We start from the raw sequence: 53710 nt of genomic DNA, 5'->3' as shown, positions 1-53710 counted from the left end.
CACTTGTCTTTATAGTCTCAAAGTCCATAATGTTTGCTTCATATATGCTTTTATTAAATCAAATACAGTGGAAAAATTGGTATTTGAAACCCACAATGTATGACTTTTAAAAAGCATGGCATTTTAAAGGATGAAAAGTATTTGATACCAAACAAAAATATAACTTATTATAGAAACCTTTATTTACAATTACAGAGATCAGCCTTTTTTTTTCTCCCACAGTTGATGTGTACCTATGATGAAAATTACAGGACTCTATTTTAATATAAGTGGGAAAACACGCAAAATCGGCGATGTATCAAAGACTTATTTTTCCCGCTGTGTACTGATCGTGGTACTTCCACTGCAAAATGGCAGTCAAGACAGCCCTGCAGAGAAAAGTGAGGGGAGCTAAGATGGATTGTCCTTACCCTCGTTTTGTTTATAAGCCTCTGCAGGAACAGAGTTGTGGGCATTGTGTCAGAAATGCTAACCCATAATCTTATAGAACTGCTGCCATCAGACAGGTGAATTTGTATAAAGTAGAACAACAACAAACATATTCCATCTGCAATCAGGAATTAAAAACATTTTATTTCCTGTCATGTAGGCTTCAACTGACCAACACCCCAAAGCTCATATTGTCATTTCTTTTCTTTAAGGTCATGAAGCCTTAGTAAATATCAAATTATTCCAGTTAATCAGAAAAATAAGATGTTTGTATTTGACCCTCAGACGTTAATCAGCTTTACTGCAGGTTGTTAAAATCATGTAACAATTATTGTGGCGACCGTAGGATCAAGATGAATTTTGGAACTTAATTAAACATATTTGTACCTGAACAATTGCATGAGAGATACATGTAGAAAAAAAAGTTATACATCTCTATTAGTTTAACCTTCTAATAATTACATAATTTGAAGAAAACGTTAGACGTAATATTAGCCACGAGTAGACCTCGGTATTAAAAATGAACCTAGAAAAATATTAAATTTCTGATGTAAATAAAGAATTTATGGCTGAGGTGGTGGGCTAAATCTGATCTAAATGAGTTTGGCAAGCAACACTGTGCAAACCTCTGCAATAATTTGGAAGTAAAAGCACTGCCTGTGATGTTACTTTTTTTGGCCTGTTGTCAGTAAAAACACCATCTCAATGAAGCATGGCGGTGGGCGCATCATGCTCTGGGGATGGTTTATTCAGTACTGAGAGTACAGGGAAGTCTTGGAGGTAAACGTTTGAGATTGGGTTACAGGTCCACCAGGTTTGCATCCCAGCTGTGTAAAAATTCTAACAATGACTTGATGTGTGACCCCTTCATAAGGGAGCAATTGAATAGACTCCCTAGTCAATGCTCAGACCTAAATCTAATTATAAATCTGTGACAAGATTCAAAAATTGTTGTTCACAGCTGCTCTTTATTATTCAGTCTGACTTTGACATATTTTGCAATGAAGAATGGGCAAATCTTACAGTCTGTGCAAGACTGATAAAAATCTGCCACCAAAGACTTGCAGCTGTACTTGCAGAAAAATGTTGGAAGTGGAAATTATTAACACAGATGAATCCAAAGGAATTTTCTGATTTTTATTTCTAAAATTATATTAAACAATTAAACAATTTCTGTCCACTTCATCACAATGCACCAATTTGTGTTTGTCTGATATATAATATTAAAGTAAATTGTTAGTAAGTCCATTGTGTCAAATTTCACGAGATATGATTACTTTTGAAAGGCAACTTAGTGGTAGGTACCAGCTACTTCCTATTGTAAAAAAAATTGTTAAATAACAAGGCATTATATATATATATTTTTCTTTTGGGATGGAAAGCTTTTTAATTGTCATCTCTGGTATGTCAAAATTGGAAGTGTGTATATATATATATATATATATATATATATATATATATATATATATATATATATATATATATATATATATATATATATATATATATATATATATATATATATATATATATATATATATATACACACTTCCAATTTTGACATACCAGAGATGACAATTAAAAAGCTTTCCATCCCAAAAGAAAAAAAACAAAAAACATTTGGTAAATTTGAAAATAGAGGGATATTGTAAAATCTAACACAATAAGAATTTCTTTCCTTCCAGTATATCAGATTTTATTTTACTAAAGTTGTGATTTTTTTTTTTCATGGGGTTTCACATTTGGTTAAGTAAAATACACACAAAGACATAGAGAGTCTTTGTGTGCAAACTGTAAGGCCATTTATTTTGAAAAGTAATGATCTTTCCATTTGGCCCCAAGTATAATATATTTAGTTTTTTCTAAAGCTAAGAAATTAAGCAGCAGCATCTTGTGGATGTCGAGTAACAAAAAGAAAATTAACCGCATCCATAAATATATATGGTAAAAAATAAAAATGACCAAAGCATTCAATTGTGACGTCTCTCATTGGACCATTGGTCAAAGCGTACAGTGAGACTTTGGGTAAGTGACGTGACAGAATGAGTCAAGGCATTTGATTTTATATAAATAAATACATCAAAGTTTTGTTTGATTTTTAATATCTTGTGGTCTAGTATTAAACTGTTTCAAGAGTTTAGACAGTTTTTTCGTCTAAATCGAGTACCATGAAGAAAACAGTTCCAGAACAAACATCCTACTGCCATCATTAGACACAGACAGCAGGCCTTCTGGTATTTCCCTCCAGCCCATAATGAGATTGTCCACAGACGCTCTTCAGCCATCGTCCTTCTTATAATTCAGTCCATCGTTCCATAAGCAACTGTATCCTCAGAAAGCTTAGTGGGCACAAAAACCTTATCTTTTCTCCCAGGTTGACCCATTACTGGTCCGTAGAGTGTGTTGTACCATTTGACTGACTGGTGGTTATGTTGGTTGTATGCTCTACAGCCTCCTGGTCAAGGCTGGACTCCTGCAGACCCCTCCCAAGGGTTTCAATAGGCAGAATTAAGGATGCAATTCCAGCCAGCAGACTGCAGCCACAGTAAACCGAAAGGGTCAGATACACTGACGTCCTGAGCATCACCTGGAAACAACAGACAGAAATCTGTGGCGTCAGAGAAAGCTGCAAATATTCAACACTTTAATATGCAATTAGAGTCTTATAATCACCAGATGTAATCCATGTGTGACTCAACAGGGCGTTGGTATACAACGGTGTTAACTATTTGATGATTACTATCTTCACTGGTTTTTCTGTGACACGAACTTCTGAACAAGAACGGTGACATTCCTGAGAAAGTGCCCAAGTTTCCTTCTAAAATGTACCTTTTATATATTAAATATAATTTAATATGCAATTTCTCACCCCAGTAATTTTACTGGTATGAAATGAGTGTCATCTCTCATCTTTTCCAGGAGATATTTAATGAATGACTGTGGAAATTAGCACTTCATTAAATAACAGCAGACCTGCACCAAAAAAATTAAAATAAAAATAAATAATAAAAAAGTGTTTTAGCATGATGCCCTTACCTAAAATGCTGACCTTGATTATAACTTTCAACCAGTTCTTTCACAATCATGACATTTGCCCAGTGATGCAACGTTATCATCTTGTAGGTGTATTATCACTGTTTTTTTTTTTACTGATTTAGTTCCTGCTTCTGAAAGGCTGGTTTACACTAGTTACTCGCTTTACACTGTTCAGTTTCTACTATTTTATTTACATAAAGCTTTTAGCTTCCTGGAAGCACAAAGTGACATGAGAATACTTCATGGGATTTAGATCATAAACAAAAAAGCAGTATGTGTATGTGTTAAAATGTAGGCAATGGCTTTAAAAAAAAAAGTACAAAAGTAGGTAGGTCAAATTTATTAAACACTGGGGCTCAGATTGTATCTTAAAGCAGCTTTTTTCCCCCTTTGTGAGCCCCTGCCTTTTTTTAAAGCTATAAATAACTTTTACCACAAGTTTCCTGCTAGCAAAAATCTATCACCTTAAGCCATGTTTGTTGCATTTATTTGGTGGTTACTGTTGTTACTGTTGTTTACTAGAAAATGGGTTTTCTGGCTCTTTAAAAAAGTAAATAGAAATCTGCAAAACCTTTATAGATGTGCACTTCCAGTTCATTAAAACAGAAATCAAGCACAAGTAGCCCTAATTATGGTCAAAATGGTAATAACACATTCTTACATTTTATTGTTTAAGAAACGCACTTTACACTGAAGGTTTTAAAACACTGAAGAATTTCATCAATACCTCATAGATGAAAACAAGTAATTTAAAACCAGGTACTTACAAAAAAAAAAAAAATTTCTAAAAAGACAATTGTGAAAAAAGTACTACTTAAGGCAGATTGAACAAATACTCTATTTAATTTGCCAACCCTTTCTTGCTTACCAAGAAACCCGAATGGTTCTAATATTATCTACTCAGTCTCAAGTACATATTCTTTTTTACATTACATGTGCATTTTTTATTGTTCCATTTCTTTTTATTCATGTACAAATATATTTATGAAAATGTTTTATTGTTAAAAACAAAAATAGAAAGAAAGCTGTTTCCTCGCGTGACTCAGATCAGATCAAACCTTTCCTGATTAAGATCAGTTAGGATGACCTAAATCATTTCTATTTGCCAAATGCCAGAACACCAAGAAGCAAAACAAGTCAGAAAAAAAACCCCACACGTCTTTTCAAATTAAGAGGTTTACTTACATTTCCTTTGCATTTGGTAGATTTAAGCTTTAAACTGTAAGCCTTGGGTTAAATGTCTTACAATAGGAACTGTAACCGGAGTTATGGCCCCTTCCTCCTGATAGAACTGGTGTAACTGGTTCCTAGGCGGCTTTGCTTTCACACAACTTTCAGCTCTACCAACATTAATCCTAATGGACCGAGACCAGAGATTTATGATTTACTCCGAAAACGGACTTGGTTGTCCTCAAACCCCTCTGAACAAATTTAATGTTATACTCAAGATGGCCATCCATTTGGAAACCGATATCTTACACACAAGTTTCAGTGCTTCAGAGTTTGGACGGAAATCCTAGGCTTTTTCCTCCAAATGTGGCGATGGCCAAATGCTTCAATTATAAGTTCATCAGACCACAGCACATATCTCCAAAAATTTTAATTAGTCAACTGTAACCTTTTTTTTTTTAAATTTGCTTTTGGAGTAACCGATTCTTCATTTCTCAGTGTGTTTTCACTGTCGATAATGAAACTCTCTTACCAGGTAAGCCAACATCATCACATGGTCTTTTGATGCCGTTCTGGGGGGATGATGCACATTCTGCATCAAAACTCATTCATCTCTGGGACAGAGAACCTGTTTTCCTCTTGAATAAAACGAGGGCTGGAAATTCTCATGCTGATTACACTTGCCTGTAATTGTTTGCACAGATAAGCGTGGCACCTTCAGATATCTGGAAGTTTTAGCCAAGTGTGAACCAGACATCTGAATATCTTGGCTGATTTTCCTGATTGTTTTTGAGATATCACCTCAATTTACACCTAAAGTTAGGCTCCCAAAGATCATAATCGTTGTCAATTTGAAGCTCACAAAGCCCTGGCATCATCATCTTGGCTTTCCCCAAATCGTTTAAAGACATTGCAATCTCATTATATCCTAATGTTTGAGTTTGAAGGAAATATTAAAATCAGCTCTCATTCAGACATTTGCCTAATAAAAATATTTCTGGCAAAACTTACTGACTTAAAACAGAAAAAAGGATTAGTATGATTTCATGTATTGACAATGAAATGCTATATGTGTGTTTTTATACACTGTATGTAAATATATCTGACTTCAACTGTATAACAGAGCTGCATACCTGAGCCACAAATGGTGTAATCAGAGCACCAATCCTTGCAACAGCACTGGACGTCCCCATTCCCAAGGCTCTGATTTCAGTAGGAAAAACCTAAATAAAAAAGTAATTATAAGAGGATGTGTTACACCTCAATTTATCAGCATATATTTAGACTGCAAAACGGATTCATACCTCTGGTGTGTAAACAAAAACAACTTGGAATCCTCCTGAGATGAAGGCTCTGGAAATGAAGATGAAGATCGTGATAGCTATTCTGTATGGACAGAAAAAAAAAAAAAGAGAGACAGAGGGTCAGCAAAGCTGCAGCTGTCAAAAAGTGTTGGTTTGCTTCCGTTTCAAGATAACAATCTCACCTCCCAATGCAAGCAAACAAGGGCAGAATGCACAAAGAAAACATGAAGAAACAAATCGCCATGCTTTTCTTCCTGCCGAGGTAATCGACTGCAAAAAGGATGATCAAAAGGCCTGAAAAACAAACAGGAAAATGTTGTAAAAACTTTAGCTGAGCAAACCTAACAAATCACCCTTCAGGATGATATTGTGATACACAATGCAGCAACATTAACGTTCAGATCTTCTCCACACATCAGTAAAAAGCTACTGGCGAGCATTTTACCTGGGAACTCCGCCAAGGTTGTCCATAAAAGGTCCTTGTAATCATCCGATGTCAAATATTTGCATTCAAGGCTACACCTGGGTTCGATCTTGGCTCCCTGGGTCGCTATAAGGAAGCAGAGGAGTTTTATATCCTTGATTGCTAACATTAAAACGGTTTAACTGACTACCAGACGTGAAGCTGGTACACACTTTCGCACGATTCGCCTGCTTGGAACAGCTCAGTGGTCAACAGGACAATCCCGTAGTAACAGAAGGCATTTGCAAACCTTCAGTGGAAAAAAAGAAACAAGAATAAAAGAAATAGGAATAAAATGTTAGATTCAGTATAATGAAATAGTGGGAATCCAAGCAACACATACAACTGGGGTCAGAGGTTTATTATGGGCTTTAGTGTAGTATCCATTTTGGGTTTTTAGAGATTTATTTGGGGAATCTTTTTCATAGGAGTGGTCATACAATTAACCTAGATTTTAAATATAGTCCACCAATCCTCCCTGGTTGGGTCTCCTTTATCTATTCAAAAGCAGGTATGATGTGTTTTGGGGATTATTAACCTGTTGAAGCATCCAGTTGGGTCCATGTTTCATAGGTCTATTTGTAGGTTTGATGTAAAGTTAAAGAAATGGGAGATATTCCTCCGTGTTTGTCATTCCACCCATAGGCCCTCAGCATGATACTCCCACCGCCGAGGTGGAGATTCAACCCACTTTGCTGTTAACAGTGGCCCTGGATATCCTGCATCTACCGTTTTATGGTGAGCTTGCACTTTGGCGACTTTTGAACACCCCATATACCAGTCTTTCAGTGACACAATTAGGTGTTTTGCAACAGGACAATTATCCCAAGCAAAGATTAAAACCAATGTTACATATGTAATTATGGTTCTATGAATACTTAACAGCCACCAGAGATTCAGAGATTTCAATACCGCCCTCTAGCGGTCAGGAGGGATAAAATAAGCCTGGTTTTGGAATGGATAAATCAAACTAGACACAACCTTTTGGGATATCCTCCACATAAACCAGACCAAAATACTTTATGGAGTATATTTAGGAGTCAAGTCTGTCCCTGGAAATGACAAACTTTTAATTAATTTTGGTCAAATATACAGTTTGATGATGCTAGAAGCTTTTTGATGGCTGCACAAAACATGTGATTCGGGAATGTGGAATAACGAAAATAAATTCAAACTTGTGCATCCAAATACTATGATACACCTGTAGGTGTTTGGCTTTGTGTTGCTTCCAGTTTCTGTGTGCTATGCAAGTTTACAGCACTTTAAATGCTCATTAAGAAACACAGAAAAAAACTAAACCTTGAACACTACATTAATTTAGTAACATGGTGTTGATGGCTACGATAATATAACTTCAATCTTTCTATATAACAGCAACACAACTTATATTTGCTTATTGCTGAACAGCGACAAACCCCGCTGATTCACATGAAATATTTAAGCTTGATTAAATGTCATGTAAAAGAAAGCGGAGGACAAAACACATGCATTAATCACACTAACCAGATAAACCATAGAAGAAGAGTGGTCTTCCAGTACCGATGAGAAAAAAGATCTTTAAATTGTCCACGTTCACTCTGTGAAAACAAAAGCCAAAAACAGATGTTGTGTCAACACAAAAATAATATTTATCCTGTGAGCACATCTTCATTTTCTCATGCCCGAGGAAACATTTAAGTCCATCCTCACCTGTTTATATTCAACGAGTGTTCCCCGCGGCATTTCTTTGCCATTCTCTCGGGCGACGCGAGCCAAAGTTGCTATGGCCTTTTGTCGTTTTCCTGACAGCACATCAAAACGTGGACTTTCAGGCAACCACTGTGAGGCACATGAAGGTAGATCAGACTTTGCTTGTTTCGCTATGGTGACCAACCGATGTCAGAAAATATACTTACAAAGCTGAAAGAAACAAAGATTGCCAATGGAATGGCGGAAAGGCCGAGCAGCCACCTCCAACCCAGAGTGGGCATTACCCACAGAGCAAGGAGGACCTCGAACACAGCGCCAATAGCCCAGAAAGCCTGAAACGCACAAGCATCTGTCAGAATTGTTATGGGTGATCGTTGTGAATGACTTTGTGGCTTTAAAATTTGACAAAAATCCAGAATGACAAACTCCCACTACCGCAATCAGCATGATGCAGATGCCTCTCGCCTTCACTGGAAGGAATTCTGAGTACAGCGTCACTCTAAAAAGAAAGAAATGACCCTTTACTAATCAAACAAATTGTCCAGAACTCATTGCCCAGTCACTAGTTTATCTCACTATAACAGGAAAGATGGAGAGAACCTACGATTGAGGCGCTCCTCCGATGCCAAAGCCTACGAGGCCTCGAAGGACGAGCAGCCAGCCGTAGACTGGACTGAAGGCGCTCAGCAGGCCGTAGTACAGAGCCCAAGACATGCAAACCGTCAGGCCCTTTCGTCGTAAAAACAAACAGATGAACATGAGGCACTGAGAGAAAATTAAATCCATGTTAAAAAGCCAAGATGTCACACTTACAACTTTTCTTCCATACTTGTCGGTCACATTACCCCAAGCAGAGGAACTTAACCCCATCCCAATAAAGACAACCTAATGTCAATAAAACATGAAGAAGAAGCTGAATACACACAGTAACATCTATTAGATTATCCTCAAGTGCCCCAAAAAACACCCAAAGGCTCTTTACTGATGTTATGAGTGCCACTTGATAGCTGGGGAGCCTCCACTCACAGTGCAGCTGGGGGCCCAGGATGCTGAGGATCATCATCTCCATGGCATCTCCGATCTGACGCAGGGAAACACATGAGACACATGCAGAACGACGACAGAAAGGCGTTCAGCGTCTCTTAAGGATTCCTACCCACGCGAGTCCCGTAAGGATTGAGAGCTTCCACTGAAAGACTCCAAAGCCGATCGCCTCCAGAGCTTCGTCCACTGTAAAGGTTTCTGTGGGGGACAGAATGATTAGTGTCACTTTGTGAGGCATTTTACTTACATGGATCCTTATTGTTCCACTTCACAATAAAAAGGCTACATTGTGGTTGTCTAACCAGAAGAAAAGGTTTGTGGTTGCAATTTCACAAAGGTAGTAACTACATTTCCTATTTAAACAAAGACCTGTGGCTCATATTCAACCCCATTAAGCCTCATAGGCCTAAATAAATCCCAGTGAAACCAACTGTCTTCAGAAATCTACGATTTAATCTTAGCGTCAGTCCAGCTGATCTGTGAAGGCCTCAAAATGTTTTCAAAAGTATATTAGGGAACAAACTGCATCATGAAGATCAAGCGACACAGACAGACAGGTCAGGGAGAAAGTTGTGGAGAAGTTTAAGCCAGGTTAGGATATAAAAAAGGTCCTAAACTATAACGTTTGACTGAGCAAGGTTCTGTTCTATCCACCCTCTGAAAATGGACGACTTCTGGTAAATCCTCCTATCTACAGGCAGGCAAGGAGAGCATTGTTGAGGGAAGCAGGTCAGGGGTCCACAGCAACTCTGGAGGATCTAAAAATGTCCACAGCTCAGGTGCGAGAATCTGTTGACAGGACGACTATCAGTTCTTCACTCCGTAAACCTGGTCTTTGTGGAAAACTGGGAGGAAGAAAGGCATACGTAAATGGTGCTCTAGCAAACCTTCATGTGAAGACTAATAACACTGCATGTCAAGATAAATTCACCATACCGACAGTGAAACATAATGGTGGTAGCATCATGCTGCGGGGATGTTGGGTCAGAGTTGATGTGAAGATTAAGAAAAAAAGTGTTACAAACTGCAAAATCTGACTGTGTTTTAGATATATATCAGAACAAAACGGTATGTCTCTAGGTGTGTAAAGCTGGTAGAAACATAACGCAAAGGAATGGCAGCTGAAGTTGGAATGAGAGGTTCTCTAAAAGATCTATAAAAAGCAGTTAGGTAGGGCAGAATAATAATGCATGCCACTAGTTTTAGATTTTTATTTGTCAAAAAAAACCCAACAACAAACAATCTAAATCGTCAGTCATTATGTTTCCACTTTACAACTCTGTGCTGTTTTGCTTTGGTGCATCACATAAAAACCTCATAAATTACATGAACGTTTTGGCTTAAAACATAACCACATGTCCAAAGGGTGTGATTCATTTTGCAAGGTGCAGCACATAAATAAAGCTATGGCGAAGAATTGAAAGTTGCATGCAGAAAAGACATAGCTGTGTCTTTTCTGCGTGCAACTTTTGTTCCTCTTACTTTACAAAGACAGAAGCAGAAGATAAAATATGCTCAATGACATTTAAGTATCACGGCATTGCAGAACTTTGACAGTGGACTGACTGAACATAGATTCGGTAATTAAAGGCAAATAAATCAGCAGAGCTAACTTTAGAGCATTGATCCTTTTTTCTCAGTTATGGATCCATTTATATAATCAAACACTAAAAGAGGCCATGGCCTACATAAACTATTATGGTAGTTACAAACTGACTTGTGATTAAGATGACTTTTTTTCTTCCTCCGTTAAAAATCAAAAAAAAGAAAGAAAGAAAACTATCATAATGCATCCATATCATCTGATTCTGACACTGCTATGTCTGTGGACATAGTTTGCATTAAAATATTAGTTGACAACACAAAGAAATACGTCCGCGTAATTTGAAAGTAGGCTGTACAAACCTGTATTTTTTCTAGAGCTGTTTGCAGACTCTCTGCTGTCTGAGTCAACTTTTGCTGAGGCAATAGTGCAGATCTCATTATCCGTGGCCTGGTCTTCATCGGCGTGACCCACAAAATCTCCCTCATCTCTGAGGGTCAGCACACAGAGAGCACAGATTCACTCAGTACTCAATTAACACGTCTTCCTTCACAGTTTACCACAAAAAAAAAAAACAACAATAAAAAAACGATGTTCAAATGAGGAACTAAATTAGCATTAGCTCTGGGAACCTTTGACAGCAGATCGGTCTTCTGAGAATGTCTCCTTTCAGTAAAATATAAAGACAGAAGCACAGATTAGAGACGTTTTTACCCTGGTTCAGGATTACTCCAGCGCCTGTAGGTGACCCTGCTTGATCGGGTCCAGGTATCCATGTTGCAGTCCTGCAGTCGACTGCAGGGAGCAGCACTACAGCTGGGGACAAACTGGTCATTTGTTGTCAAACCTGCTGGTGCAGTCGCTACAAGTTTCAGCGAGACAGCCAATCAGTGAAAAAATACCTGCAGAACCTGAAGGGGGCGTGGTTATACCAGGAAACTAAGATTGTTGTAAGTCAGGTAGACGTTTCACAATAAAGCTTTTTCACAAAGGATCAGGGCGCTGACGCGAAAAGGGCTGAACTTTAAATGAATGCAATATATCAAATGTACGAGCCTAGAATAAAAACAGTGATTTGTATCAATGAGACTCAATTAAAAATTGCATTAGAAGATCCTTTTGCCGTAAAAACATAAGAATCAGCACCAGTGAATTTAGTATATATATATATATATATATATACTAGAGGAGAAATATATAAAAACAGGGACAAAGAAAAGACCTGCTTTAGAAATCTTGATGGAAATATAGAAACATTTTTACAGGTAGGATGAAGAAATAACAACTAAATCTGTATCTAAAGTTAAATAAAGTATAATTAAAGGCCAGAAATGCTAAATGTTGCTTGCTTTATTCTCATATTCATTTTGATCAAAAATCATGTTTTCTATTTTTTAAATCTGATACAAGCATCTCTATTGATGAGAGATTCCTTTCTGTTTAACTTACACAAAAAAAACAGGAGACTTGTTTGATTACAAAAAAGGAGTTTAACTGCCGGCCTGTGTGTCAGGCCTAAAAATGTGGTTCTAAGAGCTGGTGTGACTGATAAAGAAAATCTAACTGTGCACAACTTTGCATGTGCTGTTTCTCTTGGCTGAGTGTCATAATGCATGACTGACTGTAGGCTGTGCTATTAGCCTAATGTTTTAACTTTCTACCTAAACTGCATCTGCTGTTAGTAGTATTTCTAGGTTTTTTGTTTTTTTGCATCTTTGATCACTAATTGCCTTAAAGTCATTACAACAGATCAGTACCAGGAACTACTCAGCAGCCATATTCTATTGAAATAGCACAGCTGTTTTGGAACATCAGTCCCAGTTCTTCCCATCCTGAACCAGCCTCATTCTGTCTTTGTAATAAACCCATAATCCTAGTGAGCAAGTTGTCAAGAGCACAAATTATAAAAGAAATAACTAAACAGAAAAATAATCTTTAAAGGGGGATTAAGTGCATTTCGGCTGTAGAAATGTACGTGCATCAGAATATTTTAGTTTCGGGTGTGAATAAGGCCAGATTTAGAAGCAGAAGCAAAGTGGGACATCAGAGGACGTGCTGAGGCTGCGGCATGGACGGCCATAAATACGGGACAGGTGGACCGCACAGCGCATCTCTCTGTCCCAGTATCAGCTGCAGGCTCACGCTGAACATTAGAGGAAGTCGGTGGAGCTGCAGTGCTTGGCACAAAGATGGAATCGAAGGTAAGATCCAGTACAGTTTTTGTGTAAAAGTAAAATCCTAGTCTTGTTGTTCAGCTTTCATGTGTTAACAGTTTAATCTGTTTTGGGAAGCCCCACTACTGTCATTTTTCTGCTAAATGCACCGCTACTGAAACTGAGATCAGTGTCCACTTCAGCAGCAAGCTATTTGCTCGCATGAATAAGGAATCAGTTGGTTAGGACTTACTAAAGCTGCACCTCTTTGCTTTGGCAAACAGGTTTGTCTCTTGAGAAACAAGATCAGATGTTTGCCAATAAACAAAGAGGCAATATGCTGTTTATGGAGAATATATAGTATAAGTAAGTAATTATTTTTTTTAATTATCTTTTTTTCCCTCTTCAATGACTATTATTGTTACTTTTAGGTATCCAGATGACTGAAGAGGCAGTCATTACTTCAATATTCAATTTGCATTTTCTATAAAATGTGTCATGCACCCATGAGCCACAATAAATTTGTTAGTTAAGAATTTTGTAGGCATTTTCCAAGAGTGGGGTTCAACTTAAAGCATGTTTTATTTCTTTTTTTAGAAATGTGTGAGTATTACATAATGGATTACGTTATGTTACTGTAATGAGCATCCTTTTCCATCCCGCTCTCTTGTGTCACTGTGCGGTTTCCCCAATCATGAGGCAGTAACATTAGATGGCTTTGTTGATTCTTTCAGGAAGCAATGTTAAATTTTAAACAAATGCAATTAGACAACAGCGCCACATTGCCGGACATGGCCCGAACTGGCCAAATTAAAAAGGAAAGGTTAAAGTTGCAGATGTGTTGATGGCGTTGCACAACGACGGCGGTTTCCACCGTCGACTTCTTTCTAGTTTTTAATGAACTCTTTGATTAAAAGATCATTTTAAACCGAGCACGTCAAAAAACACATTTATTTTTAAACTTCTTTTTTTTGGCCCAAGCCGAATTGCCTATATTTCCCAGATTTTATTAAGTAACGGATTCAATTTCAGATTTAGATGAATCAATTCTTTCATACTGGACATTAAAATGAGGTCATTGTTCATCTTAATAACCAATGTGAATGACTGTCCTGAATAAATCTGCTACCTTCCAGGTTTATTGGGTTGCAGGTAATTACTTTGAAATGCATCCATCTAATCAAAGATCAGTAACTGAATACCTTTCCTGTAATGTTGTTTGGAGGAGGGTAAGAGTGGGTCTCTGGGTGGATCGGGTTACAACAACCTTGTATTACATACCTGCACAGACATAGACATAAAACACACACACGCACACACACACACCGCACCCTCTTCTTTAACACACAGTTCAACACTCAGGTGAAGAGCTGAATGAATGTTTGCTGCCTCGGCTCCATTAATGTTTGAGCAGCCCCCCGCTTCCACAACCAGGTGGCTTGTTACTGTATCGCCTCTGTCACAGCAGGGGCAGCAACCAGGCAGGAGGCAGCCGGTTCCCCCCTCGTTCTGTCCTAGATGTTGGTACACGGTACGTTTTAAGGCAAAATTGCATTTTCGGATGGGCGGTGGAACCTCTGAAGAGAGGACAGATTGACGTTTGGTAAACTGCAGTGGCTCAAATATGGAAGATATTCTCTGATTTTAAAGCCTCTTTGTCGGACTGTGTCTGCCCGAGCCGTACACCTGTGGACCGGGGATCATCACAGAAGGTCGATTCAGCCATGACCCACAGGCCTTTGGAAGTGCAGGAGGTAAATTACCTGAGCCGGTAAAAAAAATATTCTTGCAAACCTTTGAAGAGATCTTGATCAATAAGTTTTTTGAAGTTTCATTAGGGCTTATGTTGTTCTGCTAATCTTTCGTAACCGATCATGATGGCAAATTCTGCAGCATTTGCATAAATAAATAAGTAAAACGAACAAGACAATGACTACAGAGGAAATGTCATGCCTAAAGGTCTCGCTGCATCAAATGAACAGTGTTTGAGAGTCGTAAAAAAAAAAAAAAAAAAAAATATATATATATATATATATATATATATATATATATATATATATATATATATATATATATATATAGTTAGATATATATGTATATCCATCCATCCATCCATCCATTTTCTGACCCGCTTAATCCCTCATGGGTTGCGGGGGGGGGCTGGTGCCTACCTCCAGCGTTCACTGGGCGAGAGGCAGGGTAAAAATAAATAAATGTATATATATATATATATATATATATATATATATATATATATATAAAACCCTCTGGTAAATAGTAAAAATTTAGGAAATTGCAAAAAAAATTATTAAAATATAGCAAAAACCTTTACAGAAAAGAATAAAACTATAACAGCGTTCATAAAAACAAAGAAAGTTTGGAATAAACTGCCTTAACAACGTTGGATGGTGGGTGACTGTGGTTCAGTGAGAAGACTAGTCAACTTGCAACTGGAAACCTGATTGAAATTCCAGTTTCCCCTATTTGATACGGGCAAAGCACTTAACTTCAGGTTGCTTACCGATCGGCATAGTGGTGTACAAATGTGTATGTAATTGTCAGTATGAATAGGTTAATGTGGCTCTGCACTTTTGTGGCTTTTGAGTTTTAAGTGTGGAGAGGATGGTGTTAAAAAAATCCTGTCCATTTATAATATGGTGAATCTGTACAGATTTGATAAAAGATTGGCATTGTTTTCAATGGGGTGCTTGAAAAAACAACCTTATAAACTTTTGAGCTATCTAGACCAGGGCTTTGGCTTTTTCTATAGGATTTCCAACATATAGCTAATTTCTTTCCATTATATAATTAGACTTGGAGTAAATCAAACATTTTGAAGACCACAACGGTTTTACGGGCTGACCTTGCCTGGAATAGGAAGACCAGTTCCCTCTCTTGGAGACTGGGACTGAGGGGAGCTGAGTCTCAGTGACCTGTCACAAAAAATCCTTTAATTACTCAGATAAAGACAACAGAGACCATTTCAGACTGTCTTTAGTTTAGGGGTGAAGCTGCAGACCTAGGCTAAGGATAGAATGAGTACTTTGAGGATCTGTGGAATCTGTTCACCATGCCCCTTGTGCATTCGGCAGAGCTTGAGGACTTTTAGGAAGATGAGTTAAATACCATGGCAGGGGCCACTGAGGCATTTTAAAAGCTCCCTGGCAGCAGGTAACCAAGGATGGGGTAGGTTCAGTCTTTATGAAATGGTACCAGAGTGTGCTCCAGCTATTCAGAGAACATAGTTGTCACCCTCTCTAGTAAAGTTTATTTTTGGGCATTGAAAAGGAGGCGTCAATCATCTGGTCAACTGTGAAACCAGAAGGAGTTTTGCAATTTTTTTTCTTGGACCTAGACCACTGGTCCAGATCTTTACTCTTGCACAGATGCTGAAGGTGTCCTGTGAGAATTTTTGTTAAGTTCAAATGTTCTGTGGTGGTACTGAGAGGGGCATGGAGTGCTGGGGATGCTTTTATACCTGTCCTTGTATAAGCAAAGCAAGAGTTGTGTCTGCATTCACTGTGAAAAGTCAGTCTTATTCCAGTTGTAGGTGGAAATCCACCAAGGCTGCCACCATGTCATTGATCCTGTTTGTGGCGTTCATGGATCTGAAAGTGTAATCATGGAGAGGAGGGGTCTGGTTCAGGAACCTCAGGGACATTTGTGCTTTTTGCAGATAATTCAATTCAGTTTTATGTATATAGCGCCAAGTCACAACACTTCATCTCAGGGCACTTTACGAAGTTCAATTCAATCAAATCATCCAGACAGATTGTTTCAGAAAGTTTCCTATTTAAGGAAACCCACCAGATTGCATCAAGTCTTGACAAGCAGCATTCACTCCTCCTGAAAGAGCGTAGAGCCACAGTGGACAGTCGTCTCCATTTTCCATGGCTTTGCAGCAACCCTCATACTGAGCATGCATGTAGCGACAGTGGAGAGGAAAACTCCCCATTAACGAGAAGGAAAACCTCCAGGAGAACCAGGCTCAGTATGAACGGTCATCTGCCTCGACCGACTGGGGGTTAGAGAAGACAGAGCAGAGACAAAAAAGCACAGAAGCACACATTGAACCAGGAATCCTTTCTACGTTAGAGGGTAATGGAGGATGATCTGCCTCCCCTGGATGATGCCACACCTAACAGATAATGTAGGGCTGTTGGTTTCAAACTGTGCCCTTCAGCAAACATTGGAGTGGCTAAGTGCAGAGTATGAAACGGCCAGGATGTAAGTCAGCTCCTCTTAGTCTGAGGCCATGGTTCTCAATCAGAAAAAGGTGGATTACATCTGCCAGACTGAGATCCTTAGGAGCCTCAACAGAAGGAGTTTGTTTGTTGTGGTGTTTTTTCCCCCGAGTTAGGGCTCAGCCTTAGAGATTGGGTGTTGATTATTTGGGGACAGCTTGGAGTAGAGCTGTTGCTCTTCACTGATGAAAAGAGTCAATTGAAGTGTTTGACCATCTGATCAGGATGCCTCCTGGGCACCTTCCACTTGGAGGAGACCCAAAAAAACACTTGAGGATCTACATTTCTCTCTTTTGGTCTGGGGACATCTTGGGATCCCCCAGAATTACCAGTGGAGTGTTGCTGTGAGAGGGATGTCTAGGCTTCCCTCCAGGATCTGTTTCCCCAGCCATCAGATCTCATATAAGTAGAAGATTAGATTTTAATGGATATGTTTAAAATACACACATTATATTTCCAATAACTATGTGACTATTGGTCTATTTATCTGTACTCTTTTAAGGCTGTATGCAGATGTCAGTATTGGTGGAATATTAGGCCAGAGATGTTTTAAATTAATCGTATTCATAATATGGTGCAGTTTAATGAGTTTTTTTTTTTGCCGGTTTGGTATCTTTAAACTTGTTTACTCTTACAGACTTAAATGCAGCTACTGCTGAAGGCTGCTTGGTACAAAATGTGTTTGAATCACTATTCAGGAACAAACTTGAATCAAAAGATTAGTCAGTCCTGACAATCAAACATTTTATTTTAAAATCTGTCAACATGCAGTACGTCTAATCTCTAACACACAAAGGTGAAGACATTCAGCTGGACTGTGTGTAACTCTGGGAGGTACATTTTGGGACTGGTGCCTTTGAAGGACTTATGAAGGTCAGGTTTCTCCAGACACCTGCAGCCCCCCTAAACTTATGTTGCCCTTGGTGATGTGTGGTGTCACTCAGTGGCCCATGAGGAGCGCTATCTCTTTCAGGAGGCTAACCGCCACTTTGTGACCGGGTAACAGGATCCAGCAACCATACTGGACAAACACGGACAATAGGGCGTCCTCTCAGGTGATGATGTTCAAGTCAGATAGGCTTTCCTGTTCATATATATATATATTTATTTATTTTACTGTGTGTGGTCATACTGATATGTGGCTAGTTAGTTTATCATTGTTTTTTTATTTTTTTTATTTGGCTTACAGTTTGGCAAGTCAGCACCATTTAATGAAATAAGAACATTACCAGTAAAGTGATTGCTTCCTTTAGTGGTTTTTGTAACATTCCAGCATTGTGTTTTGTCTTCCGTCTGTTTTCAGAGGTCACATTTCCTTTGATTAGCAATCTGTCTTCTGCACTCAACGATACCCGATAACTTAGATGCTCAAAGAAGCATGACGTGCAAACAACAGCCTTGATGCATCTCAACTTGTTGCCATGCTAATTTCAGCACTTTGCTTCATACTTGACGATTTAATACGCTAAAGCATGGGCTGCCACCAGCTTCTAGAATATGATTACTTAATTCAATACTCTAAAAATCATCTATTTTTAATGTTTTTATTCGAATGAGCCAGATTAACTCGTCCCCTTTTAACATATGATAATACAGGTTTTGTTTTATTATTATTTTATTTTGACGTTGGCTGTTTTGTCTATTACTTGTTCTAACTGGAAAGTGCTGAAAAGGAGGAGGGAAGTGTTAAGTCTAAACTTCTATCCATAGAGGTTGAAACTTACCTGAAATAGATCTCTTTAAGGAAGAAAAAAATCCAGCAAAAACCAGACAGGACCTAGGAGATGCATGCACCTCTTTTGTGCTAAATGGCTATTATATGTCAGCCAAAAATGTGTTGTTTTTGGTGTTTGCTGCACTTTCACCTAAAGAAATAGAAACAAACTGCTGCTTGTTTTGTGACGGTTTAAATATACAGGTAGGCCCAATACAGATCCTTTATTTCGTCAATATTCCTGTTACATAGGGAGGTGTAGTGTGGAAAAAAGTAAATATCACAAACAAAAAAACAAAAACAACAAAAAAAAAACCCTCAAACTTAAAACAAAAACAATCATAGAAAGGGTTAGAGGTGTAGGTGTAATGTTGTAAGGCTAGGAATACAGCAAACAAGCCAAAAACAGTAACTTCAGAGTAACCAACTAATGCACAGGACCTTAGTTAAACCCTGTTATAAAAATATGTGTTTTTTACTTGTTTTTTCAAATTTTCTTTTGTCTTTAGTCTTGTATGCGGCTTTGATCGCTGGATCTCAGGTTACCTAATGGGGCTCTAAGGATTTGACATTTCAATGACATATGCTGGTGCTTATTCAAGCAAAGTCCTAAAAACCAGAACCAGAATCTTAGAGTGAACTCCTGAATTTTAGGGGGAAGCCTGTGAAGCTGGAAAAGCAGTGGGGTGACAAGGAAATGACTTTGTCAAAAGCCTAGCACAAGCATTTAGAAACACCTGACTGATCCAAGAACGTTTTGTTAAGACAGGTAAAAAGGGAATTGTGGTCATCCAGATGTGATGAAAGTATATCAAGGACAACAATTTCCAGTTCAGAGCAGGACTCAGTGGAATTCAGCTTCACTTTCAATATAAATGAGATGATAACGCAAAATCGAACCAGAGACCTGACATGATGATCAAGAGCTAAAGCTGAATCAAAAGTTACGTAAGGTTTCCCAAGTATATGCTGCAAGTTGACCAAGAGAAATCCTGACCTTCTTTTCAATTAATTGCAGAAAGTTCCCAGCCATCCAGTTTTTAAGAGTCCAAACACATATGCAACAACAAAAACAGAAACATCTTCTGGGATTTAAAGGAGATTTACAATCAAATATCATCTGCATAAAGGTGGTAGATTTCTTTAAAAGAGCTATGACAGCACTATTTTTAATTGAATTGAAATAATTTCTGTAATGTTTGCATACTCTTCCCATTACGTAATGTGTGGGTTTTCTCCAGATACTCTAGAATGTAGGTTAACTGGATGCTCAGAGGTTTCTTATATGTAATTTTGTGGTTGCAAGGTTGGGCTTCTGTTACCCTGTGATGGACCGCTTACCTGTCCAAGGTGCGTCCTCCACTAAGCCACGACTTCCCCAAGCAAGCTGGTATAGAAAATGAAAGGATGGACCAAAGTGGCATTACCGACAAAAAACATTTTAATAAATGGAGGGAAAAAACAAGGCAATCAGAGAAAACCTGGCTGACACGATGCATATGTGGAAAAAGTAAAGACAGACACAGGAAAACAATAGAAGCAAAAGATGCAAAGCTAAACATAAAAAAAATCTCAAAGACATCTCCATAGATCTTAAAAATCAAACAAATTACAAGAATACAAAAATAGAAACTAAGAACCAAAAAGTTAACTGGACCTTAAATGAGTTCTGAGTACAAAAAAAGAAGAAAAAAGACCAGCAGAAAGCAGGTATTTTACTCATAACCCCTTTAAAGGAATACACCATTCATGCATTACTGAAGCAAAGTAAAAAATAATGAAGAGGTGGCAATTCTAACAATGAGATTTGACAGAATATGTTTTCTGATCAAACCAAAATTACTATGAGCAACTTCCTGCTGGTAGATATTATAAATCAGAGTCACATGGTGAAATTTCCTTACTATGAATTATAAGAAGATTAATTAAATCTATCTTAAATCATCTGTGTGGAAACAAGTAAAACATCCACAAGCAGGATACAAACTGATCCATGGATGGCTCTGTGTTATCTTATAACAAAATAAGCAAAATTGAAGCAGCAAAAACAAGAGAGACCAGAATGAAAAGCAACTGTTTTGATTTGGTTTCAGTTTCTAAAACGATACAATAGGGAACAAAAGGAGAGACAACAGAGTTTTAAAGATCCAAATGGAAAGAAAACACATTATCTTCAAAGAATGCATTCCTTTATTTATTTTCCTACATCCCAGTTTTAAGGCTCTTTGAGTCGTGAACTGATGGAAATTTTGGTAGAATCTTTTCTCCCCCAATCACAGCTTCTGTGATAAATCTATTCCTAAAAGTAGAAGATAAAGTGATCATGTTTGTGATTTTAACCTCATCCATCCACAAACATAAATAGAAAGAAGACAAAAAAATGCATATTTAAACACAGATATACTTCCTTTTTGAAATGGCACTACATAATTTATCACTTCCTATTAGAGGAAACTGAGACTGTGATCCATCAGTGTTTCCTGTGTTCCCCCAACAAAAGCAGATGTTCAGGTTCAGTTTGGAAAGAAAGAAGAGGGCCACAGACAAGCATCAAGGACTCTGAGAGTAGGTAATTTTTAACTTGTTTCCATGTAGTTTTCCAAACCTCTGGGATGAATTGTCTCAGTAGATGTAAGATTTTGCTGTGAATTTCTGCTGTGTCATTGGATGAGCCATTTGTTTTACTGGAGACTGAGCTTTAGTTTCACTTACTGTGACTTGATAACAGGTCAGACCAGCAGGGATAAAATGGCAAATTACTGTAACATGACACCAGAAGGCTCTTTCATACCGCCGTAATTAAAGTGCAAGGAATCACTGTATATGATATCCTGTATTTATGCATATAATCATGAACTGTACTACCTCTTAGCTATGCCTGTAGATGCTGCTGGTGTTTTAAAAGCGTATTCTGGCCTTAAAATGAAAACTGTTTTCCAGTCTATGTTGTCTATTTTGGTATTTACATGTGTATCCAAGAGTGATGGGTCTGCGGAGAACACAGAAGCAGATTAGATAGTGGTGGCTGAATTTAGATTCGACATAAAAAAAGTGGATGTGGCCAAGGACACTAACTGGAAGTCACAGATATAAGCAAAAATATGCAGGCAGTGAGACGCCCACTGGGAGAGATAAATTACCAGGATTGTTGTCAGGTGTCTGAATGCCTTCCTGACAGACGGCACACCAAAAAATAACTTTAGAGAGAAAAATTCACACACGTAAAGAAAATAACAGCTGCCCCCCCCCCCCAAACGCTGAAGGTCTGTGGAAGTCTTTTATATGACTATTTGAAGTTGGACAGTTATTGGTTGGAGTGCAGAAAAATATCTCGAAAATATGTTGAAAACTGTTTAAGCCCAAATAAAAAAGAAATTGAATGTGAAACCAACGCAATGATGTTAAAAGTCAAATTTGGTCAGGTTATTGATTAGCGCAACACTATAGGTGTATTTTGCATATTTCACTTCTCAATCGCATTTGCTCTTTGCTTTGATGAAAGGAAAAATTGTCTTTTCTATGTCCTTTCAATGAAAGTACACAGCAAAAGTCCTGAGATTTCGATCATATTTTTCTCATTGTAATATTTTTTAAAGCATCTTGTACTCCACTCTACCAGTCTGCTTCTGATTTTCACTTGTCCTGAATTAAAGAGTTTCCAAAAAATTAAAGAAAAAAAGCAACATTTCAGGATATCTATCATCTACAGCACTTTGGTCATTATATTATGCTATTTTCCCCAAACTGTTATTTGTCATATATGTCTTATAAATGTAAGTTAGAAAAATGTGACTAATTAATTATGGATAATAAGGGAGAAAAATAGCATAACGATTTGTTCACACAATCCTGGATCAGTGCTGGTTGCGTGTGCAAAGTCCAGCTTTAAAGGATGTTTATAGGAGGAACTACGAACCTAACAACAGATTTCTTTGCCGTTGCCGTATTGGAATCCTAACCTTTTGTTTTTCTTTTGTTTTTATTGTGGAACCACGACTTCTCTTACTGTATTAACTGGAACACTTTTTATTCAGGGTGACCCCATTCCCTGCTCCTATTTTTGATTTCCGAGGCAAATGAGGCATTATACTTCCATTATCCAGTGTTTCCGTGGCTGTTGGCTTGAATGGGTATGAATACTTTAAACAAAAACTGAGTAAAAAGTCAAGAGCAATAACACTCAGGACCACTTTGAAGGTTTACTTGTAACTCTGGCTATTCAGAAGTGAAATATACAAAAACAAAGGAGTGACTCGAGTTTTTCATACCCCCACCATAGGTCCGCTGTTGATGGAAGGCGTTTGACCTGAATGAACAATAACATGTTATCTCTACTCATACGTCTGTTGTTTCCTTGTCATATCGCTGATGTTTCGACACAGAGCCTGGAGGAGCGGTGTAACCGGATCCTGAGGAACATGGAGGCCTCCCTGACGGCCCGGGATCGCGTGGGCATCCAGGACTTTGTGCTGCTGGACGCCTACACCAGTGAGAGTGCCTTTCTGGACAACCTGAGGAAACGCTTCCATGAGAACCTGATTTATGTGGGTGTTTCCTGTGCAGCTCGTTCCCTTTAGTCTAATGAAACCTCACAGCCCTCGGCCTTTAACCCCTGCTGTCCTAATGTGGCATTTTACCTTCTGCTGAATCTGTCACCTTGTGTTGCTGAGACTGCAGCTCTGCTTCTTTTAATTTGCAGAGCGAGCATAAAAAAGGTCACTACCACCCACTGGGTCACGATGACAAGTGATTAACAAAAGTTATTGCTGTTGGTAAAGGACACAACTAAATATAATGCTGGAGGTGGATTTTGTAATGTCATGCAATCATTAAGAAAAAAAATGTTTTATTGTCGTTGAATGTGCAAGAGCTGCAGAGCACAAGCTCATGTCCTTGTCTCTGTTTGAAGACCTACATTGGGACGCTCTTGGTGTCGGTCAACCCGTACAAAGACTTAGACATCTACAGCAAGAAGCAAATGGATACCTATATGGGAGTTAACTTCTTTGAGCTGCCACCTCACATGTAAGTCTTTATTTTTTTTCTACAGCTTTTTAAGCATGTTAGATTTGACAGATGTATCTCTTCAGAAATTATTGGCTACATATTGTTTTAAAGAGCATAAAGATAGAAACTAAGAACCAAAAGAAGACTTTACATATTTTGTGCAGCCTTGCTAAGAGGAAGAAAATCGATGGACAAAATAAAGCAAAAGTATTCACATCCCTAGAACCGTTCCACGTTTGATCAAATTTAAAGGGCCTATATCATGCAAAATCAACTTTGTTATATTATGTTATACTGCTTTTCCTGCATCAAAATCATGGCCAAAGTGGCATTTTGCTTTATTCATGCATGTCTGAGTGATCCTCGTGAATTCAGCTCTATGAGCAGCAGCCACTCCCTGTCCAGGAAAACCAGTGGCCATGACCGGATCTGCGTTGAGCGATCATTTCCCGCCCCCTCCAGGAATAACCTACCTTGACCACTTTCCCACTTTCTCAGATCAGCGAGTGGATATGTGAGGTCGAGCGTGATGGAGTTTTTATTTTTGTATTATTATTATTATGATTATTTATTAATTCATTTTATTATTTTTGTGGCTCTGGTGGCCCTTTTATTGGAAGTAGGCGGACAGGAAGGAGGGCTGAGAGGGGGATGACATGCGGTAAAGAACCGTGGGCCAGAGTCGAACCTGTGTATTAGCCACATCGAGGACTAAGGCCTCCGTACATGGGCCGCATGCACCACCCCTGTGCCACCAATGCACCCATTTCGACTCAAAGTTAAGACGACGTGGCTCTTTTAGCACCTAGTCTGCACAGTGACAGCAACTGCTCTTTTTTTGGCTATAGATAATGTCTAAGTCATGACGTCTATGTGTTTTTTCGGCTGCGAGAGAGCTCAGAAGAGAAGTGGTGTTACCATGCTGCAGCGACAGTGGGGCAATGTCAGGAAAAGGTGCGGCACCCACACGTGGCAAGGTGGCGTTGCACTGAAGACAAGGGTCTTTCTTCCTCAATGGAAAAATAGCTCCAACAAACAACTAATATTTCATAATAAATTAATACCCCATAGAGCCAAAGTCAATATTTGATCATATATGCCTATAGAGGACTTTTGAGGGCTTAAGAAATCATGATATAGAACCTTTAAGTTTGTTGCATTGAGATTTTATGTGATATATCAACTCAAAGAAGTACATGAGATGCAAAGAAAATGTTACACTGTTTAAAATTTTTTTCAAATAGAAATCCTAAAATAAAATTATGGCCTCCACTTGTACATAGCTCCCTTGAATTAAAAACTTGTAATCACTTTTTGCTGCACTTCTCACGGAAAAGCTTTTTGGGGGTATGTTTCTACCAGTTTTGCATATCTAGAATTTTAAATTAGCACCCGTTCCTTTTTAAGCTTGTTGTCCTTTTTGGAAGGTGAACATCTACCTCGGTCTGATTAAGACTGAATCAAAATGCAGTAAATAGTTGGAAATTCTGGAATCTGATAAAATGCAGCATAGATATGCAGAAAGCATTTTTATTACCTATAGTCTCCCCATTTTCAGAAGGAACAACTCCCCATTGATTGCAGATGCAGTAAAGCATTTGAAAACTTATTCAAGGCAGAATTGATTAGTTATATTTTCTATCTGGTGCTTATGCCCCTCTTTCTATTGACAACCTGTGCAACAGCTCATATGGCCCATGTGAAAAGCCACCCCTGTTTACAGTTCACAAAAGATTTGACTATTTTTATGTCCCTGCCTGTTTAAGTAGTGAGGGTGTAACTTTAGATTTGTGAAAAAAATTATGGGATTGGGTTTGAGCACTTCTATTTCCAGGCTAAAAAATGGAAACTTAAGATTCAAGATTTATTTCATTTTCTCCCATGGCAGCAATTCTCTCTGGACCAGAGGGAAGCTGATACAACAATCCCAACAAACAGTCCACAAAACAAAACGTCCAATTCAAAGAAAACACAAGTTGGTTTATGATAATTTATAAACATAGTTCAGAACATATTGTATCTGTTGTGAAAATGATGTGCTCAGGTGCCAAATATCCAGATAAAAGAGAAGGTGTGAAATAAAGACCTAAATCAGTATATTGGCAATGCTATCAAATAATCTAAAATAAGGTAGAACATTTCTGAGCTGATAAATTAATTTATCAGAGGTAAACAGGATTTCCCTTGCATCACCTTACCCTGTTACCGTATTCTTAGCTACGCCCTGGCAGACAACGTGTTCCGCACCATGCTGTCAGAGTTCAACAACCACTTCATCCTGATCTCAGGAGAGAGCGGGGCTGGAAAGACCGAGGCCTCCAAAAAAATCCTCCAGTTCTATGCCGTCAGCTGTCCGAGCACCAGACTCCTGAACAACGTCCGGGACCGGCTGCTTCTTTCCAACCCAGTGCTTGAAGTCAGTCTTACTCTTAGGTTTTTTTTTCTCTGTTTTAGATGAACATATTATTTAAAATCAAAGATGATTTCTCCTTTTTTGTTGTAGGCTTTCGGAAACGCCAAAACTTTGAAAAATGACAACTCAAGCCGCTTTGGGAAATACATGGACATCGAGTTCGACCATCGGGTAGACTACAATACTAAAATACCCAAACTAAGAAAGACAGGAGACCAATAAGATAGAAATGTTGACAGATTAGGCACATATTTGAGTTCAGACACTACCTTTTTCCCTCAGGGTGGAGCTGTAGGTGGTCACATCCTTAGTTACCTGCTGGAGAAATCCCGTGTGGTGCACCAGAACCATGGCGAGAGAAACTTCCACATCTTCTACCAGCTGGTGGAAGGAGGAGAGGAGGAGCTGCTCCGCTGGCTCGGCCTGGAGAGAAACTGCAAGAACTACCGTTATCTCGTGCAGGCAAGAGGGAGCCAAGCCATGGTTTACTTATGATACAAAACTATTTTCACTCAGAAGTTTATATGTCATGTTTTTTTTTTAGGGGGATTGTGCCAAAGTTAGCTCAATCAATGACAAAAGTGATTGGAGGACAGTGCGTAAAGCCCTGTCGGTCATAGACTTCAGCGAGAGTGACACGGAGGTGAGCTGGCACAGTTAATTATGTTTAAATATGCAGAATGGTTTCTTTTACTGACTGCCTCTGTCTTGTGTTAAATGCAGCATTTATTTGGAATTATTGCCAGTGTGCTCCATTTGGGGAATCTAAAGTTTGAAGCCGACGCCCGAGGTTATGCCACTGTCAAAAACAACCAGGAGATGCAATGGGTGTCAAAAGTAAACCTTTTGTGTGTGTTACAGCAACATTTTTTCATGTGTACCTTGAATATCTTTAATGCTCAGTGTGTATTTTTGTCGTATCTTTGCTGCAGTTATTAGGTATTCCTGGTCAGGTGCTACAGCAGGGCTTAACCCACAGAAAGATAGAAGCCAAAACAGAAGAGGTGACCCCCCCGATAGATTTGAATGGATTTGATGAATTGCTGATCTTTAGCTGCGGTCAAACATTCACATTGTTTTGCTTTTAAAGGTGTTCAGCCCCTTCTCTGTGGAGCATGCAGTATATGCCAGGGATGCTCTCGCCAAAGCCATCTATGGCCGAACCTTCAACTGGCTGGTCAACAAGATCAACGAATCACTGGCTAATCAGGTCAGCACTATTTTGATATGCTTTACCGACTATATCATGCTGGTTAAAGCAAGGAAACCCGAATGTGACACGTGGTGAGTTGGAACATTTAATTCCAGCAAGCTACTGTACCTTGCAATGTAAATAGACAAATAAATACTCACTCAACTTTTTCACGTTTTGTCATGTTACATTCGCAGTATTTATTGTGTTTTGTAGGAAATAAACTACTGTAAAGTACTGCACAGTGTCCCTGCTGAGGGAAATCATTCCCAAATGCATGTTGCTGCCGATGTTATTGTAGTGTCTTTTGCCAGAATGTAGCGTTGTGTTTACATATCAAAGTTTCATCTTACTGATCGTTCATCAAGGCCAGATTTGTAGAACGCTTGACTTTTTGGTGTCACGTTCGCACATCCTCCTTACCTGAACTGGATTTTGACAACTCCTCCGGAGTTACCATGGGTCCCTTGGTTGCTTTTCTGATTATTGGTCTCATTTTCCAATTTGTTACTGTAGTTGGGCCGCCATGTCTTGGTAGGTTTGAAGTGAGTCTTTATTTCGCCCTTTGATGAATTGAACAGTTTGTTGCTTATGTTCAAAGCTTGGTATATCATTTCCTGTCCTCGCTCTGTTTTGAACTTTATCTCTGGTCTGTATGCTCTGTTCTTTGGTCTTCATGATGCTGTTTGTTAACTAATGCACATTTCTGTGTGCAATTTAATGCAACTTTACAAAAAAAACCCTCAGTAACATACATTGAATTTGACAAGTGGCTGCTGCGTTACAAAATGTGATACTCTTGAATGGGTATGAACACTCTTGCTCTGATCTTGAATTCCTCAATATATGCCTACGCTTCTACCACAAATATATATATCTGTATGTACCACATGCATATCTGTATGTGTGTGTGTGCATGTGCTACATGCAGGATTCCTCCAGGAAGACGGTAATCGGTCTGCTGGACATCTATGGGTTTGAAGTTTTCAGTGTGAACAGGTATGATCATGCACATTTGACTCTTTAGGCAAAACGGTCCAAGAATACGTTTGTTTTTTGTTTTTTTTTCCCCATTTCAGCTTTGAACAGTTCTGCATCAACTACTGCAACGAGAAGCTGCAGCAGCTTTTCATCCAGCTGACGCTCAAATCAGAACAGGAGGAGTACGAACTGGAAGGGATTGAAGTAATGATACGGTTATTCAGTTTGCATAAGTAAAAGATGGAATTAAGTAAGCAACCTAAAATACAAGAAGATATAAGCAACTGTAACTGCTCACATGTGTTTTTTGTGCAAAGTGGGAACCGGTGCCATATTTTAACAACAAGATAATCTGTGACCTTGTGGAGGAGAAATTCAGAGGAATCATCTCGTTGTTGGTGGGTATATAAACAAGTTATGCCATTGGCTATATAAAATACATACACCTCTGGACAACTGATTTTCATCCTGGTAGGATGAGGAATGTTTGCGTCCTGGGGAGGCCACCGACCTCACCTTTCTGGAGAAGATGGAGGAGAAAATTGGTGGTCATCCTCACTTTGTCACGTAAGCTTTTAGCGCTCTGAGTTTGGAAAACCTACATTTCAACAGTTACACTGCAATCACCTCAAAAGTTATTATAATTTCAAATAATGTTCCTTCTCACTTAGCCACAAACTTGGGGACAAAAACACAAGAAAAACCCTGGAAAGAGGAGATTTCCGTCTCCTTCACTATGCGGGGGAGGTTACATATTGTGTTGTTGGTAAGAAACAAAACATTAACGCTCTTTTTATGCGCTTTGAATAATTTATGCATGTAGGCTATGTAATGAATGCAAAAATATGAATAATTTCAATACTTTTGCATCCCACAATTTTGAAAATTTAGTTGCACCTGTAAGGGCTTAATGTTCACCAGTGTTTGTTTCATTGCTTTTCAGTGTTGTAGTACTCGAGTCCGAGACTCGAACTCGAGTCCGAGTCATTAGCTAAATTTAGGGACTCGTGACTTGACTTGGACTTGAGCACTGATGACTCGAACTTGGACTCGGACTCCTACATTCAGATCATTCTGACTCGAAGATTGAGAAAAAGACTCGACTTTTTTTATATCATTAGGCTATAATTTTAATATGTCATTAGAATATTATTTGGTGTATGATTTTAATATCTAAATGTCGTACCGCGCACGTGACGTCACCATCTCATGAGCAACGCCCCTTGCCGCTAAGGTTGGGCAAACAGTGTGAGAGCGCACGTAGCAACCAGCCATTACACATGCAACAACTATATGACCGACTTTTCAGCTGTTAAACTTTCACAAGAGGATGTCCAGGCGCCCATTTTACTGGTAGAACTGTAGAACAACATACCAACGTTCAGCTCAAACGATGGATTGAGTGTCGAGGGGCTCGGGAAGACTGGGAAACGGGCTGAGTTGATAGAAAGGTAAGTCGATGTCTTTCTCCTGCTCGGTGTTCATGGCGTGATCGGCCGTTTTTTTTTTCTGTTTGTAGTCACCGTCCAGGAATCGGTATACATTTTCCGGCACGCCGAACAATTTAGTCCGGCCCGGTGGCCAAATGCATTATCATTATCAAACGGCTGTATCTCCTCGCTGCATCGAGCGATATGCATCAGATTTGTTGTGAGTCATGGGGGAACGCTGCCGAACACGTTTGTGGGAATCGCCCGGTGGACGGGCGAGGAAAATGCGTGACAGCATCTGCGGTGGCGGGCCGCCGGCGGTGCGCGAACCCCGCCCGCCGGCCGACACCGCGGCGGTGTGCGAACCCCGCCCGCCGGCCGGCACCGCAGCAGTGGCCAATAGGCCGGAGTGCGCTTGGCTGCGAGGGCCGATCGACGCCGCTTGCGGCTTTAACATCCTTCATATGCGGCCTATCAGCGTACCTCGAGTCGCTGTTGCGCGTTCCATAACAACAATGTTTAAAAACCATGGTTAGGAGACGTCTTAGACTTGGAAAAAGCGGTAGTTTTACCGAGTAAAACCAAGGATAACTACAGCGTAAGAGTTATTAGTGCAATGGAATGTTACTGCTTCATGTCATACATCACACGTCAATAGTGACTCGACTCGGACTCGACTCGGATGAGTAGTGGACTCGACTCGGACTCGACTCAGATTTTTTTTTTAATGACTTGGACTTGACTCGGACTTGAACACTGGTGACTCGAACCTGGACTCGGACTCGAGGCATAGTGACTTGACTACAACACTGTTGCTTTTATACCAGAACCATTTTTAGTGAGACAACAAATAGGGTGTTTATATTTATGGATAAAAAAGTATATGCTATATATTTTTTCTCTTTATATTTTTCTTTATTTCAGGATTCTTGGACAAAAACAATGATCTGTTGTATCGAAGTGGAAAAGAGGTGATTTTATTCTGGGTCTCCTCAATCAGCAAAGCATTGATTCTGTGTTCAGAAATAGGTTTTATTAACACTAAACAGTGTTTAACAGTAATATTTCTCAGTGCTGTTTTATACACATACATTTAACTTAAATTAAGGCTTTGCATAAATATGTCAAGATGTAATTTATAGTCACCCACATCGAAGATGAATTTCACAGCAGCATTCTTTTTTTCCCACCAGCAGAATTTTAAACTATTCTTGTTCTGAAGAAATAATACAGAAAAATAGGGAAAACCTTAGTTTTGGTAAAAAGCTTTCATTTGTTTTTGATCATGCTGTGGTTTGAGTTGTTTTAGAAAAAGCCAAACATCTAAAAGTTTGAAAATGTATTTTTTCTTTTTAAAATTCCCCCATCAAATTGCACCCAAACAATCTACCTGCTTTACAATGGATTTACTTAAAATAATTACCCTTTAAAAAAAATGTAATAGAGATAACATTAAGGAATTGGCTTTCTTTCATTAAGCCAACTTTTGAACCCGAACCTCGACCACTTTCACTCAATCAAGGACCAGCAACTATAGCCTGCTCCAAAACCTTAATGTCCATTATCCACTTCACATTTCGTTTCATCCCATTTGTGTGATAAGTGGAGGCTGTGCTGAAAAACCTTGAGACCACCCGTCCAACCTGTTTGGTCCAGAATCCCCATGATGTGCTGTAGTTTTGCCTGAGTTCTATACTTTATTTTTCCGTACCAAAATCACACCCTCTTTCACTTTTTTGTCCAGAAACTTTAAAAGAAAATAGTTCCAAAAAGTTGTTTGCAAATTCCTTGCTTTGCTTTATGGTGGGGAAGATATGGCATATGTGTGCTTGCAAATATCTCTTTTGCAAATATGTATTTTCTTTTTATATCTAGCAGCCCTAATCCATTAATTCTTGGATTTTTCTCGGGCTTTAGTTTACTCCTAGCATAGTCTGTTCATAAATATATTCCTCCTGACCCTGGCAAAGTCATCATGCTTCCTTCTTATGTTTTTGTTGTCCTTTCTGTTGGTTAGCACAACGATTGCTACTAAACCCCCATGAAGGCTAATAAATATGTCAATCACTTTGACAAACAAAAATCTAAGTCCCCAGCTACTGAGATACATTTTACACCCAATAATAAACATTTACTGTAATTTATTTTGGCTTTTTTATTTATTTCCAGAAACAAACAATAAAAGCAAATTTGTGCAAAAAGCAAAGATTGTTGCTTATTTTCCCCAGGAAATTGTTATATTTTGCCAAAAGAAACCCCAATTATCTCTAAATCACAGAAATCACAAAGGTGATCAGCATCTCTACTGCTTTTCTAACCAACAATTGCATTTCTTCTGCTCTCCATAAGGTCATGCAGCACTCCAAAAATGGCATCATCAAACACTGCTTTCCCTCCTCAGAACCCGACACCAAAAAGAGACCCGAAACTGTGAGAAGATGTTCAGATGATGCTTAATGTTCCTCTGGTTTTAATCTCGTAGTGGTTCAAACGCTTTATTTTGTCGCGCAACTCTTCAGGTGGTGACCCAGTTTAAGAACAGCCTGGTGGGTCTGACGGAGATCCTGATGTCCAAGGAGCCGTGGTACGTGCGCTGTATCAAACCCAATGAAGCCAAGCAACCAGGTGAGAGCTTGTGTCTGTAAAACTGCCTGAACGGAAAGATCCGATCAATCCCTGAAAAAAAAAACAACAAACAAGCACATTCAGCTGACAGTAAGCAATCCATGTTGAGGCAGATAACTGAACAGAAATTTTGCTCTTGTGGTGTGTTGTGCAGCAAGATTTGACGATGTGCTGGTGAGACATCAGGTTAAATACCTGGGGCTCATGGAGCACCTGAGGGTCAGGCGGGCCGGCTTTGCGTACCGACGTAAATATGAGATCTTTCTCCAAAGGTAACAGAACATCTTCATCCTCATTATATGATCTTCTTTCATAAGGTTGGTCGCTAAACCTACAAATGCTCCTCTTCTGCGCCCAGGTATAAAGCTCTGTGTCCAGACACCTGGCCCAACTGGAAAGGCACCCCAGCAGAAGGGGTTCGGTGTCTTATTAAGCACCTGGGCTACAAAACTGATGAGTATAAGTTCGGCAGGTTGGTGGATGTTAAGCGTGGGTTGTCAAGATCCCTCACAATCCATAACTCCCTGGAGCAAAAAGGATCTTTCAATGATTTATCTAAATGTTTGTTTTCCCACGTTAAGGACGAAGATTTTTATTCGCCATCCCAGAACTCTGTTTGCAACAGAGGATGCCTTTCAGGTCTGCAAGCATCAGCTAGGTAAGAAACAGCTTAGTTTCAACTCCTACCATCCTCGATTAAATTCAGAAAGAAAATGTCACAAATTTATATTTAGTAGCACAATATTTCACTATTAGTACATTTAATTCAATGGAGGGGCGCATGATGATGAATAATTGTTATACATCTTTATCAAGGGTGCTAATAAGTGTCACAGTGTTTCTATATCAAAAACCAAGAATGTGAAAATATTATCCATCACTGTAGCAACGAGGATCCAAGCCAAATACAAAGGCTGGAGGGTGAAGGAAGGCTACTTGAAACAGAAAGAGGCTGGTGAGTGACTGAAGAGATGCTAAGGGAGTAAGATAAGAAGTAGTTTTCAACGTCAGAGATTTTAGAAAGGCAATCGAGAGCACAACGTCTTTCTAGTTGTTCGTTTTGAAGCAGTTCATGCCATACTGACTTGTCCAAACAGCCACTAAGATTGAGAATTGCTGGAGGGGTTTGCTGGCGAGGAAGGAGCGTGAGAGGAGAGCTTGGGCAGTCAAGGTCATCAAGAGGTACGTCACAACAACCATAAGATTCAGACGGTGTCTGTGAGAGAACGGTGAAGCAGTTTAATAAGATACTGTGTTGAAAGCTCACCTGTTGCTTGATTTCTGATAGGTTCATTAAAGGTTTCATGACCAGAAATCAGCCCGCCTGCGTTGACAACAGTGAGTACCTGGCCTATGTGAGGCAGAACTACCTCACCCGGTTGAAGGAAATCCTTCCCAAAACGGTCCTGGAGACGGACTCTTGGCTCACCCCACCACCCATATTAAAGGAGGTGAGCGATCACCACAGTATATTTGGAAATTATTGCATGTTTCCAAGGTGCTAGAAATGATGATATTTCTCTATTTTGTAGGCCTCACAGCTCTTGCAGAACATCTACACTCGCTATTTGGTGAGGCAGTACGTCAGAGAAATTGCCCCCGAAAGGAAATCGCAGGTAGGATCCTCTCTCTTCATGCCAACATAAGCTGTACATTTTATGAGAACATAAACAATCTATTTAACAAAGTGACTGTAACACACTTTTATCTGTCTGCAGCAATATCAAAGGGTTTGTTCCATTTTACCACTTTAATGAACACGTATTTTAAACAAATGTGTCATTTTACTAATTATGATTTAATATAAATTTGACATCTGTGCATAGAGGAAAGTTTTGAAGAGATAATTTAAACAAAAGGCAAAGGATTTCTGCAATAAAGTGGATAAACTATAGAGAAAAGTGGTTAACTTTTAAAATAACCCTTAAAATAGCTTGGGGAATGTGCGAAACTTAAAGTGTCGGACTAAAACCTCTGGATTTGTAGGGCTTGGAAACACAAAAGGCGCAAAAGTTCTAAATAGAGTCAATCTATTTCTCATTCCTAACATCTGTAATCATCTCAATATTGTTTTTACAGCTATTCTTTTTCTATCTTAAGACTGAATTTAATTAATAAAAGTCATCAGGTGATATTGTCTACACATTTCTCCTTTTCCAGCTGCTCCTAAAAGCCCAAACGAGCTCCATGTTCAAAGGAAAAAAAGAAAACTACCCATTCAGTGTATACAGACCATTTGTGGACACGAGGATTGGTAGGATTGTTTTTATAGCTATTTTTAATAATGTGGAGGATAACATTACATGCAATGACTTGCAAAAGTATTTATTCTTGAGCTTTTTTTCACATTTAAATGACAGGCAAAATAAAGCAATACTGTTCACCACCCTAAACACAGCGTCTTCAGAACGAAACACGGCGGTGGTGGAATCATGCTTTTCTTGTGCTGGGAAGAGACAGCTGGACACAAATTCATTCATCAATTTCTATTTTTTATTCAAAATCTGAAAACTATTTTCCTGTCTTTTCATTTTACAACCATTCATAGCTAAATAATTTACATCAAGATTTGTGGTTGTAACCTGAAAAAAATGTGAAAACGTTCACAGTGAATGAATATTTCTGCACAGCACTACATTTTTGTTGGAAAAGACACGGTGAACATTACTGTGACTCTAATAAACTGAGGGGTTTTGTTTTTATCCAATTATGTTTTACTTGTTTAAAAAAATGCAAGAATAAAAAAGGTTGGAACTTTATGTTTAATTTGTTGATCAGTTCGTCTCGTTTTAAATCTCCCATCAAGCTCTAGAAGACATAAACTTGAAGGTCCTTCAGACCGTTCAGCAGGAACACATCAAGGTAAATCAAAACAAGAGTTTATGCTGCCTCTTTTTTTTTTCTGATTTTTTTCTGAAGTGTTTGTGCTTCGCCCCACAGTACAGCGTGCCAGTGGTGAAGTACGACAGGAATGGGTTCAGGCCTCGTCTCCGGCAGCTCATCTTCACCCAGGAAGCCGCATATCTGGTTGAGGAGACAAAGATCAAGCAGCGGATTGATTACGCCTCTCTGAAAGGTACCAAGAGATATTGACCGTGTTCTATAGCTACATTTTAACATACTCCTCCCCTCCTGTCAAAAATACATTTATGCAAAGAAAAGCTTCAATTTTCGTAACTTCATTCTGCTTGGGAAAGAAATACTGCATTAAGAATTAATTAATACTTTATTTTACAAACCTCTTAATGACTCCTCTTCGATGGTCACTTTATACAACTCAGTTTAGCCAATAAGACATCACTTTTCATTCAACATTTTACATAGTTTGATCAATAAGTGAAAAAAAACTTTCTAGATAAGTAAGTGATTGATGCTAATTAAAAGTTCCAATACGTTTTGACCAATATGTAAAGTTTAAATCAATAAAATGCTTTAGTTACATATATATTATTGGAACTTTTTGGTAGCAATTAGATTTTTGTCATTGTTGTTTTAAAATAATATTTTACTAACTTGGGATTTTCTTTTGCCCAGTGAATAAATGTACTCATTAAAGGTTGGATTTTTGTAAATTTAATTCTATGAAGTTAGGCAAGTAAAATAAAAGATGAATTTATTTGGAGGATACTTGCAGATCTTCTTATGTGTTTGAATAAGAGTGCACAATGCCTTTTCCATCTGGTTTTTGAAGATAATCGTTTTTCTAGGTGTTTCTGTGAGCAACCTGAGTGACAACTTCCTCATCCTCCATGTTATATGTGATGACATCAAACAAAAGGTAGATCCGTATCAGTCCTTTTATTTCTTTGCAATGAAAGATAACTATGATGCATTAAGTCATTAGGTAGTTGCTGTAATAAAAACAAGAATGCTAATAGTACCACGACGCTACCATTTTTACAATCAATGCTGAGAGTGCACACTGGAAGTCTAATGAAATTGCTTTCAAAGTTGTTTTCAAAATCGCGAAAAATTGGTCCCAACCAATTCAATTCAATTCAATTCAATTTTATTTATATAATGCCAATTCATGAAACATGTCATCTCGAGGCACTTTACAAAGTCAAAATCAATCATATTATACAGATTGGTCAAAAATTTCCATTAGTGGGAAGGAAAAACCTCCAGCAGAACCGGGCTCAGTGTGAACGGTCATCTGCCTCGACCGACTGGGGTTAGAGAAGACAGAGCAGAGACACAACAAGAGAGACAAAAAGCACAGAAGCACACATTGATCCAGAAATCTGTTCTACATTGGATGGTAATAGCAGATGATCTGTCTTCTCTGGATGATGTTACAGCTAACAGAGCGTCAGACCAGGTGTACCTACTATGGAGATAAAAGAGAGAGAACAAAATGTTAAAAGCTGAAATGCCAACAATGCAATGCAATGCAAAACTGGAGAACAGTAGAAATCAGTAGAGTGAGAAAAATAGGCCCTGATGTCCTCCAGTAGCCTAAGCCTATAGCAGCATAACTATAGAGGTAGCTCAGAGCAACATGAGCCACTCTAACTATAAACTTTGTCAAAAAGGAAAGTTTTAGGATTAGTCTTAAAAGTAGACGGTGTGTCTGTCTCACGGACCAAAACTGGGAGTTGGTTCCACAGGAGAGGAGCCTGATAGCTGAAGGATCTGCCTCCCATTCTACTTTTAGAGACTCTAGGAACCACTAGCAGACCTGCAGTCTGTTCCAACAGGAAGTTCCAACAGGAAGTTAATGAAGTCGTATTAAATCCACTGACCTTAGGTATAAATCTAAGGTCAGTGGGGGTCAATGTTAGTGTTGGGGTTAGCAATCAGAGGAGGGGATAGACCGCATGTATTACATTTCTGCTAAATTTCGGCGTGAACGTCCGGCATTGATTGTAAAGTCGGTGGCGCCATGCGACTGCAGTAGGGTGCCTTTTCAACAGTTTTGTTGTTCCAGGGAGATCTGGTGCTGCAGTGCGACTACCTCTTTGAGGCCTTGACCAAGCTGAGTGTCATTGCCGACAAGCAGAGCTGCATCAAAGTGGTCCAGGGGAGGTAGAGAATTTGGATCATATGCAGCGTTTTTTTTTCAATAAATCTGCTAGAGAATCCAAATTTAGTGTGGAAATGTTTCCCTTTTCTGTTCAGTGTGAGATTTGACATTCAGCCCGGCAGAGAGGGGTTTGTTGACTTCAAAAGCGGTCAGGAGTCCATGGTCTACAGAGCAAAGAACGGCCATCTGATGGTGGTGAGCGTGGAGTTCCTCTAACAATATTTAATAACCAAACACATGAGCAGCTCATACAGATGTTTGTGTTTTTGCTGTTGTTGTTGTTTTTAGGAATCGACAAGAATGAAATCCAGATGAAGATAAAGCCTAACTGGGATGATGGTGCTCCTAGAAGCCTCAGAGATGTACCTCTGAAATAAACAGCCATGTTTGCACTGTAATAACAGCTTAACAGGAGCTTTACAGACGACGGTGTTATGTTTTGCATGTTTATGGCATTATTCTACTGTAATCCAATGTTGTTCATCAAATAATGCCAATATTGTAACAGTAGAAACAGCAGCTCATAGATGAGCCTGATCAAAAAAAGTAGATTAAAACCAGACAAACTATATAAGCTAATTAAAACCTATTTTTTATTTGATTTTGGTGAAAATGGCAATAAAAGACATGTGTATGAAAAACAGGGCTGCACAGGGGTGTAGTTGGTCATTTTGTCTTGCAACAAAAAGATCCTGAGTTCAAATCCCAGCCTGGGATCTTTCTGCATGGGATGTTCTCCCTGTGCATGTGTGGGTTCTCACCAGGTACTCCAGCTTCCTCCCACAGTCCAAAAACATGACAATTAGAATTGTCCCGAGGAACTCTATGTAATTTTAGAATAAGTATCTTTAAAAAGCGATCTCAGTGCAAATACATAATAAGTAATAATAAGTAATTGTCTGTTTACATCTTGTGTGCTGTGATGTTCCCCATGTAGCAGCTCCCCCTGCTGAGTATTTGCCGACTATGCATGAGGTCATCATGGAAAAACAAATCTTTGAGTGTCTTTGCTTGGTCCGTTTTAAGCCGAACGCATAATGATGTTCTGTGTGGTTAAACCCTGAGGTTATCTTACCCACTAGTCCACCTCTAACCCTTTCCCTTTGCAACAACTGTAATCTCAGGCTGAACTGTCCTACTCAGAAATGGGTCACTCCTTTAAGAAGCTGATACACAATCAGTTCTCTCTGATTCCCACTACACAAACATACCCACTGTTTACATGTGTTGTGTCATGTAAACAGTCATCAGACCTGCAACAGATGTCAGAATATATAAATTTTCTACATGTTAAATGAGAACAGAATGAAGTAAAAATACTTCACTACTGTACTTAAGTATATTTTGGAGTACTTTATACTTTTCTCGAGTATAACATTTTTTGATAACTTTTACTTTTATTTTACTATATTTCTGAACTTTATTACATACTTTTACTCCAATATATTTTCAATGTTTGGTTTAGTTACTCGTTACAAAAAAAGAGAGAGAGACTCACGCACGCAAGTGTTTTGACCCCACCTACTGATTGACTGCGACAAAGTCGGGACTTGGCTGGGCTTGTTCATCACCACCAACAGGATAAGAAGCTGGTTCAGTGCTAGGGCAGGTTAAATTAACCTTGTGGTATAGGTAAAGCATCTAATAGCAGAGAGTCCTAATTTTCTTAACTAAATGATAAACTGCAGGTGTATCTATTAGCAGGTTTACCACTTCCTGTAGGTTAACTAAGCCTGGTTTATCACTTAACTATGTTCATAGTATACACCCCCTGGTCTAAATTTTGCCTGCACTTGGTTGTGTACAATTTTAAAGTGGATAGCACTGACCTTACTTGAAGAAGGGAAACTGAAAGCTTACAAAAAGGTTGTATTTTCAGTCTAAACTTGGTCTAAATTTCTCCTGCACTTGGTTGTTTATATTATTTCAAGTGAATTTGGCTTTCAAAGTTTACCAAAATCTAAAAAATGTTATTCAAGCTGCATTTGCTTTGTTTTACGTTTTACTTATACTTTTTATTACATTACTTGAGTACATCTCTTTTTACAGTAATTTTCATACTTAAGTACAAGACACTTCAGATACTTTAAGACTTTAACTCAAGTAACATTTCAGTCAGTGACTTGGACTTTTACCAAAGTCATATTTTGGAGAGGTACCTATACTTTTACTTGACTCTGAGATTTCAGTACTTTATACAACACTGAACAGAAATATATACAGTATATGGCCAAAAGTATCTGCTCTGGTCTGTCTTTTTGTAGGTATGAACTGGAGTGACATCCCATTCTTAATCCATAGTGTTGAATGTAATGTCGGCAAAACCCTTTGCAGCTATAACAGCTTCTACTAAGGCATTCAGTGAGCTTTAGGAGGGTGTTTGTGTGAATTGTCGACCAATCTTGTTATCTAAGCCATAACAAGGCCTTCGTTTGGCAATACTCTAAAGCTTGGAGCTCCACACTATTCCAGACATTTTAAATTGAGAAAGCTTTCTGGATGGGAAGCAAAACGTCTTCAAACTTCGGAAAAAATGTCCAGTTGTTTTGTTTTTTTAACTTCTTTGGAACTTCCACAAGTGTCTTTCTGAGATCAGACACTGATGTTGACTTGGCTTGTGGTCTCTGCTCTTTAGGCCCCGTTCAAAAGAAGACGAACTCGGTAAATTCTCCTAAGCGATTAAGAAAAAGTGTGTACAGATGAAAGGAGGCAGCACCGAAAACGCTGTACTAGATATGCCGGGCCTATTGGTGGCGCTGTGACACTGCCACAGAAACATGCATAAAACATCGGGCTTGCACAGACAACTCATGTGAAGTAAACACAACAACATGCCGTGGGATCAAACACAGACATTTAGACACGTTCAATGTGATTTTTACATAGTTTGGCGGGGGACACAGAGTGACGAGTGGGCTTGTTAGAAAGGAGGAGTCTGAGGACGCTGCTGGCAGCCATAACGAGGCCAATATTTTCCTTAGCATGGATGCAACACTGTGTGGCGTCGGCAGTCCTGGCTAACCGTCTTTGTTGTTTCATTGGTGTTGAGAGTGAGGCGCTTACAGGTTATGAAGACGACGTCACCGTTTCAGAAAAGATGCGGCTCACCTGTACACATGGCAAAATGAAACCACAATTTTGAAATGTATTCCCTCTGGGACCCGTTTTCAAAAAAAGACCATATGCAGTCTCCTAAAACGTCGGATCCGTGTGGACGTATAGCTTAAACGGCAAAATATCTTTGTGGATACACCTAATGTCGTTTCCTTGTGGACGGGGCCTCAGTTATCCCAAAGGAGGACTCTGTGCCGCCCTTTCAAGGTCTTCCACATCAAACCTGCTCATCCATGGAAATTTTACCCTTTTTAATCAGCAGCACACAGTCATTTTGATTTGTTTCGATAACGATGGAAGCATGAAATCAAAGAAAAAAATGTTTTCTTATGCAGAGGCTCCTTTCACTTAGGTGAAATGGGATTCAGGCTAATACTGAAATGCTGAATATTTAATCCCTCCCACAAATAGACTTGACATAAGGTTCAGTTTATGCTGAGGTTACTATTGCAATAGTAAATATTAATGTTCTCACAATCAAACATGCTCATCTCTGCTTGCTTACTGTCTCTCTTTTTAAGATAAAATGCTTCTAAATAGGTCAGCATGTTTAATTTATCTTATCAAACACAATGTGCTTATCTTATTCGTTTAATCAAGTTTGCCTTTTTTTTTTTCTAAAGCAAGTGGTGGTCAAAGTTAGACACGTGAGCATTCAGCTGAAAATGTTGCCATAATGATTCCTAGTTAGTGATTAACAGGAGCGTGTGTAAATGCAGGGCACCAAAGGTCCAAGGTTTGGAGAAACGCTGAGCGCGTCAGTGTGGCAGAAACACGGTGACAGAAGAGAGCGGAGCTGAAAATCTGCCTCTACCAGGATGAGAAGATCAGCAGCAGTAACATTTATCCTTCTGCTTTCATATATCTGCAGAACATTAGGCAAGTACCTCCCACATTATGGGTTCTTGTTGATGATCAGTCTCATTTTCATTGTTTCTTTGTTATAAGATGCAGTATTTCACTCCAACTCAGGTTATCCCTCGAAATACGTTGTAAATAAATAGCATAAAAGGAGTTAAAGAGACTTAATTTGAAAATCTATTATAAAAAAAGCAACTATGGGGAAATGGTGGCAGTAAAGATTCTCTTTTTTGAAATATTTGGGGAGCTCTAAGTGAGGTTAAGTGATCCGAAAAATCTGAATTCAGTTTAATACAGTAAGGGTGTTTTGCAAATCAGCTCAGATTCTTTTATTAAAAAAAAGTTATCTTAGCCACGATGAGTTTTAACTCCTGACATAAATCTACTTTACAGATTAAATGTTAAAAAATATATGTTTTATGTTTGATACATAATAAATAATTTTAATTTTACTTTCATTTATTCAGCCATAACCACTAGAAATAACATCAGTAATGAACTCTGATCCGACCTAAATTATGTTTTTATCTTCTAAAAGCATGTAATTACGTTGAGGTTGAAACTAGTAATTTCTTCCAGTCAGAAGTAACTTTGGTTTGATGTTGCCATTTGAACTTGTGGCATAAATCAAAGAAGAACATAACAGACTGTTGCACAAAGCTTAGAGTGCTTGGCTCAACGAGATGTTCTGTTTGTGCAGTTTAAAAACAAGATAGCGTGTAGAGATTATTACCGTGGCTTTCTAGCATGAGGCACACGTGTGACAAGAGTCCTGAATGGCTCTGGTGTTAGAAGAAGCGCTGCTGTCTCTGCTCCTCTGACGTCTCAGGTTTACTAACTCACTCTGCGTCAGGCCTCGACTTTCAATACAAATGTTCATGTGAAGTAAAAGAAGAAAAGATAAAAACAGCTGGCTCAAAATGTTTAGAGGGAATCAACATTTAAATGAAAAAGTATTTAAAATACCTTCATTCTGAATCTCAATTTCGGTAAAAACATTTCTGATGAACGCGTTTCAATCAAGCTTGTTCTTCATCAGGACCAGTTATGGTGCCCTCTCTGGTACCTACACCTATATATATCCAGCCGTCAGGAAAAATTGAGAGCAAAAATGCATCATGAACACAAAAGAAAATAACGACAATCATGAAATACAAAAAGAAAAAGAAAAAGGAAAAAAATGATAAAATTAAATTAATTCTGTTGACTCCACGTTTATGGATTTGATTATTGTCTATCTATAAAGAAAGCCTTAAATCAAACGCTACAAAACAATATGTTGGGTTTGACAACAATGTTATAAATCTAAGAAGGTTGTTGCTATACGAATATTACATAGAACAATAAAATCAATAAAACAATAACTTATTCTAATTTTGATAGAAAAAAAAACAAAGAAAGGCTATGCAAGTTAATTTCTATAACACAAGTCATAAGCCAGGCCGTCCAAACAGCTTAACACAAAATCCAAGGAACAAACATTCAAATGACAAAAAAAACTTTAACTTTAAAAAGCACTGCATGAAAAGAACTGAAGTGAGAATCAATCCCTCATTAGTGATCTAGATACCATTGCTGACTGTTAACAAAATACAAACGTGGTAGAAAAGTAAAAGGTCAAAAGTTGTCTGTTCATCTCTAAACAGAGTCAAAATGTTATTGGATGTAATCGGACCAAGCTTGTCTTTCACTGGCTTTGTTTAGGCTACATTTTGACAGGACAAATGGGATCCTGGGCTCACTTTTCAACATATTTTTCAGAGCTAGATAAAAACAAGGACAAATACTTACATGCCAAAGTAAAAAAAAAAAAAAAAAAAAAAAAAAAAAAACTGCTTCTCTTAATGTTAAATGTTGATTGCCACAAAACTTTAACATTTAGTGAAGACACTATGTCTATAGATTAGTCATTTTCTCAGCCAGCAGTTCAAAGTCTCAAGCTGCTCAGTCTGTACGCTTTTAAAGCTGAGACCTGACCTTATGCAGACTAACTTTACATTACGACTACAGATGTGTGCACCTGTATTTTGTGCAAAGGCAGATCTACAGGAATGAATCCAGAAGCAAACACAGTTTTGTCCTTGATGATTTCTAGAGGGCTAAATCAGGAGGAAAACTTTTCACATCCTATAAAACGGAAAAACGGGGAAGCTGTGTATTTGTAGATTTTCTTTAAAGCTTGCACACGCAGCAAAAACTAAAGTTACACTTTGTTTCACACAGGGGCACAAACATTTCTGCTCTTATTAATGGGAAACAATAGGTGCACGACACATCTACTGTACAATCTGTATATGAAAGAATAATCTGGATGTTTCTTTGTCACTCAGAGACACAAAACTCCAGTTACACTTCTTGAAATTTGTTAAAACAAAAGTGGGAATACAATTGCTACAAATCTATTTTCAAACATTAATTTTAAGAAAACAAAGCATCCAATCTTTCATACAATAGGAAAGAAATAAACAAAGCCCTCATTAGCAGCCTTGGATTACCCGTGCCATCACAAAAGCAGCTAGTGCACTGCAAAAACAGAACTAAAAATAAGTTAAATTTTCTTAAAATAAGTGTATTTGTCCTTGATTTGGGCATGTAAATAAGACTATTTGCCAATGGAATAAGATTTTTCCTCTTAAAATAGGAACAATTCATCACCATCATCTTATTTCAAGTGCATGATGTCTAACTATCTTATTTTAGGGGTAAAGATACTCATTCCATTGGCAGATAATCTTATTTACTGGCTCAAATTGAGGACAAATAGACTAACTTTTAAGAACATTTTACTTGTTTTTGCATCCGTTTAGGGCCCGGTTCTTACCGTATTAATGCAAACCACTTTGCAGTTTAAGTTTTATAAATATAAAATAAAAAAATTGTCTTTCTTCTTTTTCTGACATGCAGCACTCTGCAAGACCAGTATGAATGAACAAATAGAAGGGTGCATTTATTTATTTATTTATTTTTATTTTGGACAGGAGAGACATGTGCAGAAAATTGTGGGGAAAAATTGGACACTTGCTCCTGCCACCCAACATGTGAGTCTCTTGGGTCCTGCTGCTCTGACTACAAAGAGTCCTGCGTAAATACCTCCCCGTACTCCGGGTCCATCCTGGGTGGGACAGACTTTCTTGTCCTTGATGCAACTTTCAACCAGAGCTCTTACATTGTTTGTAGGTAGGACGTTTTTTTTTTTTTTTTTTCCTCTTGCAAACGTGACAGCAAAACCAGGTGAAAAATAACTGATCGCTCTTTTTAAACTGGCAGGTTTGATGATAGAATTAACACTGTTGGGTACGTGGATAAGGTTGGAGGAGGCCATTGCATTTCCCCACTGTTATACGAAACCGGTTGGGTTTCTTTGCAGATCTCCTCAGATAACGGTACCACATTCGACAAAGCCGGGGCCTGGCTTTCAGGTACTGCACTTGAACGCACATGGCTTTAAAACCTGTAATTATATAAACTGGAGTTCAAATGTTACACTACAATTTATTTTTAACTGGTCCACATGGCCTGCTGCAGTTCACACGGGCAAGTTGGATTCTCGATTCAAAGCCGTTCTGGTGAACTCTACGAAGTGGCAGTACTACGGAACGCCAGGTGTTGGAGGAAATCTACAGATGACGTGGAACACCACTTTGGTCAACGCAGAAAAGGTCAACATAGAGCTCTGGGGATACAGAGAGACAGGTAGGAACAATGTCTATCCACTTTAAGGATTCCAGATGTTTGAAATGCAATTTTCCCTCTTGCACCTTTTTCACATTTTAAGGTTACAAGTGCAAATTTCAGCATAACTTATTGTGACTTTATGGATGTTAGACCAAGACAAAGTTTTGCATAATCATGAAGAAGAAGGACAACGGTATATGGCTTTCAACATTTCTTTCTTTCTTTACAAATAAGGATGTGAAATGTGTTTTGCGCATTTGTATTCAGCCCCCCTGTGACAATCGTTTGCAGAACTGCGTTTGCAGCAATTACAGCTTCTGTTCCTTTGTCTCAGTCAGATTGGATTAAAGCATCTGTGAAACATTTAAAGCCTTACCAAAGATTTAGTTCTGGACTAAAGTTTATTTGATCCAGATTATTGGGGCTCTGGTTGTATGCAAGGCAAAACCTCCTCCTTAGTCGCAAGTGTTTTGCAGCCTCTGAAAGGTTTCTCGCGTTATTACTCTTTAACTCCATCCATATTTCCATGCACTCTGACCGGATTCCCCGTCCCCACAGGGCTTAGGTCTTATTTTCCCACTCTGCGCTGCAGTTTTCAATTAGGACAAAAAGTTTAAAACTTGAAACAGTTGTTGAATGGCATGTAATGACTTGAATTGCACAAAGCAGAAGAAAGGGTATTTTTGGCTGGTTTAAGCTTCGCAAAGAAAATGGTCGCATTGAAATGGAAACCTCGACATTCCCTGTCTTACCGCCAGTGGGTGTTATCTTTAATAGATATCTAGAGTTGTCTGCTGCACGTGTGCACAATGCTAAGGAGGAAATTATCAGTTTGTGGAATCAGGCGATGGTTGACCTTGAAGCGCTTTGATATGAGGCTACCTTTAATTTAGATCGTGTTTCATAGTGTGCAGATGTAACGCTTTAATTCTGGTTGTCCAGGACTGGTGTATGTCTTTTGTTTGTTTAATTGTATTGTTTGCTCTTTGTGTTTCTGTTAATGCTACAACATTAACATAAAATAAAAATATTCTCAAAACTTGAAACAGGACCCCTTATTGCTTTCTTTCAACAATGGCTTTCTGGTTTCTAAACTTCGCAATTTAGGTGGAAATCCATGTCTTGGAAAGTCTCAGTTGTGGCCAACTTGTCTTGACTCTTAGCTTGGGTAGTACGCTGTTATGTGTTGAAAGTATATTGTTTCATAAACTTATTTTGAGAATCTCTACAACATTTTCCCTGGCCTGTGTTGTGTTTTTAGCCTTCATGGTGTGGCCTGTTACTAATGCGACTTTCAAAGACAGTTAACTTTGGTGGATTTCCTTTAAGGGTATCAGAGCAAAGGGAACTCAACACCACATTTGTCAGTTCTTAATTTGTAAAGAAAAAAAAATCAATGCCCTATTTTTATTTTTTTATTTTACAGTTATGCAGTACTTCATATTGGTCACATAAAATCCAAATAAAATTAATTATGGCTTGTGGTTGTATAGTGATAAAGGCATATTTTAAAGGATGTGAATGCTTTTTTAAGCTACTGCATGTGATCATTGCAATTTAAGAAAATATTGAAAGCAGAAATGTTCTCCACAGGAGAGCCATACTCAGAGTACTGGCAGGGCGAGTGGCAGTACCTTTACTCCCTCGCCAAGGATCACCCCAACAGTGGCTCTTTTAGCTTTTTGCCCAAAATTGCGGAAGATGGCTTTTCAAACTGGGAGCTCGGCGCCCTTCGTGTCAGCTCAGGCAGCTACCCTGACGGCATGTGGTATGTTAAACTACCCCCAGAAAACTGCAACATTACTTCAGTTTTAATTTTCTCACACAGTAGATCCTCTGAAGACCTTCAAGGATCGCTATCCATAGCTTCCAGCGTAACAGCAGTGTTGTCCGTGTGTTTCGTTTTCTTCAGGAACGTCCAGGCAGCGTGGAGTGAGGATCACGCGCTGGCCTGGCATCTAGAGGAGAGCTTCAGGCAGAACTCAACAGCATGGGCTGTGGATAAGTGTCTGGCCTGGGACCAGCTGGAAAATCAGCTGCCCAACTTCCTCACTGAGATCATCGACTGCCCGTGCACCCTGGCTCAAGCGAGAGCAGACACGGGGAGGTTTCATGTAGGTGCAGATGCTCAGATTAGACTACAATAACTTGATATTGAATTCATCGTCAACTGGTTGAAACAAGAGTTTGACTGGAGCAGGACTTTTAAATTGGTGCAATATAAACAGAATTAAAAAACATCTAATTTCGCTAAATAACTGCTGCAAATGAACAAATGCAAACATGAACACAGAGCACAGGAACTGAGCTTTAACACTTTTTCTTTGGAAAAATAAATAAGAATAAGAAACCCTTTTGTAAAACGAACCTCTACATGAAGTCACCCCAGTGCACTGAGCTATATTATACACTGGAGTGCTGATTTTGCCGGAAAACTGAAGTCACTGGCCGCCATCTTGCTACTCCTTACTCTCACAGAATCCCATAGGATTTAGTTGCAATAACAAGCAGTTTTCTGGCTGAGTGAAAACGTTTTACAGGTAATTCTACAGTCAGTGGATGTACTAACACTATTAACTACTAGGAAATTAGGTGCTGAAATATTTTACATGTTATTCATATTAAATATATATATATATATGTATATATAAGTATGTGTATATGTATATATGTATATATATGTATACACATATGTAAATATATGTTTTTGTATATTGTTATTTATATATTTATAAATGTTAAACATATATATTTAAATGAATAAAATGCAAAATATTTCAGCACATGACTTTCTCAGTACTTGATATTTTTAGAACATAACATTAAAGTATATGGCATTTGACATTTTAAAAGTTTTAAGCCCCCCACTGAACATGAGAAAATCCTTGTTATTCGATGCTGTAGCGCACATATTCCCTAGTTACTGGGGGGAAATAGGGAGTACCAATATGGAGGTTGTTGGCTTCAATCGACTCGTTCAAACAGACGGTGATTAGCACTCCAGTGTATTATATAGCTCAGTGTTCCAGTGCAGGAATCTGAATCTGTGCGGTAGATTAATGTGTGATGGTTTGATCTGTTTATGATAACGTAACGCTCATCAGTTCAAAGTCAAGAAGAAGCGGCCCTCTAATTATAGCATTTATGAGAACATTATCTTCAAGCAGTACTCTGCAGCACAAAACATGTTTCTTCCACAAACATACTCCGCACACCAACGGGTTCAAAACCATAAAATCCTTTCTGCTGTATGATCTCTGCTGTGGATCATTAAACCACTGATGGTCATGGTGGAGTTATGTAATTTACCAAGCAGGTTTGACTGAACATCTTTGTTTTAGATATCATGTGGTTATTGAAGTGTATAATAAACAGTGAATTGCACAGCCTGGTCTTACGCTCTCGATCTTTTCTATGTTCCTCAGACTGATTATGGCTGCGATATAGAGAAGGGCAGTGTGTGCACATACCACCCTGGGAGTGTTCACTGTGTGAGGGCAATACAAGCTAGGTGAGTCCCCGTCTAACTGCACGTTGTTACTAGTCCAGTGGCTGACAAGGAATTACAAAAAATGCACATTTGGGGTATTTGTGAGTAGAGTTTGAATTTTCTTCCTGTGCATACCTGGGTTACGGTTCATCTTGGTTACTCAGGCTTTAACTGGCCTTTCTAAAAAGTCCCTTTTCTATCTATCTATCTATCTATCTATCTATCTATCTATCTATCTATCTATCTATCTATCTATCTATCTATCTATCTATCTATCTATCTATCTATCTATCTATCTATCTATCTATCTATCTATCTATCTATCTATCTATCTATCTATCTATCTATCTATCTATCTATCTATCTATCTATCTATCTATCTATCTATCTATCTATTGAAGAGATAATTTATTTCAGTAAGTCATTTCTAAGGGAAACTGATTATTGATTAATTGCACACAGGCTGATGTTTTCAAACCCTTATTTCTCTAAATTATAATGATTTTTTTTACTTACGGAAAATTATATTACATTAGACCAATAAAAATGTTTTTTATGCAGAAATGTGAGTTTAATGAAAATATTCTTGATACCTGCTGGCTTCCTACAGCAGCTCACAAACATGACTGTTATCTTAATTGGCCCCTTTTGCTGTGTGTGTGCTTAGTTGTTTGTCTTGTGTATCTCTATGTTGTCCTGTGATGCAACGGCGACCTATTCAACCCCTGAACTATTACTGAATTTGGAACTGAATCCACACTTGTGTGCAGCATGGTCTGAGAAGTACTGCACTATTCCAGTCTAGCCCAATTTAGAGTTTATAATTTGTTTGTGACAATTTTTATTCTCTAATCCAGGATGTCAGCAAGTATGTGGAAGTTCTTGTGGGTAAAATGTCAGGTATTGAAGTAACATGTTGTTTCCCTTCTCCAGTCCAAAATATGCAGCAGGACAACAGTGTTGCTACGACAGCACCGGCGCTCAGGTACTCACAGCAGACTCGATCGGGGGTAGTACCCCAGACCGGGCTCACGACTGGGGGTCACCTCCTTTTAAGAAGCCCCCTCGGATCCCAGGGCTGTCCCACTGGATCTACGACGTTCTCAGCTTCTACTACTGCTGCCTCTGGTCGAACAACTGCCACTACTACTTCAAACACCGGCCCTCCAGTGACTGCAGGCGCTACCAGTCTCCCAGCTCTGGTACAATTTGTTGTTAAGCCACCATTAATGGGAGGAATACTTCGTGCCAATGCTTACATTTTGGTTTGATATCAGCGGTGGTGTTTGGAGATCCACACTTCATTACCTTTGACGGCGTCAGCTACTCGTTCAACGGCAAAGGGGAATACACTCTGGTCAGATCGCAGGAGAAAGAGCTGACGGTCCAAGGCAGAACTGAACCTGTGAAGGGTGAGTGCCAGAGGGATCGCGATCTTAAAGGAGGTGGAACACGAAGCATGCAAACATTTTCTTTCCTCTAATGCGACTCTAACAGATTCAGGAGCCACGATAAAGGCAACAAAGTTGACGGCTGTAGCCATGAAAGAAGGCTCGTCCGACATCATAGAGGTGCGGCAGGATGGTAGACATGACGGCCTTGAAGTACTGCGCAATCAGCAAAGCCTCTCCTTTGCAGAGCAGAACTGGATGGATTTAAAGGGTGAGATTCCTCAAACATCTTTGGATCATATCACAGGTTTTATAACTTCTGACAAAGAAAGGGAAAAATATTCCCTTGTTTTTTTTAGTTAACAAAAATATCAAATTTGGGGCTTTGCATTTGTATAACTATGCTTTTCTCTTCACTGACAGTATTATTTGTTTTTTTACTATACTGGTTTGGTTTTTAGATTTGCAACTGAGGGTTACTAAAGTTTTAAAAACACTGAAACCAAGAATCTTTTCACTTTGTCTCTCTTCTCACCAAACATTTTGCAGGCGTGTTCGTCTTTTCTCCCACCTCTACAAATGTAACCGTGATGTTTCCTTCTGGAGCCGGGGTGGAGGTGCGACGTCGGGGGGAAACTATGACCACCACTGTCCTCCTGCCAGAGGAATTCAAAGACTCCACTCTTGGACTGTTGGGAAAGATGAACGGTGACGCCAAAGACGACCTAACCCTGTCCGATGGGACGCTAGTGCAGAACCACAGCAACCCAGAGGAGCTGTTCAACTTTGGGGCGAGCTGTAAGAAATCCCCATGGATGATTTAAAGTGTTTTATCCAATCTGAGAAATAAGAAAACTAAATAATTAGAATGTAAACACCATGAATAAGAATTTGTAGATAAATAAAAGAAATCCCTATACATTTTCTGTTTAGGTCCTCCTATATTGTGTCAATTCTTCTGATTTCCAACCCCCCAATGAGTTAAGTGACTCCATGTTTAATGCATTCTAGTTCTGATCAGGCATTTATTTTTGTCTTCCAGGGTCGGTACAGAACACCTCCGCCTTGTTTACATATGATTCTGAATATCTTCTGAACACCTATTACTTCGTTCCAAGACACGATCCGAGTTTCATTCCAGTATTTTCAGTCCCAGAGAATCCGGATGATCCGCTGAACATTCAGGCCGCTGAGATATGCACCGGAGAGGGATCTCAGTTCTGTAGGTGAGAGGAAGAGACAACAAACACGTTCGGTTTACAACACAGCAGCAGAGCCGACGCAAAGTTGTGGTGGGCCCCGGGCAAGATTGAATACGGGGCCCGCTTTTAGTTAACCATCACCCACACACTTCTACAGCACCATTAAAATTTCTTTACTATTGTTCACATTTAGTTGTGTTCTCATTCTAAATGTGCCACAAGTTGTTTTGTGAAGTTGTTTTGTGTTTTCTAAAATCAGAAGTGGCCAAATCCAACCCTCAAAGGCCAGTATCCTGCATGTCTTAGATATGTTTCTGCTCCATTACAGCTCATTAAAATGGCTGTCTCAGCTTCTTACCATGTCATTAAGCTCTGCATGAATGTGCCACTTGATTCAGATGTGTTGAAACAGGAAAGACAAAAAATAAACATGCAGTGTACCAATCCTTGAGAACTGCCTTTAAAGACCACTGACCACACATCAATTCTGTAAAAGAATTGATGTGTTTTGCTCTAGTACATTAGCCACGTTGCATTTTTTTTTTAAATGTCCATTTTAAACAGGCTAAAGCAAACGACAGATTTCAAGGATGAGTTTCTGAACATTATTTTTTCAGAACAGAAAATCTGAGGGGAACCTCTTGTCAAAACATGACCAAACAGAACCAAAGTGGATTTGTACCATTTTAACACAACTCTAGTTCAATAAAGTCATGCCGTTTCAAGCGAACAATGTTATATGAAACCTTAGATTGTTTGGATCATGTGGTTATTTACAGAAATAATAAATTTACATGGGAAAGGCAGACATGTAGCGGATGGCCAATAATCCTGTTTTGTGAAACACACAGTAGGATTGAAACTGAATTAATGTCCGAGCCAATGGAAAAAAACAGATCGTATGAAGTTGTAGCAATTACACCTGGTTGAAGTAAATGGGGCCAGACAGACCACCCTCAGTTCTATGTAACTGGGTCTACGTCGTTCCAACCAAGGTAGACCCCTTGTAACGTTCAGAGGCGGAGGACCCAGAATTCAGCCAGACAAGCAGAGAACGTCTTTAGACAGTTTATTAAAGGCAGGCAGTGGTTCAAAACCCGGGGTGACAAGAGCAGGCGGGAAGACTGAAGGGAGAATCAGAGTCCGTAAACCAAATAATCAGTCCAGGGTCAAACCAGGCGATCAGATGTACAGGAAGGTCCAGAGCAGAATCCGGGAGCAGAGCCAGAGCGTCTATAAAGGTCTGTAAACGGCAGGCATTCAGATCCTACAAGGTCTAGGCAAACTCAGAAAAACAGGAGACAAGGCAAGGATCGAATAATGGGCGGGCGGGCAGACAGAACCGCTAGATATGGCTCACTGGAAGGATTGTAATGATCTGGCACTGTGGAGTAGACTGACATGAGTATAAGTAGAGGAATGAACAGCTGACCGGAATTGAAAACTAATTAACTGCAACAGGTGGAGCTGATCTAAAGCAGGGTGGTGACTGGAAGTGGAACAAATTGATTGGTTAGTGACTGGTGACAGGGGAGTGACAGGCAAACAGATTGGGTAACTGCTGGTGGCTGGATAATGACAGGGTAAACATAAAGGTCCTCTAAGTCCAAAAGCAAATTAATCAGAACCATAACTATGACACCCCTGATCTATCTTGCTCGAATCTACACAGTAATTTGATGAGAAAGTCATGAGTCAGCAAAATAAAACTATTTATTATGTATGCAGATGGCCAGGTTCATCCCGATATTGGTCCTGGAAACACACAGCTTAATAAATAAGTTGCAGCTTTACGTCACGGCCCGGCTTGTTTATGCCAGTGAAATCAGTGAAATTTCTGATACATACTCTCATGTAAATATGTGATATCGCGAGTCCAGTTATGGAAGAAATATAGTCTCATCAGAATCAGACTTTTTTCAGACAATGAATTTATCAAGTGAGAATGCTATACAGCATTCTCACTTATTAAGTTCCTTCAGGTCTTGATTATTATTCCGTACGTTTTTCGGCATCTAACTACTCCTGCATACTTCAACCGATTTAAACAATTTTTGTATCAAAACGTTCAGCTCGTTCACGACATTACTGCTATGTCTTTTTGTAATTATAACTTTTATAATATTTAAAATATTTAACTTTGTGTGCGTTTTTTGCTCTCATTGAAAATGAATGGAGAATCCTTCAAATTCTTCAAATATTTCAACTTTTTGTCATCTTACTGCTTCAGCCTACTTTCACCTATAAACGCCATTCAACTTTTAAAACGTAGTGATATCTTTTGGCTATTATGGTATGTTTCAGCTTTTTCATATCTTTCACCATTTTCGTATAGTACGTCTTTAAAATAATTTTGGCTTTTCAAGAAATTCAGCAAATAACATGCGTTGCTATGGTTGTCAAGGAGCCTCTGTTAGAGTGCGCACTCTAGAAATTCAACAAATTCTTCTTCTCCGAACAACTTCTTCTCACTCGCTCAATTTTCAACCTATCCACATAAATTATACATCAAAA

The 53710-nt window shown here is 38.8% G+C and overlaps 3 protein-coding genes across 3 annotated transcripts; 2 read left to right on the top strand and 1 right to left on the bottom strand.

Moving 5' to 3' along the window:
* Nucleotides 1-1984: 1984 nt before the first annotated feature.
* Nucleotides 1985-11529, bottom strand: LOC105915299 (synaptic vesicle 2-related protein). The gene is made up of 16 exons (XM_012849358.3): nucleotides 11393-11529; nucleotides 11041-11168; nucleotides 9248-9333; nucleotides 9074-9172; nucleotides 8905-8976; nucleotides 8696-8820; nucleotides 8527-8590; nucleotides 8298-8423; nucleotides 8092-8220; nucleotides 7906-7979; nucleotides 6576-6652; nucleotides 6385-6489; nucleotides 6122-6233; nucleotides 5940-6021; nucleotides 5769-5858; nucleotides 1985-3016 (listed from the first exon to the last, which is right to left on the bottom strand). The coding sequence occupies exons 1-16, from the start codon at nucleotides 11452-11454 to the stop codon at nucleotides 2813-2815; spliced, it is 1635 nt and encodes a 544-aa protein (XP_012704812.2). The 5' UTR covers nucleotides 11455-11529; the 3' UTR covers nucleotides 1985-2812.
* A 2714-nt stretch (nucleotides 11530-14243) lies between these two features.
* On the top strand, nucleotides 14244-38235 carry LOC118556305 (unconventional myosin-Ih-like). Its single transcript, XM_036130712.1, has 32 exons — nucleotides 14244-14585; nucleotides 23172-23333; nucleotides 23699-23814; nucleotides 26014-26212; nucleotides 26300-26380; nucleotides 26492-26671; nucleotides 26754-26852; nucleotides 26933-27046; nucleotides 27142-27213; nucleotides 27300-27419; nucleotides 28333-28400; nucleotides 28481-28586; nucleotides 28700-28780; nucleotides 28858-28949; nucleotides 29054-29148; nucleotides 30737-30783; nucleotides 32162-32242; nucleotides 32332-32437; nucleotides 32592-32709; nucleotides 32796-32909; nucleotides 33019-33095; nucleotides 33324-33392; nucleotides 33535-33619; nucleotides 33726-33888; nucleotides 33970-34053; nucleotides 34598-34691; nucleotides 35244-35299; nucleotides 35378-35513; nucleotides 36145-36215; nucleotides 37368-37465; nucleotides 37559-37658; nucleotides 37752-38235. Exons 1-32 carry the CDS (start codon nucleotides 14556-14558, stop codon nucleotides 37776-37778), a joined length of 3141 nt encoding a protein of 1046 aa, XP_035986605.1. The 5' UTR covers nucleotides 14244-14555; the 3' UTR covers nucleotides 37779-38235.
* A 3088-nt stretch (nucleotides 38236-41323) lies between these two features.
* Nucleotides 41324-51258, top strand: LOC118560068 (sushi domain-containing protein 2-like). Its single transcript, XM_036130711.1, has 12 exons — nucleotides 41324-41456; nucleotides 44417-44615; nucleotides 44706-44857; nucleotides 44964-45131; nucleotides 46707-46881; nucleotides 47026-47227; nucleotides 48539-48624; nucleotides 49537-49805; nucleotides 49881-50015; nucleotides 50101-50265; nucleotides 50544-50792; nucleotides 51037-51258. The coding sequence occupies exons 1-12, from the start codon at nucleotides 41396-41398 to the stop codon at nucleotides 51222-51224; spliced, it is 2049 nt and encodes a 682-aa protein (XP_035986604.1). The 5' UTR covers nucleotides 41324-41395; the 3' UTR covers nucleotides 51225-51258.
* Nucleotides 51259-53710: the final 2452 nt, after the last annotated feature.

Source organism: Fundulus heteroclitus, unplaced genomic scaffold, assembly GCF_011125445.2.
Source record: "Fundulus heteroclitus isolate FHET01 unplaced genomic scaffold, MU-UCD_Fhet_4.1 scaffold_378, whole genome shotgun sequence".
Classification (NCBI taxonomy): Eukaryota; Metazoa; Chordata; class Actinopteri; order Cyprinodontiformes; family Fundulidae; genus Fundulus; species Fundulus heteroclitus.
The sequence above is the reverse complement of the archived record's forward strand: the minus strand, read 5'-3'. Positions and strand labels throughout refer to the sequence as shown.

Coding starts and splice junctions, on each gene's coding strand:
- LOC118560068 (XM_036130711.1), top strand. CDS start 41,396: ATGAGAAGATCAGCAGCAGTAACATTTATCCTTCTGCTTTCATATATC. Junction 44,858..44,963: donor AGCCGGGGCCTGGCTTTCAG/GTACTGCACTTG, acceptor GGCCTGCTGCAG/TTCACACGGGCAAGTTGGAT. Junction 48,625..49,536: donor GTGAGGGCAATACAAGCTAG/GTGAGTCCCCGT, acceptor TCCCTTCTCCAG/TCCAAAATATGCAGCAGGAC.
- LOC105915299 (XM_012849358.3), bottom strand. CDS start 11,454: ATGGATACCTGGACCCGATCAAGCAGGGTCACCTACAGGCGCTGGAGT. Junction 8,221..8,297: donor TCTTTGTTTCTTTCAGCTTT/GTAAGTATATTT, acceptor TGTGCCTCACAG/TGGTTGCCTGAAAGTCCACG. Junction 6,490..6,575: donor AGCAGGCGAATCGTGCGAAA/GTGTGTACCAGC, acceptor GCTTCCTTATAG/CGACCCAGGGAGCCAAGATC.
- LOC118556305 (XM_036130712.1), top strand. CDS start 14,556: ATGACCCACAGGCCTTTGGAAGTGCAGGAG. Junction 26,672..26,753: donor ACTACCGTTATCTCGTGCAG/GCAAGAGGGAGC, acceptor TTTTTTTTTTAG/GGGGATTGTGCCAAAGTTAG. Junction 27,047..27,141: donor AGATGCAATGGGTGTCAAAA/GTAAACCTTTTG, acceptor TCTTTGCTGCAG/TTATTAGGTATTCCTGGTCA.